The sequence below is a fragment of the Herpailurus yagouaroundi genome, unplaced genomic scaffold (genome assembly GCF_014898765.1).
Source record: "Herpailurus yagouaroundi ecotype Mexico unplaced genomic scaffold, PumYag 28, whole genome shotgun sequence".
Taxonomy (NCBI): domain Eukaryota; kingdom Metazoa; phylum Chordata; class Mammalia; order Carnivora; family Felidae; genus Herpailurus; species Herpailurus yagouaroundi.
In genome coordinates this window covers 66,226,969-66,299,057 of record NW_024412376.1, presented here as the reverse complement: position 1 = coordinate 66,299,057, position 72,089 = coordinate 66,226,969, and the positions used below count along the sequence as shown (strand labels likewise).

The 72,089-nt window shown below is 36.2% G+C and overlaps 1 protein-coding gene across 1 annotated transcript; it reads left to right on the top strand.

Annotated features, from left to right (window-relative positions):
• Positions 1-29,389: 29,389 nt before the first annotated feature.
• Positions 29,390-52,617, top strand: LOC121037266 (prefoldin subunit 1). The gene is made up of 3 exons (XM_040486600.1): positions 29,390-29,398; positions 29,912-30,062; positions 51,934-52,617. Exons 1-3 carry the CDS (start codon positions 29,390-29,392, stop codon positions 52,308-52,310), a joined length of 537 nt encoding a protein of 178 aa, XP_040342534.1. The 3' UTR covers positions 52,311-52,617.
• Positions 52,618-72,089: the final 19,472 nt, after the last annotated feature.

Genomic DNA, 72,089 nt, shown 5'->3' with positions numbered 1-72,089 from the left:
CCTTTAATCTAAAACACTCTTTGCATTTTTAACTACATTAACTTCCAAAGTTTCCTGGAATGCTGATCTGCTGTGTGATCATGTAGCTTTTACCAGGTGTTTTGAATTGAATCCCTAGTTTTCCATCATGAGATGGCATAAGATATTTTTGTTACGTAGATAATTCTCAAAGAATAGGGAACTTGTGCAAATGTCATAATAGGCTCCTCCAAATTTTTGTGGCCAAAAATATGTATTTTGCTTCCTCATAGTAGGTGCTATTACTGCTATCATGTTGCCCTACACAGTAATTCTATATTTAAGTATATTTAAATATTGAAGCCAGTGGTTCCCAACTTATGATTAGATTTTATTCTAATAAATTCTGTTTTATGTTGATTTCTTGGGACATGGAACTGATATTTCCAAAGAAACTTTGTTTTGTAATGGGTATTGAGTCTCTCTACCTCGTGGAAAAAAAAAAAAACCCTTTGGTTACTAATAAGATGGGATTGACAGGGATATTAGGGTTGGGAAATATGGACAGAGGGACCAAACTACTTCTGTTGTCGTGGCTCTGTGAGCACTAGACGTCTGACCTTAGACAAAATAATGATCTATATAATGACGCTTAATAAATGGTCTCAATTTCAACATGAATTTTAAGTATTGCATACATAAAAATACATAAAATCTAAGTATATACCTTGATGAATTTTATAAGTTAGTACATAGGTGCAACTGGTAAGCAGATAAAGAAACAATATTAATAGCTCTCCAGAAGTCTCTCCTATTCTCTTTCAGTAATTAGTCCCCTTAGTTCTCCCTTAGTTTGTAAACTTTAAACAGATGGCATCATAAAATATGTATTCTGTTTTAGCTGGAGTCTTTAGCTCAATGTAATATTTGTGTGTCCATTTTGTTATGTGTAGTTGTAGTTGGTTTAGTTTCAGTATTACATCTAAATTTTAGCATCAACCTGTCAATTTCCATAAAATAGATGAAATTTGGTTGGGATTACATCAAATCTATATTTCAGTTGGCATATAATTGACACATTTACGTTATTAAGACTTTCAACCCACATACATCATATACCCTTCCTTTTATTTTGGTCATCTTTTATATCTTTGATTTTTTTTTAATATTTGTTATAAAATTCTGGTGCATATTTCATTAGATGTATGTTTTCTGATGTTATTCTAAATTATATACTTTAATATAATTCATTTTATATTTTTTTATTTTAGGTATATAAATATAATTCATTTTAGTTTGTTGATATCATATCCAGAAATATTACTGGGGCGCCTGAGTGGCTTAGTCGGTTGAGTGCCCGACTTTGGCTCAGGTTATCATGTCGCAGTTCCAGAGTTCGAGCTCTGCATCGGGCTGCTTCAGATCTGCTTCAGATCTGCTGTCCCTCTCTCTCTGCCCCTCCCTTGCTCACTCTCTCTGTCTGTCTCAAAATAAATACACTTAAAAAAAAAAGAGAGAGAGAAATATCAAACTTAACATGTAAAAATGTATAATAATTACAGGTTTATGTCTCCCTTTTCATCCATATAACGATTATCTTCTTTTCTTGCCTTCTTTTTTAAATATTTATTTATTTTTATTTTTATTTTTTTTTATTTTTTATTTTTAATTTTTTTTTTCAACGTTTATTTATTTTTGGGACAGAGAGAGACAGAGCATGAACGGGGGAGGGGCAGAGAGAGAGGGAGACGCAGAATCGGAAACAGGCTCCAGGCTCTGAGCCATCAGCCCAGAGCCCGACGCGGGGCTCGAACTCACGGACCGCGAGATCGTGACCTGGCTGAAGTCGGACGCTTAACCGACTGCGCCACCCAGGCGCCCCTATTTATTTTTATTTTTAAGAGAGAAGGCATGAGTAGGGGGTGCAGAAAGAGGGAGACAGGATTTGAAGCTGGCTCCGGCTCCTCACTGACAGCAGAGAGCCTGATGTAGGGCTAGAACTTAAGAGCATAAGATCATGACCTGAGCCAAAGTCAGTCATTTAACCACCTGAGCCACCCAGGAGCCCCACTTTTCTTGCCTTCTTGAACTAGTTAAGACCTCACTTGAATGTTGAACATAAATTGTTATAACTGGGATGCCTGGGTGGCTCAATTGTTTGAGTGTCCAACTTTTGATTTTGGCTTAGGTCATGATCCCAGGGTCGTGGGGTTGAGCCCTGCGTTGGGCTCCATGCTGAGCATGAAGCCTGCTTAAGATTCTCTCCCTCTTTCTCTCTCTCTCTCTCTGTCCCTCTCACACACTTTTTCTCTAAAATAAATAAATAAATAAATAAATAAATAAATAAACAAACAAACACATAAAACTGATTTCACATGATTGGTCCTAATCTTTCTCTTGGGAGAAAACTTTCAGTAATTCACCATTAAGTTTTACATATGGTCTATCAGATGAAGGAACCTCCCTTGTATTCCTCTGTTGAGAAGAGTTATAGAGTAATGATTACTGAAAATTATAACTGTTTTTAACTGTACTTTATAAAATTTCTATGTGAAAAATTTAGTCAGTAGTTGCTAATGAGGATTCTCAGAGAGGCTTTCCCCTCCCATTGTAATGTCCAGCAAATTCCTATATTTTCAGAATGTCACTTCTTCCTCTACCACACTGGTTTATTTCCTTAACATAAACCTATAATGGCAGCAGTTTTTGTTCCCATGCACATCAATTTATTACTAAGAATTGGGGTGGATGAAGGGATTTTATTAAAGGGATTTTATTAAAAGAGACAGGCAAAGGTGCAGATACTATAGGTATGAAAATTCTTGTAGCCACTGTTTTCATTGGAGCCAGTGGAGCAGGGGCCCTTAGAGGTAAGGTTAGTTTCAAAGAAGGAACTGGTTTATTTGAGAGTATCAATAAAGTATGGTGTTTAAAAGCTTGGGATCCAGAGTCTACTTCTTTAGTTTAAATCCCAGCTCTGCCATTTACAGACTATATTATCTTGATAATTTAATTTTCAGTTCATTTTAGACTTCTCCTTGGTAAGTGGGCTAACATACAATTCCTAGTTTATGAGGTTGTAGTAAAGGAGTTTGTATGTAAAGTCCTAATGACAGTGTTTGGCACATAAGCACAACTCAAGCAAGTGTGTACTATCATCATGGTCTCATCATCAAATCAACAGTATTATCACCACAAGCTTTCCAGACAACAGCTGGCCAATTCTCCACTGATGTGAACTGGAGAGGGTGGTATAAATTGAATATTATGTGAGATACAAACTTCGGTGAAAAGCAGCATTCAATGTTGTACAGCTGTAACTGGGACTTTTATTTAACATTTATTCATATTTGTGCTCTCTAATTACAAGATAACTTTATCCATGATACTCTCATTTCAAATAATGTTCCTTTTTGTGGCTATTTGCTATCTCATAGCCATATACTGTATGAATTTAATCATCATGAACAAAATAAATCTATTTAATCACCACCATTTCGATCTCTTTGCATTTGCTTGTTATGTAGAAGAGGTCGCTAACTTTATTTTTTTTTTTTTAATTCTTTTTTTCAACATTTATTTATTTTTGGGACAGAGAGAGACAGAGCATGAACGGGGGAAGGGCAGAGAGAGAAGGAGACACAGAATCGGAAACAGGCTCCAAGCTCTGAGCCATCAGCCCAGAGCCCGACGCGGGGCTCGAACTCCCGGACTGCGAGATCGTGACCTGGCTGAAGTCGGACGCTTAACCGACTGCGCCACCCAGGCGCCCCAAGGTCGCTAACTTTAAACCAAAGTTTCATGCCTTTCTCCTATTGTATAGATTTGTTTCTGAGAAGTGTCTGTCCAGTTTGGAGCCACCATTCCCAGCTCTTCTCACTTTGAGTCTAGGTGGGAGCACGTAACTACTTTTCCTCTGTGGAATGCAATGGAGGTGATGTGTGGATAAGAAGCATATGTGTGTCTTCTCTACATTTCTTTCCCCATAAATATAAAAATCTGTCAGTTTCAGTTGCTCATGATATGGTTCAGTTTCCCGAGGAATTGAAGCTGAGAGGAATATATATCTCATGCATATATAGTATATGATATGTATCTATATATTCTTAATTTTTTTTAACATTTATTAATTTCTTGAGAGAGAAACAGAGTGCAAGTGGGGGAGGGGCAGAGAGCGAGGGAGACACAGAATCTGAAGCAGGCTCCAGGCTCTGGGCTCTCAGCCCAGAACCTGACACAGGGCTGAAACCCATGGACTGCAAGATCATGATCTGAGCTGAAGTTGGATGCTTAACCGACTGAGCCAGACAGGCGCCCCATATGCTATGTATGTATTTAAGATGATATATAAGAGGTATAGGGAAGACGCATTTGAGTACCCTTTGATTTCTCCATTTGTCTGAGCTTTTGTTAATCAAATAACCCTTTAAATAATGAGTCTCTAGTCATAATCTTTACAGTTACATTTTACAACTAATTTTTTAAGTTTATTTATTTATTTTGAGAAAGAGAGAGTGTGTGAGTGAGGGAGAGACAGAGAAGAGGGAGAGAGAAAATCTCAAGCAGGCACCACCCTCTTAGTCAGTGCAGAGCCCAACAAACTGTGAGATCATGACCTAAGCCAAAATCAAGAGTCATTGGCTTAACCGACCGAGCCACCCAGTAGCCCCTATTTTACAACTGATTTTAAAGATGAAAGCTGACTTCAAACTTTTGGGGAACAATGGAAAAGACCATCCACCATTTCTTTTGTTGACAGCATTTTATTTGTTTAATCAATTTTATTTTGAAGATGTCTAAAGAGCAATGAGACTGTAAGGGGCATGTGCACATAACCAAAGATTATTTAAATGCCTTCTCAGGATTTGGGTCCTTATCTAGCAGATACCTGGTTTCATTGAGTCCAGTTATCGCTTTGAGAGGGTAAGTAGGTGGTGCAAAGGACCTAGACAGTAAGGGATTTGAGGTTTCTGGGAGAAATACGGAAGAGGGAGGAAGAGCTGCTATATGGACATTGTGTGGAGGACAGTAAAAAAGGAAAAACTGTGGAGGCTGGCCGTGATGGAAATTTGAAACAGATGTACCATATATAGAAGTTTAAAGTTGTTTGTAGTGAGGGAAGCAACGTAGACCTCTTTAGCTTGCTTGAAAAAATACTGTTTGTTCTACACTGCTGGCTAATGCTTTCATTCATTTAAAAGAAAAGACTCCTATTTTTGATTTTCTATGCTTCTAAAACAGAAATAACATGTAAGGACCCAAAAGCATTTGGATTATGGGGATCTATTTTATTTCCTTTCTTTTTCCCCTAAAATTTAAATTCAGGAAATATGCCTAATCATGTAACATTGAAAATTGCGTTTCTAGGGTAAGTAAAAAATGAAAAGTTCTGGGATAAAGTTCCTCCTTCAGATTGCCATACATCTGTCTGTCTTTTCCCTTCTCTTTTTATTTCTAGAATTATTGTAATTTTAAAATATAGATTATGATTATGTTAAATACTTTCACTTGCATGACTTTATTGGTTAATGTTTTAGCTACCTGAAGAATGTAGGCATTGATATTTTTTCCTAGGGTCAAAGCCATTATTTACTTCTTCATTAACATAACTGAAGACAAAACAGGGATCGAAATCAACCTCTAGCAGTCAAAGGACAATTGGACAACTGGCAATGAATCCTTTCCTTTCTAACCCAACAAGTAAGACGCTTCTTTGTATCAGCTCCCCAAGCTGTATGGGAGATGCTTCTGATCACATTGGTTAGCATGGATTTATGTAAAATTTGAATATTGCTTACAATGGAAATTGAACTGATCCACTATGAGAAAAGTAGATTTTTAATGGGTAGAATTTCATTCTATTCTATTCAAAATTATTCTATTCTACTCAATTCTACTCAAAATAATATAAATTGACAAATTACACATTTGGAAACCTTGCCTAGAAATTGAAAATTCTTAGGAAACAATTTTTATAGGAGCTAAAACTAAACATAATTTTAGGTTGTTAAATTGCAGATAACAACTATGAAATGCTTCAAATTACCTTTCTCTGACACCAGATATATATTTTTCTTTATTGCTAGAATAAAGCTCTGGCTGTCCTTTGTGGCTGTCTCAATCATTTTCATCCTATTGTGTTGTGGGGTATTTGTGTCATACATTTACATTTTAAAAGTTGTAGTCTATGCAGTGTGACTTTCAAACAATCGACAAACCTATTCCCATGTCAACCCCTCTGCTTAATCAGCAGTCACTTTATTCCCACTCTTTTCAAAGGCACTTGAACTGCCTGAAAAGCTAAAGGACAATTCAAGTGAGTGTGCTGGGCTGGTCCCCTCCAGTGTTCATCCATTCAAATTCGTGCATGTAATCTTCTGGTGAAGAAGGGTGGTTCAGTGACACCATGGCAGCTCTGTGGAGCAGATGTCCTACAAATAAAGGGAAGAAAGTTTCCTTCTAGAAGGAGTAGTTAATTTTTCTTATTCTGGGTATGTGAGTGTGTGGTGCTTATGAGGTGAAGGATAAAGACTAAAATTAGGAGGAAAAGATACTCTACAGAGGCAGTGTATGATCCTACAATCTCTACTTGTTTGGCAAATGTATTCTGAACGGTTTCACCAAGTAGCATGCTTCCCTTATCTATTTCTTGTTAGATTCTAAAGATCATCTCCACCTTGCTGATTTAAATATATACACTCAATATCATCCAGAATCCTTGGTGCTTAGGGGCTTAGGCATAAAACAATTAAAGCATTATTGATGAAAGGATGAGTTTTTATTTGCTTGTGGGTTTTACTGTAGACCTTTGGATGCCAGTAAGCTTAAGTTCCTTGAACTTTTGAAAGAGTTTTAATTTTTACTTTGGGAAGCCAGATTTGGCCAAGAGTAAATATAATGAGGAACCATTTTCAATATGAATAAAACATTTAATTTGAGAAATTTCCTTGACCATGTGTCAGGATTTTACTTTTTTAATTTGACTTGCTGGGAGGTATAACATGGAGCTGAAACTTGAGAAATGTATGTGCTTTTGCAACAGATGATTTTGGGACAACTTCAATTTCCAACTTCAGATTGTTTTATAGTAAACTTAAGTACACGTTGGCTGTGTTCAAAATGTGAATGTTGACGTATTAGAGAAGAAAATGTTGATGACAAAGGTACTAAAAGGATGACCGTACTTATCTTGATGTATTCCCAACCATTGACCATGAGACCAAGATCCAGCTGTCCATTGTCATTGTCCACAATTTTAGAGTCAGACACATTTGAGCTTGGTTTGGATCATTAGCCGTGTGACCAGGAGAAATTATTTTACACCCTTGGAGCTTCAACTTCCATTATTAAATAAAAGTACCATTTTTCTCCCCAGAGGGCTGTTTTGATGTATGCATGGTAGCTATGAATATTTTTCATCCAAGGTCTTTATCTAAATTCATTATAGTAAATATTTGTGAATAAGAATAAATCATGTATATTTCAAATATATTTTATTTTGATTAATTAGATATATTTTTTCATATTTAGCATATGTATCCCTTCCAGAAAATGACAATAAGAATTTCATCATTTTGCCTCCAATAACAGATTTAGGATTTCTACACTGTGATTATTAATTTTAGCAAATAATTTTGTCTGCTGAATTTAGGCAGAATTTCAAACCTACTGTTTTTTGGCTTTTGTGGTTTAGGATGCATTTGTCCTTTATATCAGACGCTGAATATTCAGGCGTAATTTGGCTTTATTTCTGGTATCTTCTTATTATTTCCTCCGGGGCTTAAGAAATGGCTGCAATTAAATAAGGTTTAGGATTAAGCATCAGAGGAGCCCAGAAAAGACTGAGGGAAAAGAGGTGCTGGATAGGGCCTCTGGATGAGATTTATACAGGAAACAGATTTCAGTGAAATACATGAAATCATTGCAAGTTTTTTAAGTTTAAGAACGGATTGCTTCCTATGTATTAGGCACTGTTTTAGGTTCTCTATGGCAACTATAGTGTAGGGAAGTGAACATTACAAAAAGGGATGTTGTTAATAAGATAAGGAACATATATTAATATGCTTGTAAACGTTCCTTTTAATAATTTTTAGGTTCACGTCATTCTGACTCACTCCTTTTGGCATGACTCTTTTGACCCCAGAGACTCTTTGCTCCCAAATTCAACCATGATATTTTCAGGCTTTTATGTTATTACTACCCTGTATGCTCACGGTTGACAGCTTCAGTAGGTCCTCAATATCACCATGTTGTGGGCCCCCAGGCAGTCTCTGAGTTTTGGAGCTGACGGTCTTACCTCTTCCCTGTTGTTTTCTGCTGCTCTAGTGTTAGGTTCCTCTCATCCCACCTTTGAACTTTAGTGAGGCCACGGTGGTCCAGAGAGCTTGAGGGATGGATTGCCATCTACATTGAGTTGAGGATCAGAGTTAGTCTTTGCATATTTTACTGATAGTGCAAAGCACTATTTTCATGATGCCGACATTTTTCACTCAAATTAAATCTAAACAGTTTTGTCACCATGTCCATATGACCAAAAGAGCTACATGTAGTTCACCAAAATGGCCTACATCATTCTCTCCCAACACAAAGGTTATTTACTGGTGGATGTTAGGATTTCTGTATAGTTTTTTTTTTTTAAGATATTTTTTCCCCTTCTTCATGCTGATGGTATGCTAGAGATATTTTACCAAAAATTCAAATGCTCAAATACTGAAAGTGATATTTAGGGTCTCCGTTTTCCAAGTGATATAGTTTGCATTTGTTAGTATTACTTTCCAGTTTTTCCTAATGTGATACAGGTTGTAAAAATGACTTCCATTTGATTTCTTAGTTAACAGCAGAATCTGTTTTCCTAAACAGTAGCATGGGGATTCTTGATAAACCACCTTCTAAAGGTATTGAAAGGAATTGAATAATGTGCTGAAATCTGGATTTATTCACAAACACGTTACAGGCTGAGTCATGGTGATACATGCCAGTTCAAGTCATTGTTTCTTTTCCCTGAATCAGTGTTGAGCCACATCCATCTGTATATGTAATGCTAATTTGGTAACAGCTTCTTTATACTAAGCCAGAACTCATTTTACCTGGTGGTTTTATTTTAAATGTATGAGCTTTATTAAATAACATTCAAATAAGTAATAGAAATTTAACTCAAAGAATATGGAAAGAAAAGCCATACAGGCACTTTCAAAACCAACTGGAATCTGGCACCTGACAATGATTAAGAAGTTGAACAGATTAGACTAAATCTAAATCTCTGTAAATAGCATTGAAAGACAGAAAATATTTTTATTAAAAACAACTTTAACAATTTAACAGTTCTATGAGATTTGAAAAAAAAGTTGATTTGTTTATATATCATCAATCAATATTAGGATAGGCTGAAAGAGTTTGAACACATCATACAAAACAGGAAATGAAATTAGTCAACTATCCTAAAACTTCATCTGATTGAAACCAGACTTCTTTTGGTATTTGAAACACCAAATTATGGTTGAAAAATACCCATTTTGAATCGGTATTTGACCTCATCTTGATATACTACTAATAAATAAACCAATAATATTTTATTTTGACTGCTCTTGGGTTGATCTATGAAATAGTTGTAAAATTATATCTATCTCTAAAAAATCAAGCAGCCATTTAAATGTTTAAATACTTAAAAAATTTTTGTTAAATCTTTATTGTTTATTTTTGAGAGAGAGAGAGAGAGAGAGACAGAGACAGAGAGAGTATGAGCAGGGGAGGGGCAGAGAGAGGGAGACACAGAACCCGAAGCAGGCTCCAGGCTCCCAGCTGGTAGCACAGAGCCCGACGCGGGGCTCGAACTCATGAACCGCAAGATCATGACCTGAGACAAAGTCGGATGCTCAACCAACTGAGCCACCCAGGTGCCCCTACTGTTTAAATACTTTTGATTAAAATATTGGATATAGTGTGATCTACTCAGATTGAGTGCTCACACCCACAGAGTATGGTGAACTCCTTATTTGCTTACTTCATTTTACCTCATGAAGACAAGCCTGAATCTGTGATTGCCTTTTTAAAGAAAACAATCTTTTCCAAGAAACCATTTGAGTATTTACAAAAAGGTAGAGATATTACTATAACTTGTTATATACATAAAGAGGAATTTATGTATTTTACCTTAGGGTAATTTATAATTTTTTAATGTATGCCAATTTTATATTATCTAAAACATAATAGAGTTTTAATTGTTATGTAAATCATAAAAGGCTGCAAATATAATCCTGATGGATAGTCACTCTGGCTGCCATTAAAAGAGAAACAAACATTTTAGCATAGTACACTGTTCTGTGTACATGCAGAAGGAAAACTACACTTTGAGGAGATCCCTTTTTGTAGATAATCGCTTCTCAGACAAGCCTGTCTTCTGAAAGATAAAACAATTCTTTAATCTTTTGTCCCCTTGTCCCCTAAATACATCCAGAAGATCGATTCAAAATTAGTGGTGAGGTAGAATGCAAGGGGAGGTTGTTAATATGTGTTTGCTGCCCATTCCCAGAATAAAACATGTTTTATTTCTTTTCATGGAATTTGATCTAAAAAGTTTTGTTTAGACCTAGTTCTAGAGAGAGGACAAATGAGTAAAAAATAAATAAAGTGAAATAAAATAAAATAAAATAAAACAAAATAAAATAAAATAAAATAATAAACTTGGCCTTCAAAACATGAAGTTCTTCCTCTAAGCAAATCTCCCTTATTAGAGATCTGGCTCAAATTATATGTACATAGAAATATCCTGGGTAAGTAACACAGTATCTGGTTGAGATAAAAGTCCTCTTTGAATATTGTTTGTAACTTGACGACTTTGCTCATTCATTGGATAGATTCCATTAAACACAGCCGGGAGCAATATATAGTGTGGATTGTATGAATCTGCTGTAATAGACATGCAAATACATATTTTTCACATATAGTATACAAACATCTCAGCAGGACAATTGAGTAAATGGAGCCAAAACATCAGAAAACTGACAAATGTGCAATGGATTACAAGGCTTGATTCCACACTCCAAATATAATGAACATTTAATTCATTTGATGTATTTTTCTAATTGGAGACACATTGGTAGAAGGGCATTTGAGTTCACAAACACTCAATTATTTGCATGTTAACCACATTTCACAAACTTCTACCTTGTGAACTATGGCTTATGTACTGGAACTTGCTGAGTCTTACTAATGCAAGTTTTCATTCCTTTTTTTTCTTTGTTGTGGTTTTTCCTTTCAAACTTTGCTCCACTGAAGCCAGATTTTATGTTTCATCCTCATGTGGCAATTTATATGTAATTGTAGTTATCACAATTTTAAAACTAAAATTTTAATTAATTTTGTCAAAGAGTGCCAGGTTAACATTAAACTTCCAATGGTGTTTCCTGAATATCACATTTTATTACCTTCTATAGAATTCTACTAGCTAAAATATAGTAAAATAAGGGGGGGGGAAGGACTTGATTTGTGTAGATTTATGGTTTACAAAGACCATGTATTCATTCATTTAACCAGTAGGTGTTAGTTGACCACACAAAGTGCCATACATTTTGCTAGACTCAAGAAATAAAATGGAGAGGAGAAAGTACTGGTTCCTGCCCTCATGAAACTTTCAGTCCAGCTTCATAAAATCCTTAAACACTCCAGTGAAATGGATACCCTTGAAGTCTATCACCTTCCCCAAAGGAACTGCTACCCTGAACTCTGTGTTACAATTTACCTGATGCAATTATATCCTTAAACAATATATTTTCAATTGTGCCTATTTTTTCTTTATGTAAATGGAATCATCCTACCAGTATTCTTCTGTGGCTTGCTTTTCTCAATCATAGTTGTTTTTTAAATTTTACACGTTGGTTTGCATGGTTATAGCTGTCTATTTCCACTGCTGCATACTGTGAACATGCAACACGTTATCGATCAAGTCTATTGCTGGTAGATATTTGTGAGATCCAATTACTCCACATCTTCACTAACTCTTGGAATTGTTTGACTTACAATTTTTGCCAAAATGGTGGATTAAAGAGATACATCATTGTATTTTTTTAAGTTTATTTATTTATTTTAAGAGAGAAGGGAGCATAAACATGGGAGGGTCAGAGAGAGAGGGACAGAAAGAATTCCAAGCAGGCTCCACACTGTCAGTGCAGAGCCTGATGCGGGGCTTGAACTTATGAACTGTGAGATCTCAGATGTTTACCTGACTGAGTCACCCAGGTGCAAATTTTTCACAAGTTTATCTGTCATTTGTGTTTTAAAGCTTGACTTCTGTCCTATTTTAATGTATTTTTAAAAATTATCTCATTGATTCATACGTATTCTGTAATATTTATTATATTTTCTGGATACTAACCTTTTGTAAGTAATACGTGTTTTCTAAATATTTTCTTCCAATTGTGGCTTGCCTTTCCACTATCTTTATTGAAACATAAGTTTCTATAAGCTCTTATTAATCAAAATTTCTTAAAATTAGTGGTCTAATTTATCAGTTTTTTATACATGATTCTTATATTGTGCCATGTTTCAGAAATTTTCTTTACCTAAAGTTATAATAATATTCTCCTATGTTTTTTTTTTTTTCTAAAAGTTATAGATCCTCCATCTGTCTACAAAGAGTTTTTGTGTGAGTTGCTTTGTAGGGATCAGATTTACCTGTATGGAACTGATTGTTCCAATTTACTGAATAGTTTTTTTTTCCCTAGTGATTTGTAATACCAGTACCCTCAGCGCCATCATATACCAATTTTCCTTTTTAAAAAATTCTTAATGTTTATTTATTTTTGAGACAGAAAGGTGGGGGAGGGGCAGAGAGAGAAGGAGACACAGAATCCAAAGCAATCTCCAGGCTCTGGGCTGTCAGCTCAGAGAGCGACATGGGGCTGGAACTCATGAACTGTGAGATCATGACCTGGGCCAAAGTCGGGCGTTCAACTGACTGAGCCACCCAGGCACCCCACCCGATCTCTCCTTTCACTCTTTTGGATAGAACCACTCATGCGATGTTGAATCAACCATTGATAGTGGCATCTTTGTCATGTTCGTGATATCAAAAGGAAAGCTTTCAATAGTTCACCATGCACTTTTACTGCAGTTCATTTTTATACAACTAACATATTTGGAAGTTCTCTTTTATTTCTAGTTTGCTAATTTTTTCCTTTTTACCAAGCTCCGTTTCAATGCCTATTGTATGCACTCTCATAGATTTTACAATGTTTACCCTATCTTGCAATTCTGAGATAAGTTTAATCATGGCTTTATTCATTTTATATACCACAGGATTCATCTTGCCAGTGATTGGTTTGGAATTTTTGTTATCTGTTGGTGGATGAGATTGTCCTGCAGTGGTTCTTTTATTTTGACCCTGTCAAACTATGCTTCCTTCCCTGAGTCTTAGGGAAGGAGTTATGCATGTTTTCGCTTCAATCTCTTGGAAGACGTTATATGAGATCGACGTGCTTTTCATTTTTTAATTTAGGGTGACATGTAGGCTTACCAGTGAAGTCATTTTAGACTGCCATTTGTTGCATTTACGGTATTTTTTTTCTGATCTATCTTCAGGCTCACCACTTCTGTCTTGTGCATATGTGTCCAAATGTAGCTGATGAGTTTTTAATTATAGTTATTGTTATTAATTTTATAATTATATTATTTTAAAATAATTTTTACAGTTTCTTATTCTCTGTAAATATTTTCATTTGTCATTTCTTTCATTAAACATGATAAGCATATTTATTTTAATATTTACTAATTTATTTGATAACTATAATATCTGATGTACTTGCAGATATGTTTCTATTGTTTGCTTATTTTTTCTGGTGTCTCTCATATTGTCTTATTTCTTTGTGAGCTTTGTTTTCTTTGGCTGCTTGCTTGTCACTGCCTGTAGAAAATTATTTGGGAGGTCCATCAAGGTCAAAGATAGAGGTGACCTTCTCTAGAGAGGGTTTGTCTTTGCTTCTTCCAGTTTCTTGGGGATGCAAAGAGTTGGGGCAAAGAGTAGGGGTGCCAGGGTGGCTCAGTCAGCTAAGCATCTAACTTTGACTTGGGTCATGATTTCCTCGTTCATGAGTTCAAGCCCCGCATCAGGCTCTGTGCTGACAGCTCAGAGCCTGGAGCCTGCTTCACATTCTGTGTCTCCCTTTCTCTCTGCCCCTCCCCTGCTTTCACTCTCTCTCTCCCTCTCTCTCAAAATAAATTAATAAACATTAAAAAAATTAAAAAAAAAAGAGTTGGGGCAAATTTAAATCATTTGTACAGCTTCAGGTTATGTAATCCAACCAGAATTAATACCCTTACTGGAGAAATTCACGTAAAAGCAATGTGTGGTCACAACTGTGCAGGACCTTTGCCTTTTTTCTTTTTCTTTTTTTGTAGAAAAAATAAAAGTCACCCTGTATTCAACTCCAAGACAGCCCTGTATGCATTTCATAGTGTTAGGGACACAAGGAGAGTTTAAATGATATTTGTAGCCCCTTGGAGTCCCAAATTAATTTGGGGAAAGTTTATGTAACATTCCTCTAGCATGATGTTAGGTATCCAAAAGTACTTAATTGATGCTAGAAAACATCATTATGCAGATAATACTCAATAAACACTTATTAAGCCTTCAATTTTTCATAGTGCTTTCAGGGTCTACAAAAAGAATGCTTTGTTTTTTTAACATTTCCTAATCGATTGATTATTTATTATGAACCCTAAATAAGTTTGTATGATGCACAAGACAAGATGTTAAATGTTTGGATTTAAAGATGTGTAAAACCAAACCCTTAAGAAATTTTCTGTTTGGGGAGGAAGAACATGTTGAAATAAGTGCAGCAGTGAGTCTAAGCTGACAAAGCACATGGGTTGTGATTTCCTTTCTTCCACCCTCATTCATCTGACTGCCTGGCTGCCAGACACCAATATTTTTAAATCATTGCAGAAGAAACATTCAAAAAGGCAACCAAATGGGTCTTTACATACACAAATGTAATGAAAAATCCTTCTTTAATATTAGAGATGTGGTTCTGCAGAGTGAACATTGCTTCAGGGCAAGAAGGAACGTGTTTCTTATGTGGGAAGATCTGGCTCTGCAGGGTAGTTCTTTGATGAGATTATGTGAAGGGCAAGGGAGGACAGGAAGGGCTGATTTGATGTTTGTATCTTACATCATTCCTTCTTATTACTTTTTTCATTTTAGAGGGAGAGAGAGAGTGCATGTACATGTAAGCTTGGGAGGGGGCAGAGGGGGAGAGGGAGAGAGAGAGAGAGAGAGAGAGAGAGAGAGAGAGAGAGAATCTCAAGCAGGCTCTCTGCTCAGCGTGGAGCCAACAACCCACAACCCACAACCCTGGGATCATGACTGGAGCCAAAGTCAGGAGTTGGACACTCAACTGAGCCATCCAGGAGTCCCTTGTTTCTTATTTTTAGTTAATTAAATTCCATGATTAACATAAAAATCTGTGAATGTATTTTAAACGTCACAGAAAATGTTAATTTCTATGTGACTTTCGACATGACCAATCAATCCTAACACCCTTTATGCAAGTACACCCTATACTAAGTTCATGGTTTAGCTTTACACAATTGTTGTCACAGACTATGAGTTTGGAGTTCTCTACAGTCCAGCAAGAGAGAGGATGCAGAATTGAATACAAGAGAGGCTAATGTCTGGGAGAAAACAAGAGCCCCGAACAGGGGTTTCGTCTCCATATTAATTGAGTGCTCAAGATCTTACACATGTGGGGAATGTGAAGAAAACAAGCTCTTACACACGTGGTGAATGTGAAGAAAACAATCAGATACTAATCATTAACTTGTGTGATTAAGAAAGAAAGGGTCTGGGAGGTAAGTAGTGTTTGTGATCAAGGTACATTGGCACCAGATGGAAAGTAATTTCCTGCAGGTGATATAACAAATTTCTCATAATCCTATTACACTATTTCACTAACTAACCTTGTGCACTTTTGCCCCATGGTGACTGCTTTCCTCCCTAAGCTTTTTTCTAACCCATTTATGTAAGTGTAAGGAATTCTTGAAACTATTTCCCCACAAACTGTGTGTGTGTGTGTGTGTGTGTGTGTGTGTGTGTGTGTGTGATATTTTATTTAGAAATGTGTGTGTGTTTACTGGGTGAGTCATTATGTTCTACAATTAAGAGATCAGGCTCAGACTACCGGTGTAACTTCAGGTAATTCACATAACCTCTCTAGGACTCATTTGTTGATTGGGGATAATAACATGTCCAATGAAAACAACGTTATGCTTTGGAAAGGTTAATGCTATTTTTAATTACCCAACCCTGGAAGTAAACAAGATGTCCCTCAGTAGGTGAATAGATAAAAAAATTATGATATATCTAGATAATGGGATATTATTTAAAGCTAAAAAGAAATGAACTGACCAAGTATAAAAAGATATGGAAGAAATTTAAGTGCATATTTCTAAATGAAAGAAACCAACTAGAAAAATATACATGAATGATTTCAAGTAGATGACATTCTGGAAAAGGCAAAACTATGAAGACAGTGAAAAGGTCAGTGGTTAAAAGGGATTAGGGAGGCAAGTTGGATGAAAAGGCAGAGCACAGAGGACTTTTAAGGCAGTGAATCTACTCCGTGTGATATTGTTATAGTGGATACTGTCATTATACAAGTGTTCAAACCCATAGAATGTATAACATCAAGAGTGAACCCTAAGATAAACTACAGGCTTTGGGTGATTATGATGTGTCAGTGTAGGTTCAACAGTTGTGACAAATGTGCCCTTCTGGTAGAGGGATGTTGACAAAGGTGGAGGTTTTATGCATGTGTAAGAGCAGGTGGTATAAAGGAAATCTCTGTACCTTCTCAGTTTTGCCGTGAGCCCACAAGGTACTCTAAAAAAAGTCTATTTAAAATAATATTAATAAAATAGATAAATCTCTTTAAGAGAAAGAAAAAAATGGAAAGCCCCAATATTAGGAAAGACAACAGGGAATATTTATAGATACAGTCAAGATTTAAACATAATACTATGATAATGTTGCAAGCAATTTTGTATCAAAAATTTGAAAATTTAGATAAAATAGTTATCTCCCAGAAAAATATAAATGACAAAAACTAACTCAAGAATAAATCAGAAAGGTAAATAGAAAAAGTAGAAAATCTTATTTTTAATTACCTCTCACACACATACTGGAAAATGCATAAATTATGAAAGAACAGCTCAATTAATTTTTATAAAATGCATACACCCATGAAAGCACTACTTGGTGATAGAAGAGTATAACAATCTTGAAGCTCCCCGCCCCTCCACCACCCACCCCACCTTTATGCTCCCTTTTCATCACCAAAATCCTCCAAGAGTAACTGCTATCCTGGATTTTTATAGCATAGATAGGTTTGGCCTGTTTTTGAACTTTATACACATGAACTCATGCAATGAGTTCTCATCTTTGGCTGGCTTTTATTGCTCAATGTTACATCTCTGGGATTCATCTCTGTTGTTTACCTGTAATTGTGGTTTGTTCATGCTCTTTGCTCTACAATGTTCCATTATATGAGTATAATATGATTTATTTATTTAACTGTTTATGGAGATTTTGATGACTTTCCAGATTCTTTTAAGTGCTTCTATGAACACAAACATTTTTTTTGTTTTTTTTTAGAAAAAATTTGTGCAATTTTGTACTTATCCAACCATAAGTGAAAGTTGTGTGTATCTTTAGTTTGGGTAGATATTGACAGGCTTTATTTGTACCAATGTTTGCCACCCAAAATGGATGAGAAATTTTTTACTCTTCATTTGTATTTATTTTGTTAATCCTACAATATAAGCTGAATGAAAGCTGATACCTTTTATCCCATTCATTTCGTTATATTTCCAGTTGATTTTTAGTCAAATAATAAATTTTATATTGACATTTAAGCAATTTATTCCTTTAAAATCACATTATAGTGAAATTAATTCTTTTTTTTTTTTTTTGGAACACCGTTTTCGTTTCCACAGTTCTATTATTTTTTTTTAATATATGTATGATTACTTCTGCCAAAAAGTTTCCTCCCTCCCTTGATTACTCTTTGTTAGGGAAAGCTTTTTCCAAGAGATTTTATAACCAAGCAGTGGCCATGATAGCACGGTCTGGAAGAAAGTAGGCCTTGGCTGGTCATCTTTGCTGCTCTCAAGAAAATCACCCAACAGACCAGAGTGAGCTTTAACTCAATTCTGCAACTACTTTGAGAGCTTGTCCATCCATCTGTGTTTTGTTTTTTTTTTTTTTTACATTCACTTAAATACTTATTGAGCAACTACTGTGTACTAGAATTGTTCTATGTGAGAAAAATCATACCGCCTCTGTATGGGCTTCCACTTGTTGATACATACATGCATTTTATAAATGACCACAGAAATAAATGTCAAACTACAAATGGGATAAGTTTGATAGAGTAGAGGTAAATCATTTTATAAAAGGATAAAATAGAAACATTTTCCTAGTCAAGAAAGTATAAAATATTTGCAGAGAGGTTGCAAGGGAACTGAAATTTTAAAAATTAAGCATGTGGAGAGGAAAGAGGAAAGCATTGCAGTCATAGGGAAAAACAAGTACAAAACCCTCTGAAGAGGAACATGGCAAGTCCCTGCAATGTAAGAAAGCCAAGATAATTGGCCTGCAGAAAGCTAAGGCACCAAAGGAGTAAATTAATCTTAGAGAGGGAAGTAAGTATTTGTGTTTTGTTTTAAAGTATGTTTTTATGTATAATTAGAATATATAAAATACTTTGAAAATATGTGTTGTTGGGCAGAACATTTTGAGGTGGTGCATGATCAGGTCTGCATTTATAAAAAGACATTTTGACTGAAAGGTTGAGAGTCATTGGAGGCTGGCAGGGTTGTTGATGGGTTGAAGGGGATGAAGAATGAAGAGAAGGCAAATGTATCATCTGGATTTCTAACACTGACAGCTGTTTGGATGTTGATGCTATTCACTGGGATGACAAATGGGCAGAGGAAGATATCGAGGTCTAGTGTCATCAGGTGAAGATAGGAAGGAGGCGATAACATGATTTAGATAGTAACAGGAAATGAATGGTTAATTAACAAATAATCAACCGGATCCAAGTATAGATTTATATACCTTAATGACTTTATTTAAAGAGTGGCATTTAGGCACATTCTTCATCCTATTAAGAAGTGTAATTTAGTTAAGAGGTAGAAAAGTCAGACAGAGCCAAAACTTACATTATTCCTGCAAAGGCTGGGCACCAGTGCGTGGCTTAGGAAAAATGACTAAAGGCACTTTTTTAACCATTATTGCAGGAACTGAATTTGCCTTGTTCTAACTGCAGACTTTCTGGTCTGATAAGGCAGGGCCCACTCAGTTAATGTACTATCAGCCGGAAAGGACACGAGAGTGCATGCTCCATACAGGTATGCAGATTCTAAATTCTTCAATTAGATATGTCTCTCTGCCTCCTTAGAAAGGACCAAGTGAGGATCTGGAGAGAAGAGCAGAAGCAGTCATTCTCAAAACTTCTATCTTACTTAATATGCCCCAGGAAACACAGGGTAGGATATTTTCCTTACAAATAATAATTGGCAATGATGTCACTACCTGAACAGTGTAGAGAGTGTTCAAGTTGGACCAGGTTACTCAGGGCTATAAATGTCAGGCTGCAGTATTAGTGTTTTACTTAGAGGAGTCAAAAAGCTGCAGAGTTTTGACTGGAAAAGTGTCAGGTAAAAATTGCACTCTAGAAGGCCCTGCAGTGACTGGCATAACCAAGAGGATTTGAAAATGTTGACCACAGAAGCTTCCAGCTTTGCTAATGTTATTATGAGGTGATAAGGGCCTGGATGTTGGTGAATATTGGTGTGACACATTTAGATTTATTTTGTTTTACTTTTATAAGACTTTCAAAATTTAACTGCAGGAGTGACCACAGTTTTCTAGACTTTATTTGGCCTGCTAGAGAGACTTGTACTCTAAGCAAAATGTAAAAAACAACTTTGTGGAAATGGATCATTTTTAAAGGAGTATTTATTAAAGGTCACATATAGCCATTTGCAAAGATAAGCACCCTCCTTTTCCTTTTCTGCTTTTTATTTTTCTTTTTGAGGGCTAGGCTGTTGGCTAACATCTACAGATGTTAGAATTTAGTCATAAGATCTTTAAAAACCGGCATGCTTTCAAAATTATTCCATCTTGAGAATTTGAAGCCAAACTTAAGTCCCTAGAGAGTCTTATCTCTAAAAGCGAAATGGGGTTGTCAGAAAGAATGATATACTAAACTATGAATTCATGAGTTTTAAAATATGAAGTAAATAAAATCTTAGCTACTGTGAGGATAAAGGAAAATCAACCTTACATTACACTGAAAAAGTTAAACAGGTTAATGGACTGCATATATGCAGTGGAAAAAGCCTGAGACACCAAAAGCTTCTAAGACTGTAGCATATTCTTGATCATTTCTTATAGAAGCTCAGCACCTCTCCAGTGATGAAAGATTTGTTTTTTTACTTCTGGCAATTTAGTAATTATTAACTTCTCCATAATTAATGAATAGAAGCTGAATCACATGTGGGAAACTAATTTTTATTTTAATGAGGCTTTTCATGTTTTCAAAAATAATCGTCTAATTTTTTCTCCAAGGGTTAACAATTAATCGGTAATTTCAAAATTGCTGTGTTCATATCTCCTGAGATGATTGAATGTGAATAACTTCTTATAAACAGAATTCTCTGGGGTGCCATCTCTCATCCTTTGCAGCTCCCTGGAATGACATGTCCCAGGAAAACTGTGAATTTGGAAAGGGCAAGAATTAAGCCTGGACTTGTTCAGTGGGGAAGTGTCTGGGTGTTTACCATTCGAGGTGACTTCACTACCCGCCTTGCCCTTCTGTTGAAGGGGCAGTCTGAGTCTGCTGATTTCATCCAGTTAGAGCCTTACCATTTTAAGGCTATCGCTGAAACAGAAAAAAAGTCCATCTCGTCTTGTATTCTTCACATGCAATAAAATAAGTAGCTAACAAAACAAATCAAAATGTTGTGGCTGATATTCAGAGAACCTTCTCTATTTTTACTAGAAAACCTGAGATTTCTGGGTTTCTTTTGAATTCAATTGTACTATGATCTTAATTCCAAGCACTCGAATTCTAAAACACGAGTACTACATGAGTACTAACTAGTGACTGCAGAGTTGCACTTCACTATAACTTTAAAAAAAATCACTGGTGGTAAAGCCTTCCTCTGTGCTTACTTGTTAACAGGTAGGCTTGAGGGGCAGTGGATTGGTGCTACCCTTGCCAAAGTTAGTCAGTAGTGGAGGTCACAGCTGGTTCACTGTTGATCCCATTTTCCCTCTTCAGATGTTTTCAAAGCTTCAAACTGTTTCAATGTAATAGAAAGAGCATATAAGTTGAAGAACAACTTGTGTTTTAGCTGTTTCCAGGAGTTATACTTCATTTTTGAAACAGGGTACAACAATTTGAAGGGCATTATCGCTTTGCCAATTTAATCTGCATTTGGCTAGAACGCACTTCAAGTCCTTGGGAGAGGGTCCAATTGTTATGCAAATTTAGACGGCTGCCTTTTTATAGTTGAGGCAAAGATGTGCAAAAGGAAATAGCAGCTGTTCAGATGAAATAAGAATTTAACTGGATTTGAACCCTGTTGAAGGCCAGACAAATTTAGGCAAAAGCCTAAATGAACACTCTTTCCATAATGTTTGGACTTACAAATACATTGATGTCTTCTTGCAGGATGTAAAGCTCTAACAAAGCTCACATTGCAGTTCCAAGTTTGGATCGTTGACAGTAATTCAAAATAAGTAAACAAGAATCCTTATTTAAGTTATAAAATATAGGAGAAGGAAACCGAAATGGTTTATTAAGTACAACAACAAAGGCAAAGATAATTGTTATAAAGACAATACCATGAATCTTGTTAAAAAGCTCATTTCTGTTTTTATGTTTCTTTCATTTGAGATTTTTAAAGATGTTTACATCCAAAGAAAAAGCCGAGATAGTCTCCATATTCTCTTTCCAAAGCTTCTTTGGAGAGTTAACAATACCTTGTGTGCTAGTTTTCACTTCTGTAGCAAAGATGAGAGAGAAAAACAAATGATAAAAAGTGGATATTCCAAATTGCCCTGTAACAGGGAGAAACTTAGCATGTCGGACTCTATGTTACTTCCATTTCCCCAGCTGCTGCGATCTACAGCTTAGAAACTTCTGCTTAGCTTTGCACGTGGACGTGTTACAAATAAGATTTGCAAAAACCACTCTACCCCAAACCTACCTCATTGGAGGAGATAAGGAAGTATGTGTAGAGATGACTGTTTAATCGTTAAGATTTACAGGAAGGACAGGATCAGATTCCTGTATGTAAAGGTCAACTGACCAAGGACAAAATATTTCACAACCTTCCTCCAACTCTTGTCGGCACCTGAATGCCTGCAGATATCAGTCACCTTTTGACTCCAACTCTGCAGCTTGCCTCTTTCCCTGCATAAAAGAAGCTTGAATTTCAAGCTGAGGGGAAGTAGTTCTTTAAGACAATAATCTGCAGTCTCCTAGGTTTGTGGGCTTTTTGACTGAAGTCCCTTTCCTTAACCTGACCTTTTGCCCCTCGATTTATGGGCCGGTCATGTGGTGAGCAGAACAAACTTGGACTTGGTTATAGCTCCACTGAGAAGAATGGAAAACCTTCCCAAAATTTCACCTGAGGTCACACTTTACCTGCATTCAGAAAAATGGGGAATTTTAGAATTGGAGATTTAAATCCAATTTAACATTTCTTGGAGATTATGCCAGGTACTAGCTTGAGGTAGAATATAGCTCCAACAATAGTTTGAACTATTTAGATGTGATCTTTGCGAAGTTGTGTTTTTGGCAGTTGTGATAATAGCAAGTATTATGTGAAAGTCAAAGTGGAGGCAGAAAATGACAGTGGTTAGGCCTAATCTAATTACACAGTTTGAAAAGGTGTGCAGTGTCCCTGACAGGCACACGCATCTCATTAGTAATTGTGGTTAGTTAAGAATGAAATAAAAGTGTTTTTGTCTTTTACCTTGTTTTCTCTTTTTCTTTCCCTTGTCTTCCTTTGCTTTTCTTTGGAGGCAATGAACATGACTGAGGGCCTAGTTGGTGATAAGGCCCAGGAAACTGCAAGGCCAACAAAGTGACGGTGGAGCCCAAAAATGCAGAGCTTAGGAGGTGGTAGATGGTGTGGTTAAGAGATCTGTTGCATATAGGAGGAATGAGCAAGTAAGCAAATGTATTAAGGGTATCGGGAGCCAAATTTCTCACTGTTGGAGAAAGGATCTCAAATATGTAAAGGAGGAACGTTAGAAAGGTGTTGAATTGGAACTAGAGTTGTTGACGTGAACTCATAAAAAAAACTCTCCAGGTGAATAGATACAGAAATAGATATCAATGCATGTGTGTACCTATGTGTGCATACATTTATTTTCTAAATATATCTACTCAGAAGGCCCAGAATCAATGATACCTCAGTAGTAATGAGAACTTGGGGTGCCAGACCTCTGTTTCTCAGGAACATATTCTACTAAGATAAACCAGAACTCTGCATAATTGACTGAGGCTGAGACAGAGACAGTACAAGTTGAGCCTATATATCATATGGGACCAGAAAGTAAAATAGTTCTTTAAAAAAACCAAAAAACTAATGGGGACACTTTAAAGAGACACAGGAACTACCTTGTAGGGGCTCCCACTTGCCAAATATGGACAATTTGAACACCAAAATAAATAATAATATCAACAGTTTATCAAACATTGGAAAAAATAGGAACCTATGAAACTACACTGATAAAAAAAATTAAAAAAAATACTCAGGGGGAAAAGTGAAACTCATCCTTATAGTAGACTTCCAACTAATAAAGGTATTGTTGGGAAATAAAGAGAATCTTTCTTTGTCAAATAGCTTAGTGGTGTTTGGTTCGGGTAGGAGTCATCAATGGAAATGAAAGCTGTGGAGTAAAGGTTTGGTGAGGAACAGGGTGTTGATAAAGTCTCAGAGTATCTTCCTATAAAGTATTTATCAATTACTATGGAAAACTAATGACTTTATGGTGAAAAAATCTGGCACGAACTTGATTGCATGCTTCCTGCTATGATGTCTTGAGATCAGAGCATTATTTCTGTGGGGCTCCTCTGAAAGATACATGATCTAAGTCTGGATGTGAGGAAAATCAGATGGAAACAGGTAAAGCACATCTTCCAGGTAGGAGGGTTTACACTCTTTAAAACTCTCAAAGTCATGAAAGACAGGGAAAGATAAAGGTACTCTTTCCAATTCAATAAGAGACTAAAGAGACACGACAACTAATCAATGTGACATCCTGGATTAGATCCTGGGCCACAAAGTAAAAAAAGATGTATTTGGGGAATAACTAGGAAAATCTGAATGGTTGATATACATATATATATATATATATATATATATATATATATGAACTGATATATATATGTATATCAAACATTCAAATTGTAATATATACATATATATTTATATATGTAATATATATATAATTGAGAGTATCATATGATGAGATATTAACTGATTTTGGGTAACTGAGGTGAAAGAAATACAAAAGTTCTGTGTACTCCTCTTACAACTTTTCTGTAAATTTTAAATTCAAAATAAGTTACTAGAAATTCATCAACCTAAAATGGAATAGTAATATCAGTAATAATATTATTATTTAGCAGTCTGAGTGAAAAAGATATTTTGAGTTGTGTGAGATAAGGCTGTGGAGAGAATGAGTGAAGTCCTCAGAGACCGAAGAAAACTGAAGTGAACTCTGACAGGGTTTTGATAAAAAACAGAGCAAGGGAGGAGGAAGAAGGTCATTCTAGGTCAGAGAAATAGTAAGAACAAAGGATTTGGGATGGAAACGAATATGGTGTGCTTGACAACCAACAAATAAACAATTGTTGGCTGGGCTGGAGGACTTTTGTCAAGAAATAGTGGAAGATGGGTTGAAAATGTGAAAGGAGTCCCGAGTACGGATGGATCGCCAATATGAGGCAGAGCACATTAGGGTTTGATCTCAGTTTCAAAAGAATTTACAGACCCAAAGTACAAGCAAAGCTAAATAGAAAATGATGATTTTGTTTTTTTAATTTTTTAATGAATTTTTTAAAGTGACTTTATGTGAGAAAATAAATCAAGAATTCGAACTTTATCATTGGTTTAATGTTGCTCTAATATGACTTCATTGTTTGGGGAAACTTTATTCATTCACTCAACAAATATGCACTACTTCCTTGAACACATCAGAACCCACTCTCACCTAAGATCTTTGCACTGCTCTTCTCTCTACAAGAAGGCTTCTTCCTGTAGACTATCCCTTTATTTTATTTATTTTAACTTTAAAGGAATAGGCTTGAGTTTGAATTTTAGAATCATATTAATAAAGTTTACCTTTTTTCCTAACAGCAAGTTTTTTCCCAGGGTTAGTTAAAAATGATCCTCAGAAAATGACAAAGGACTTCTCTAGGGTTTTATTGAAAGAAGTGTTTATTACATCTCTCTCTTTAACCCACCATCACATCTAGGAAAGCAGAAGCTTCCCATGGGTGGTGGGTGAAATCTGGTAAGACAGATCTCAGTGATTGAGCAACAGGAGGGCATTTATTCTTGGGAAGTTCATTCATAAAAATTGTAATTACCTATACAATTTTCCATTTTTATTGACTTACAATTTTATATAAAATTATCTAAAGAATGTGAAGACTGGGGTGCCTGGGTGGCTCAGTTGATTAAACGTCCGACTCTTGATTTCAGCTCAGGTCATGATCTCATCATGAAATGGAGCTCCATGTTGGGCTCTGCACTGAGTGTGGAGCCTGCTTAAGATTCTCTCTATCCCTCATTCTCTCCTTCTCTCTCTCTCTCAGAAAACAAAACAAAACAAAAAAAGAGAATGTGGACACTAAGATTGGAAGTAATGGCTCAAACTTGAGTTTTGAGTCTTGTTACAAATAGTGAAGAATTGTTTGGGTAGATTAAGCAACTTCTCCTTCTCTCATTATTTGTGAAGCTATTGTCATCCCCTACTACATTACTATATATACCTCTTTCTGACTGATGATTGTTCTTTTTATCTGGTCTGTCTCACATATCTTATATCATTACCACTATACATACTGATAAAGGTTTATAATGAATTGTCATTTATGAGCACATAAATCCCTTTCATTACTCTTCCATAGATATTCTCAACTCATTTGTTTCTTCAAAAGTTTAGAATCAATTTCCTCAAGTACCAGTTTAAAAGAAAAGGAGAGGGGTGCCTGAGTGTTCAGTTGGTTAAACATCTGGCTCTTGGTTTCAGCTCAGGTCATGATCTCATAGTTCACGGGTTCGAACCCTGCATCCGGCTCTATGCTGATAGCGCAGAGCCTGCTTGGTAGTGTCTGTCTCCACCCGCAACCCGCCCCCCCCCCACGCCAACCCCAACCCCTGACCTGCTCGCTCTCTTTCTCAATAAATAAATAAATAAATAAACTTTAAAAAAAATAAAAGAAAAAGGAGAGATTTTCATGGGAATTGCATTTTGTTATAAGTTAATTTAGAGCAAAACAAAATTTGCACTTTTTAGGTCATTTTTGCCTTGCAGAATTAAATACATTTCAAAGAAATACACTTGCATGAAATCTGGAAGGTGGATAAGGTACAGGATCTTCTTTCTGTGATGGTAATGGTTGATGGACAGGCTCTGGCAGACACAAATTATTTAAAGGCCAGACTGCACATGTCACTCTCTGGTAGAAAGGGCAGCTGTGATAGCAGCACCAGTTTCCAGATGTTTCCTGAGAATTCCTTGAGAACAGCAGCAACAGTTTTCTGATATTTGGATAGTAGTTGCATGGCATGGCCTTGCAATCTGCTGGAAGTCTTATGACTTCCACTCTTCCATTAATTTCAGTAAAATTTTAAGTAGCCAGTTCCTTTTCTGTATGAAACACCTAAGCTAATTTCTCTTTCCTGCATTGAAATTTATTTCCATAAACAGATTTCCAAAGTTTGGAATCTGAGATTTTCTCACCAGGTTGGCCTTGAAGGCAAAAATGACCTCATTGCCAATGAAAAATCAGATGCAGTGGTTAATTGAATAAATAGAAAACCTGCCTATGACATGATCGCTTGAGGTTGCATGGAAGAAAGGGACTATTTAAAAGGCTCATTATGTAGCTGCTGTCATAAACCATTGTGATGGAACTAAAGGGCCCCTATCTCCACAGTGGGTCAGTGGCTAATTCCAGAAGTAATAAAAAGCTTAAAGGAAGAGAATAAAACATTCTGAATTTTAAGTTGTGATCTCACAGCACGCTCTGAGGACAGGAGACCTTCTATATTTCTTCTGTTGTAGACCCAGAGTTTACATGGCTAAAAAACAACATTGAGTCTGATCTTGCAGTTTGAATTCACAACTTTGCTGGACTTCTATGTGAAATTTAGGATACTGATCAGGTAAGAGTGTGACTTTAAGAATGAGATGGGGAGAGTTGGTGGATTTGTATGAATCTGGGTTCTGAGAATCACCAAGCCTCAATGAGCTATTTTGCGATCCGTAGTCCCTTCTCACAGATGAAGCCTGTACTATCTGGCTTGAAGATCCTGTAAAGGTTTTAGCTGAGGCAGTTACCTACAAAGGAATTCTAATTCTCTTCATGTCCACTTCATCATTGCCATCAGATCCACATTACAGTCAGATTCTAGCATTTCCCGGAAGAACTACTACAGCAAGCAAAACATTTTAAGATCTTGGTAATTGACTTTGGTAGAAACTGGGGCAATATGTATGAGAATAAATTCTAAGAGTGCTGACAAGGAAGGAAGAAACACGTTATTGTGAATTGAATTTGTCTATATGGGTAAATACTAGGGATGTGGATTCAGTGTGCACAATGTGCTTGAGCATCTGAGGTTAGCACTGAAAATCTGCTCGATTGGTAAAGAGAAATCTCAGTGGTGGCCTTCATTAAGTTAAAATGGGATGCCAGACTTCCTTGGCATAACGATGACTGTGGTAGACGTTAATTTTTGTTGACAAATATTTCAAGTCCTCTACTGAGAACATCACAAAAGTGCACTTGTTAGTTAGTAGGGGGTGTGTAACTAGTTGTGTTCATTAAACTGTGAAAGAACATGACACACATCATTTGCAGGCTATTACATTTAATTGCTGAATCCACACTTCCAGAGCATTTCTTCCCTCTGCTGCAGTGCTAAGCGATGTTCAAGATGGTGACTGTTTCATCGGCTTCATTCACTGAGTCACTCCAGTAGTAGAATCCCCTTACTGACTTGCTATGGGCAAGTGGAGTGAGTAAAACAAACTTTTTATACATAAATAAAACCACTGATATTTGAGGATTGTTACTGCATTGCTGGGGAACATGAGAAAAGACGTGACCACTGATTGACCTGTGAGCTGGACCCAGACACTTGGAGGCTCCTTACCCCTCCTTTTCCTCTCTCAGAGGCTGTTCCAAGGAGAGCCTTGAGATGGTGATGTGATGTTGAAAGCACCTGCAGAGTATATGTGACTGAGCCCAGTTAGGGCCTCTTTATAAACTTTTAAGATTTGGAGGGTGAGTGTGGGGATCCATTCATCTTGCTGCCCGCCAAGATAAATGTGGTATATAAGTTCTCTTTTCTTTAATTAAAACTGCCACCTTCCTACCTTGTGTGGCTGTCTCTTTCTTCAGTGTCTCCCTGCCTCATAGGGAATGGGGATTAAAAAGTGCACATGTTGTATGGAAGTGTAGAACTGCTATATGATACACCTGAAACTAGTATTACATGGTATGTTAACTAACTGGAGTTTAAACAAAAACTTAAAAGAAATGAAACACTAAATGTAGGGAACACAGACCTAAGTCACATTAATAAAGGGTTATAGTTCTCAACTAATTCCCTGACTTGAGTTTGTTCTCAGACTCAAAGTCCCTTAAAGAGTAGAGAGGATGGATTCCCTAAGAAAAGACACTGCAATACTGTGACAAGTTTGTATTCCAAGATTCTTTTCAAGTTCCCTCTTCCCCTAATTCCAGTCATTCTCAAAGAAAACTGTGGCCATTTATATAGGCTTTATATACTAGGGAAAAGAGCTATACTGAGAATGCAAGGATGCTGTTAAAACTTGGCTCTGAGCTTATTCAAATCCCTGGGAAAATAAAATGCCACTGTGGTTCAGCAGAGTAGGAATTTAAGGGGTCATATAATTACTACTAAATTGACCACAATTTATTTAACAGGGAAACTATTGGAGAGAATGTATAGTTACAGTAGCAGAGTCATAGAGTGGTATCCGTTGGCTCACTGGCCCAACGGGTAAGGACTATAATATAGAAAGGACTAAATGTCTGAATCCACCCCAACCCACTAAAATTATAAATCAAAGCAACATGGCACTTCTAAGGGAATGGCCACGGTAAGTGGCCCCTGAAACAGCCATAGACGTGCGTTTCTATCAAATCTCAGTTTAACATGCTTGTTTGGCCTCTGAAGAGACACATGTGCCATGTAAAATCCCTCAGAGCTCTGTGGTCTGCAACTTGTCAATAACCTCTCCAATGTCCAGACCTAGAAACACCCACCTTTATGAAAGAGACAAACGCTTGCCAGTGTCTTTCAATTTGAAGACAAAATACGCCCTTTTTGCAAATGCTACTTCAGCTCGTTTACAGGGTAACTCATAAAACTGCTCATTTTGGGTGAAGCCCAGAGGCAGCTCTGCAGTTGGCACATGCTGGAGTATAAGCAGCTTTGCGGTGTGGGTCACTCAGTGATGCCTGAGAGTATGCAACAGATCACGGTGCTGAATGGAGTCTCGGGCAAACCCCAGACTTGGGGCTGACCACAGTGTGCAATTCTAGGGGAGTGAAAGAACCTCACTTCCTTTTTATCAAACATGTATTGAAAATGGCTCTTTGCTTGCTGCTAGGCTCTTACAGAGACTAAAGAGCTGATCACAGGATCCCAAGTGACCATAAGACCTGAGGTATCCATTACAAACTGGGTGTTATATGACCCATCAAGAAATAGTGTGAAAGGTGCGGCTGCTGTACATAATCATGAAAAGGCAGATCCTACAGGTATAAAAAGGTATGTGTAAATAACTCAGATCTCCATGGCACTCACTTCTGTTGCATCACCACTTTTCCCCCTAACCACGACTAAGATCTCAGGATGAGTTTCTTATAATAATCGGTCAACCAAGGGAGAGAAAAATTGGTCCTGTTTGCAGATGGTTCTAAAGTAGGCTGCTATTTGGCCTAGGGATAAAACCTAGGAAAGGAAAGCCTCCTAAAAGGCAGGTATTTGAACAGTATATCTGGTTTTTGTTCACTTTATAATTTTTTTAAGTTTATTTATTTATTTATTTATATTGGGAGAGGGAGAAAGAGAGAGAGAGAGAGCACACATGTGAGTGTGCTCCACTAGGAGAGGGGCAGAGAGAGAGGAAGGGAGAAAAAGAATCCTGACCAGGCTTTCCACTGTCAGCACAGATCCCAATGTGAGGCATGAACCACAAACTGTGAGTCATGACTTGAGCAGAAACCAAGAGTTGGATGCTTTCCCAACTGAGCCACCCAGGCACTCCAAGGTCTTTGGTCACTTTAGAAGTATGCATCTGCATGTATTCATTGGTGGTGACTATCAGTTTGAAACTGGAAGTAACTTGGAAGGAACAAGAGGATCAGTGATAAGGAGTCTGCATAATAAGTAATGTGTAGACAAGTTGGAATGGACAGAGTGTGAGACTATGTGTGTCCCAGGTGAATGTTCTCCTTGAGTACCTACTGCAGAAATGGGTATCAATAGTAGGACTACAGGGTGACCCATTCTGTGGATGTGACTCAGTCTCTTTCCCCAGCTTCTCCAGTGTTTGCACAATGGGCTCATGGACAAGGTGGCTATGGTAGCAGGGTGGAGGTTATACATAAGTTTAATAACATGGACTTCCCTTTCACCATACTGGCTGCTGTCCTATATGAGTACCCAGTCTGTCAGCTATGACGAACACTGAGCCTCTAAAGATGCACAATCCTTTGCCTGGACCAGCTAGATTTCTGGTAAGATTTTAGTAATATTCTTCCCTTCTTACATGGAAGGGGTAGAGAATTGCTTCACTGGAATAGATGCTTACTTTTTAATATAGACTTCCCTTTATTATGTTTCTCCCAGCACCAAATTCTGTGCGTTTGTTGAGTTCCTATTCTTTGTCATGATATTTTACATATCACTGTGACTAATGATGGAGCTCATTTTACAGAAAAAGAAGCAATGTCCATTAGATGTATTGGTCTCATGATACCCCTTATCACCGAGAAGAACATGACATACTCGGAGAGGCTGGGTTTCTATCATACAAAATGTGATATATCCTCTGAATCAGTAGCTGATATATTCTGTCATAACTGGAAGACATGATTTCATGGAGCAAGGACAATTTGAAACAGTCTATTGAGCTTTCTTCCTAGAAGCAGTACATGAATAACTACAATCTCCAGATATGTTGTTCTATTGGATTTTTGTGTCCCTCTCTTTCCCAGTGCAATTTTTTTTAAGTAGGCTTCACACCCAGCACAGAGTCCAACACAGGGCTTGAACTCACAACCCGAGATCAAGACCTGAGAGTCGGATGCTCAACTGACTGAGCCACCTAGGCACTCCTCCTGCTGCAATTCTAATGTCCTAGGAAGTCCCTACATCATCACTTGGAACTGTTCACTTTCATTTCTAGCTGTGTGACTTTATAGAAAATGTTGGCTGCAGATAGGTGGATGCAGAAAGACACGTACTCGTGGGGGATGTTAGAGATGGTGTTACAATGAGTGCATGCAGAAATAAAGCACTCATGGGAAATGCTAGAGATGATATTACATGGCATGAAAACTTCAAAAAGCATATATACCCCTATAAAATGTGGAGTTACTTCCTTGAAGCTTGCTAGGTACTGAGCTCTGAGTATCTTAGCTAAAGGTATCCCTTAGGGGATGAGTGACAAAGTTCTCTCTGTTTTAAAGCCCGACCTCTGGTAAGCTGAAATCCCTTTACAATGTAGAAAATTAAAAAATTTTTTTTTCAACGTTTATTTATTTTTGGGACAGAGAGAGACAGAGCATGAACGGGGGAGGGGCAGAGAGAGAGGGAGACACAGAATCGGAAACAGGCTCCAGGCTCTGAGCCATCAGCCCAGAGCCTGATGCGGGACTCGAACTCCCGGACCGCGAGATCGTGACCTGGCTGAAGTCGGACGCTTAACCGACTGCGCCACCCAGGCGCCCCTACAATGTAGAAAATTTTAGACTATTAATTTTGTTTTTCCTACAATTGAAACTGCAGTGTCTCTATATTTTCATGAATGTTTCCATGGAAAGAAAAAAAAACCAAACTATTAACCACACATAGTTGTACACACACACAGCACATATCGGGGGGGAAAAAGCAATGGTCAATTTTTAATTCCAATTTTAGATAATCTAGACCCTAGTTCTGGGTTTTCCTTTAAAAAAAATTTTAAATGCTAAGAGATCTTCTTAACCTCTTTGAACCATCAATAAAATGGGACAAAAAGTACATGAGATGTTTCACAAGGTTGTTATGGGGCTTAAATAAGAGAATGCATTTGAATTTTGTGCTTTGTAAAAAGTAAATACGGTAGAAATGTTTCTTTCTAATTTTTTCCCTGATTCCCACATCAAAAATTTCTCAAGGGGAGGATCGTGGCTTATTCATTTTTGAATCCCCCAAACATCAAACATCTTGCACTGTACATAATACTTAGTCATTCTTGAACTAAAGTTGAAATGAGAACTAAATATCAGTGCACAATATAGGATTTTAGTGAAGTGGGAACAGCCCTCCATTCACTGAGTCCCTCTCTGTATATTGTGTTTTACAGTAGCTACGTAATGCAATGAGGCTTAGTGATTCCAAGGAAGTAACTCTTTACACCGAAACCCCAAAGGACCCTTTTAGTCCAGTGCTGTTGAATACATGTTCTCCCTTTCCCTTTGCATTTCTATCTGGCATACCTTGCCTCTCAATATCAGCCTGGAATCCCCAATATCTCTGCTGCCTCCCCAACACTAGATGTTTACCCAATTCCCAAACTATGCCACAAATACAAGAAACCTTCAGTAGGATCAATGTTCCCACAAACCTTCTCTTCAGGATGTGTCTAGATACTACCAGACACAAAAAAATATACTTGCAGGTTAGAATGTGAAATATTTATAACACTATTTCACTTAAAAACAGGGAGGGGGCGCCTGGCTGGCTCAGTCAGTGGAGCGTGCCACTCTTGATCTTGGGGTTGTAAATTTGGGCCCCACACTGGGTATAGAGATTACTTAAAAATAAAAAATTAACAACAACAAGGAGTGAGGCTCACAGGTAAAAAGAAGAAGACATCTTGCTCTCTGATTTTGTTTTGCTCACTTCCTCCAAAAGCATCATATTTTAATCCACTTGATTACAAAGTATGCAACTCACTTCAGCAAAATGGTTTTAATAATTAAAACCATGAACCCAGATGCTATAGGTTTTTTAAAAATCCAATTTCAGGAATTCCAGATAGTGAGGTAATTTGTTTATTTGTTTCATTAGTTAAATTTTTTGCAAGTTTCTGACTTGTTGTCCTTCTTTGCAAAATGAGTTAATTTCTGTATTTCTACAGTAGGGTTGAATTTCATAGTCATAAACTATGAATCTATAAAGATTCTTTCTCACTAGTGGCTTATCAGAAAACTGTCATTAAGATATTAGGAGAACACCTAGGAAACATTTATTCTACATTTAAATAGAAGGTGAACCAGCCATTGCTTTGGTGAATTCAGAGTATATTTCTAAGTTATCTTGTTCGGTCTATTTTATTAAAGATATCCTGACTATAGAAAAGTCATATGTATTTGGTTCTGCAAATACATCTAGCTTGAGTGCAGAAGCATGAGGATATGTATGTGTGTGCACGTTTGTGTAGTGGGGAAATTGGAGATGAAAATCAAAGTCCTGCTGCATGATTGTTGATGTCACAGAATGTCATGAAAAAGTCATCTATTTGTCATCCTGTTGTCAGTATGCATTCTGTCTACACTAGTCTGTTCTTTGCTTTCTGAGCTTTTGTTAGCCCATTTCAACTTTTCTCATTTAGTCCTTTCTAGTGATCCTTAGATATTTTCCACCAGGGGAACCTGTGATTTGTCAGTTATTGAATTTCTTGGTGTCATCTGCATAGGATATTCTCATTTCATTTCATAAGAGGTTGTTTAGATATACCAAGAATACTCTCCCTTCTTCTTAACCTATTCATGCCTGTATCTGTTATTTGCATAAAAGAATGGCTCAAACATTTTTCAAAAATTAAAAAGTACACTTGGTTTCTCTTAAAGTCTCCTTATTTTAGGGATGAGGGATAAGTCAGTTTCAATAAGGACCAAACAAGACCTACTAAAGATAGATCGGAACCATCAGAAAATTTCTTAAATAAACTTACCATCAACTCTGAGATAATTCTGAATCCCAAGTTTTACTCAAAGAAAAATTATAATGTGGAGTTGGCTTTGTGTTTTGGAGGGAAAAGGAATGCAATGAGATTTCCTTTGACCTATTTATAGACCCGAAGTCCATGAAATTTATGAAAGAATTATACATAGAAAATGAATCTTTTGATAGCATTTAGTTATATGCATAATAAATTTTAGTAGCATCAATAATCTGTATCATTTGTCTCACTTAAAAGTATTAATAAAATACTTTTATAGAGGTAAATTTTATAAATAAAAATAAAAATTATTTTATAAAAGTAATATAAAAAGTAATATATATAATATATTATTTTATAAAAAATAATATAAAAGTGTCCTGTTTTTATTCCTTTTCAAACAATAGTGATCATAGTTTCTGAGCTATAGTGTAGGCTGAAACAAAATATTTGAAATCTGGGGATTTTCAATTTTTTTACTCCACTTATCAGTTTAGTCTTGTTGTACTACTATATAGGATTGTTGAAATAAGTAGGTAAAATTCACAAGAATATTCACATCCAAAGCCATATTTTCAACTTACTGTATTTCTCTTAAAAAGATTGTTACATTTTTCAATCTTAATAAAAAGAACTCAGTCAAAAAGCATTTTGTATCTTTATTTCAGTCAGTGATATCCAGGTGTACATTAAAGATCTAATATTAATTTAAAACAAGTTGTTATATATATATAAATGGATATAATGCATCAGGAAATGATAAATGAACACTGACTCTGAAAATTCTCAGTTACAAATTTCTTCTACTACATTCTAGATTTTCATATAAATGAAATATTTGTTCCTAGTAATAAAAGACATAAATTAAATAATGACTCAAAAATTCACATTCTATAAAACTCTTGACATTAAAAATTCAAAAAACTCAGAAGAAATATTTTTTATTCCATTTATAAGGAGCCATTCTTATTGATGATCATAACTTCTTCTAGAAAATAAAAGTTCAAAATAGTTTTACTTAATTTTTAAAAATTTTATCTGACTTTACAGAAGATTGGCTTTGGAAAATGAATCTTTGATTCATCTGCAATATATGTTAGAATTCTTTAAAAAGCTCAGCAATTATAATAAATGGATTTTCTTATTGACTTAAACACTCCCACTTTTGGATGATTAGGTTACTTGATGTGATGGTTAATTTTATGTATTAACTTGATGGCACCATGGGATGCCCAGATAACACATTATTTCTAGGTGTGTCCCTAAGACTGGTTCTGGATATGACCAGAGTTTGAATAAGCCATCTCAGTAAAGTGGATGGCACGCTCTGTGTGGATAGGCATCATTACTTCAGACTGTTGAGAGCTGGAATAGAACAAAATGTGGAGGAAAGAGGAATTCACCCTTTTTCTCTCTGCGTGGGGTGGGACATTGGTCTTCTCCTGCCCTTGCACCAGAACTTATACCATCCGCATCCCGTGTTCTCAAGCCTTTGGAAACAGACTGGAACTACACTACCAGCTTTTCTGGGTCTCTTACTTGCAGACAGCAGGTCATGGGACTTCTTGGCCTTTATAATTTGTAAGCCAATTCTTTATAATAAGTCTCCGTATATAAAATATATGTATATATATCCTATCAACTGTGCTTTTCTGGAAAACCCTAACACACTTGATCCTTTAGTTCTTTTATATGACTGAAGATTGTGGGCACATACCTGCACTCAGTGATTTAAAGCCATGAATGTACGTGAAAGCATCTTTTGGGATGGGGAAGGAAGCATTCTTTTCAATCTTCTTTAGACTGAATGATGGAAGGTAAAGTAAAACAGATTAGTAAAACACTCTCTGGGTCTGGAGTAGTAGGTGTCTTCTTGCCCACCGGTAGCAGTGGGTTTATAGCAGGTGGTTAATGGACAACAACAAGAAGCAGGGGACATGCCAAAGATAGTAAGTAGGTCAACATATAAGAGCCCAAATGAAAAATATTCCTTGTACAGACTCAGGAGGCATTGCAAATTTTAACAATTAAGGTGCTCTGACACCTCAGTTAGAAATAAGCAATCTTGGTGACTATACAGATAATTTATGTTATTGTTTATTTATTTATTATGTTGTTTATGCATGTAATTTGTGTCTGTAACAAGAACATTGGATCTCCATATTCATATACAACTTTTTATTTAAAAACAGTAGAGAACACTATTAATAAAAATTTATAACACAAGTGGAAAATTCTAATCATAAGGAAGATTAAGGCAGGAGGTGAGACCACTCTGTCTATTCTGCTTCAAATGCTCATAAAGGCCTCAGAGGTTCCAGGGAGCACCTGCTTTGTTAAAAACAACATGAACATAAGATTTTGAGATGGCCTGGGAAAAAGGTAACCATCAGTGGGAGAGTCTCCTGCACTTGTTTTCCACACTCAGAACAACTTCCTCAAAATAAAGTAGAAAGGAAGAGAGAAGAGGCACCTTAAGGTATTCCAAACAAACCCAAACCAAACTGAACCAAACAACTAAGCGATGGATTTAACGATGGGAAATTACCATCCCATACAGGGATTTACCTGTGGATTTACCGATGAGAAGCATTTCAGGACCACTTACTGTTTTCAGATTGGATCATTGGCTTTAGCCCTGGTATTAACTCTATTTGTGTACATAGGATGCTGCCACTGTTGTCACTTTGAGGGCACGGGTGGAAGCACCAGTCATATGCCTCTTGGGGACTCTTCAAGTCTACAAAGAAAATTCAGGTCGCTGTGGGATTTTTTTCTTAGTTGCCAATAGACGTCTGATAGACTGAATCAAATTAACTTTTTGTTTTAAAGTAAACTCTACCCCCAACATGGGGCTTGAACACATGACCCTGAGATTAAGAGTCACATGCTCTACTGAGACAGCCAGGTGCCCCTCAAATTAACTTCTTAATTCAGAAGACTATCAAGACAAACCATGTCTTCTCTCTCGCAGTTAGTCACCCTTCCCCAAAGTCAAGTAAACAAATTAAAAATGATAGCAATAATAAAATTAGTTCTGCTTAGCTTTAAAGGATCAGACCTCACATGTCAGGAATAATTCTCATCAACTTTTCATTGCCCTGGGCCCCTTCATGGTCTAGAGGGACAGGTCTCCATTTGACAGTACTGTGCTGTTAAGCACACTTGAGATGACTAATTCTCTTTATCCTCATTCTCTTGTGGGCTCTAGACTAGTGTTTTACTCAAAGGACCTCTGTCACTGTACCTTGAGATCACCTAGTTTATAAAGAAAGAAGAAAAAAAATGTAAAGTAGTTTTGAGCACAAGTTCAAGTACACATATAAGCCGTTAAGTTTTTACAGTTCATATGCATAATGGCTTTGAGTCAGCTCCACTTACTAGGTATGCAACACAGAACAAGTTAATGTCACTAAGCCTCACTAACTTCATCTTTAAAATGGGAACACTTATGCACCGATACCTTAAATTTAAATGAAATAACACATACAAAATCTTCTCATTGATCTTGGCAGTTAATGAAAATAGAGTAGATGACAACCTCCTCTTCATCCTCCTCATAGTAGAATAGCATTCAATAAAAAGTTATATTTGTTTGTTAATGAATATATCATAATTTGGAATTTAGTTGTGTAGGAACGTGTTGTGGTGAGTTGTGTTATTGTTCTCAGTTATTTGAAGCTCCTCTGAAAGAAAGGATTATATTTCCCTGACCCATTGACATCAGACTTGGCTGTGTGACTTGCTTTGGCCAATAAAAATGAAGAGAAGTAATATGTGTCACTTCTGAGCATGAACTTTGAGTCAATGTGCGGTTTGCCATTTCTTCTTTCTCCTGCGCCATTATAATCAGCAAAATGTAGGGAGAGCCTCCTTCCTTAGCCTGGTTTCTCATATGAAGATGAGGAGTGAAAAATGCAGTTTATCTGTGATAAATTCCACAAGCAAAAAATAAATCCGTTTTGTAAGCAACTGAGATTTTGAGAGAGTTTGCCACTGCAATATAACCTGTTTTTTAAAAGATTTCGGTTGTGTAAATTAATATCAATATTCCCCATCCCTGACTCCCCTTCTCAATGGAATTATTTTACTTAGGGCCCAATGACTAAGCCATTCCCAAAACAAACACAGAAAAAGCTTCTCAGTTTGGTATCTGTCTTTTCCAGTGGAAGGAACAGTTCTTTCCAGAGAATGAAATTTAGGTTTGGCACTAGACTGAAAGCATTTTGTGGGCTCCTGGTGCTTTGCTTTCAAGTGAATTGCAATTGTGGGTACTGATCCTTCACAACTCCGCATAGCAGGCAATTACTACTAGTGTTTCTCAAATGGTCTCTTTCCAAAAACAACTTATGAATATAAAAATCAAAAGCTAAAGTTTCATTGTTCTTTACTTGGAATAAATCCCAGACAACTGCACTGAGTTTATTCATAATACATGAAAAGAAAAGGCTTAAGAAAATCTCAGTGGGAGTGGGAAGAGAAGGTAGGAAATTGACATAATAATGAAAATGAAACTTTACATAATCATAAGGCAAAGAAGAGGCAAGGTCAAGGCTTTTTTAATTAGAAATTTTATACCTTTGAAAATTAGATTTGTTTACTTATAGTATTACATGTGTTTGACCATTAAATGTCTATTTGAGTTACAAAATGTTAATTTCAAGGATGTCAGCTATCAACTATTTTTATGGTGAGCCTTTTTTAGTTTTTAGTTCAGGGGCTGGATATGTAGTAGAACCTTAAGTGAGATTGGCTTGATGAAAGTTATGGGTAGTTGTAGACATGATCTTGGCATTTGAGTGAAAAGTGATCACATTTTGAAACATATCAAAGAAGTTACTATTTCATTTTAGAGAGGTCGCAATGATGATTTTTAGTATCAAAAATAATCACTTCCTGTCATAGTTGGCTTAGGCTGTCATTACAAAATACCATAGAATGGGTGGCTTAAACAACAAATTTATTTTCTCTCAGCTCTGGAGGCTAGAAGTCCAAGATCAGAGTGCTGGCATGGTGGGCTCTGGTGAGGAATCTTTTCCTGACTTGTAGAACATCACCTTCTTTTGGTGTCCTCACATGTGAAGAGAGAACTCTGTTGCCTCTTCCTCTTCTAAGAACACTAGCTCTATTGGATGGGTTCTGCCTTTATGACCTTATTTAACCTTTTCACCTTCTTAAATGCACTGTCTCCAATACACTTGCATAGGGACCTAGGGTTTCAACATATAAAGTTTGCAGGAAAACAATTCAGTTCATAGCACTTCCTAATTTACTATTTTTCATCAGGCTGGTTATTCACATTAAATTCAGGAGTAATCCAAAGGTACCAGCATAAAACCTTGAAAATTCGAGATCTTTAAATCTTTTAGGGACTTCTTTTATAAAGTAATATAAAACAATAAATTTCCAATTTTCTTTATTAAACATCATGGAATGGATCATTTATTGAGAAACCATTATATGTGGGTCACTGTTCCAGATAACAGAGATGCATCTGTGAACAATACAGACTCAAACTGGTATTTTCGTGGAAGATATATTTTGAAGAATATCATAAGTGAATGAGTGCACTCTATGAGTAGACCCTGGCATTCCCCCTTATAATATTTATACTTGAACTAAGGTACAGCATGATGAAACTACTGCCTTAAGTGTAACAGATTTAAGTGTATATACTAGAAGTCATATATGTGAAAGTTCAATTATTTTTAATAACTGAATTCAATCTTCCCTTGATGATGGTAGAAGGAGGTAATCTTACCCTTTTAACACATTGCAGTCCCTTCTAGCTTGTAAAGTTAGTCCCTGAGTCAAATTCTGCATTCTCCCCTTCCCCCTTTACCTGTCCTTCTCTCAAGGCCCGAACTCAGTATAGGCTGGGCTTATTTATTTATTTTTTCTCTGGCTGGTAAAAGATATTTGTCCCTGACTGGCTCCCGTGTCAACCTGCTGTAATGGTGTCTCTGTTGAAGAGTCCGTGTCTGGTATAACTCATGCTTTTCCTTCTGGATTAATATAAGTCACAGTGATTTTCCCTGGGGAGATTGACAATATCACCCAGCTGGTTACAATCCCCTGTGGGTCATTGCTGGTATTATTTGACCTTCTAAGCTTCAGGTATAGTCCCCACCTGACCTTGTTCTGTGTTGAATCTTTTGAGAAAGGATCCCCTTGTATCTTGGGATTTCAGCCTAGCGGGAGAAGGGTGTGTGTGTGTGTGTGTGTGTGTGTGTGTGGCACATGCACATGTTCATGGACAGGCAGAAGGCTATGCATGCTTTTCAATTCCATTAGGCATTTTCTGTCCAGCTCTGAGGATGTTCTCCTTTCTGTTGGATGGGAAGTATCTCAAAATATAAATTCTTTCTTACCATGTAGCTTATGGTAAAAACCCTATGTTCCTTGGTTGGCAGTCTGTGTTTGTGACTATTTAAATCACCCTTATCATCATCATCACCATCATCATCTTTGATTATTTTAATTTAGAAGATTATTTTCTTTTTCTACAGAACATGGATTATCAAAATTATCATTTCTGAAGACAGTATTAAGGGTAAGCTTTAAAAATCAAAATCTGAACTACACTGCCTTTGCTTTTGGTTGGCCTCTGCCCTCTTCCTGAAGTTAAAATGCTTTATACAGTGGGTGGAGAACTTCAGGGCAGCAAGAATCACAAGGAATAAACAATCACCAGATAACATTTCAAAACATTGTTTTCCTTCATGAGAACTTCAAAAGACGGAAGAAAATAAAGCCAATCCTTACCCACACTATGATTAGGGAAAATCATTCAGTTGTTTTAGAAACAACAACTGACTACATTTTTTTAAAAGTTGGTGATTCAGTTACTAGTGTCCTGGGATAAAGTTAGCATATTTTTATGTACATACTATTTTAAATAAATAACATACTTTTGGCCAGTAACCAATGAATGAGCATTCTGCTTTCAGAAAGATTGAAACAAATTGCAGTCTGGACAACATCTGTAGACTTTGAAAGATATAAACATCAACAGTTTTGAAAAGATGTAAGTCATACCCTAAGCTAGTTACCCCAAAGCACAAAGACTCAGTGGTACTACCTTTCACATTATATGCAGATGGATCAATCAACAAATTATGATGGAAGTCATAAAAAGATCACAATAATTATTTCAAATACTTGAAAAACCTCAGTATCCATCAGGGGTCAAGAAAGACACCTAAATAAAGTCTGGAAATTTAAGGATTTGATGATGGTGAATTTCCAAGAAGATTCCTTCTTCACTCTGTTTCTTTCAGGGATCCTTTGGGTATTTATGATAGCCTATGTGATATCTCTTAACTTTCTAATTTGATCTTTCCCACTAGATTGTGAGTGCTCATGAGAGCAGAGGCCATGCATATCTTGCTCATTACTTTATCCTACTTTGTAGCCAGAGCCCAGTATATGTATCTGGAATTAGTGAGTGTTCCATAAACATTTATTAAATATTTTGACACTAAAATGGTCCCATTTAGCTCCTTCTCCGTTAGAAAGGTCAGTTTGGAATAGTCTTGAATGATCCAGAGACCTGAATTTAGATAAAGACAAATGAGAATGTGCATCAAGATTGGGGCTTTTTAAATAAATTCTCCCCTCTTCTGAAGGACCTCTGGAAGTTTTCCAGTTATATATACAGAACATTTGCTGGGGAAAATCTATTTAGAATGCAGATACAATAATTATTTAGCCAATCAGATCACAGTAAAATAACATTCTTACAGAGCAACATGGAGGATATTTATCCCATCTTCAAAATACAGGCAGTCATAGACATAAGCATATATACTAAACTGATCACTCATTATTTTCCACATCCTTCATATTAAAACTGTTTTTGTATCTTTGCTAACTCTCTGGCAAGCAATCTTTAGTTTGAGTCTGAAGTAGATTGGCTATTTATTTATTTTTTCTTTCTTCTTGTAGCCAATGCTTTGGGTGTCAGTGCTTTCATGGTCAGGCAATATCTTAAAATATTAATGAGCAACTTAAATTATATGCAAGCCTGCAAATAGATGAACAACCTTCAGAGAATTTTATTTAGCAAATATATGGAAAGACAATAAAACATTTGAGATTAAAATTTGCAAATGTGATACAATCTCATTTAGTCCTTTGCTATTATTAAGGGTGGAATGAGAAAGATAAGGGCGAGTAATTCACTTGATGTCTGTTTGTTTTCTTTGTCATTCTGATTTTCACGGTCTTCTAAATTATTTTCCTCTCTCTCCCTCTCCCTCATGCCACGCCAGCTTAGTGTCTCCCAAGTTTGCGAGGCAATGGATCATAAAGTAAAAGGGCTGAATATCAAAAATGGAAAAACTGGTGTCCTGATGTAGAATACCATTCTCACCACAAATAACAGTTTCAGAATGCTAGCCTAAGTTTGTGGAGCAAGGGAACCCAAAGTTTTAGTGGAATATCAGTCAGGCATTAGTTTGATGCCAAATGATGGATTTTATTTTGGCTCTTAAACAATATTTATTTAACTCAAAACTCACCATTGTGTAAATTAGTAGGTGCAGCAAGTAGTATGTGATTTGGGTACAGTACTTTTATCCCTTCCTATTTTGGGGTTATAAAAGAAGAAAGGAAGACGGAAAAATAATGCTTTTTGCTTGCAAATGGAGGGATTGGGATGGGGTAGAGAAAAATAAATAAATAAATAAATAAAGCCAGTTTTCTTTTAGATTTATTTAAACACTAAGTAGAACCCATGTGGTACTGACCTACAGAATAAAGATCCATGAATGACATTAATTTACTCTTTATTAAACACTGGAAGACTGTACAAATGTATTTTTGAAACTGGTTCTTTTTCTCCTGGAGTTTCCTTACTAGGAAACTAGTTAAGAAAACAATCCTAGCAGACATGTAAAAGATATGATGCTGAGCAAGAATTAGAATAAGTCTACCTCACACTGCAGCAAAAAGCTACATTTTGCCCATTAGCTGTTGTCAAAACAATGCTGAACAACAAATGATACCAGTGAGATGCAAAAATATGCACTTACTGCTCACATGTCAGCAAAGTGGGTGCGGCTAATTCTAAGCCAGGCCTGCTGGGTTTGATTTGGTGGGTATCATGTGTGCCCCACTTTCTCATTAATGTGGGATCAGTGGGTTGCACAAAGCAGGTTATTCTCAAGACAACAGCAAAAGTGTAACAGGGCAAGCCTGAGCACCCAATCCCATTTTAATCCTCTTGCCAAGATAGACCAGTTTGGGGAAGCATCGCCTGCCCACCATAAGACCTTAGCAAGTACATGACAAGAAATTCTTATTACAGAGAAATGAAAACCTAGGGCTACTAATTCAATCTGCCACATAAAATGTATACATCAATGCTAATCTAGAGTGAATGAGGTTTTCAGTTTAACATACAATGAATTCTATTTAGGGCAGCAATTCATTTCAGTATTAGCAAATGCCATTATAAAACAAGAGCCATAAATATGATTATTTTGTATCAAGTATTAAAGATGTTGAGGGGAGCCTAGGTGGCTCAGTTGGTTGAGCATCCAACTCTTGATTTCAGTTCAGGCTGTGATCCTAGGGTTGTGGAATCGGGCCCCACATTGTGCTCCAAGCTGAGCCTGGAGCTGGCTTAAGATTCTGTCTCTCTCTCTCTGTCTGCCTCTCCCCTTGGGCTTGCTCTCTGTCTCTCTCTCTCTCTCTCAGAAGTAAATAAGTAAATAAACAAACAAATACAAATTTAAAAATAAATAAAAATAAAAATAAAAATAAAGACATTACAAACCCTTTCTGGAAAAACTGAGGAAACTGAGTCCAGAGAGTGGTTACATGACTTACCTGAAATAAAACATACACTGGGTACTCAAGATCTATCTTGAAGAATTCAGCACTTCTAATTCTTAATCTTCTAATCTTGAATCTTCTAATCTTCTAATCTTCTAATCTTGACAAATGATCATGGGGGGAACTTGATACGAGTGTATACATTTTGTGGTCCCATTCACTGTAATTGCAACTCTCAGTAGATCTATGGTTGTTCTGGGGAAGCTCTTTCTCTCCCTCCTTCTCTGTCTCTTTTTAAAGCTTATTATTATTATTTTTTTTACTGTCCATTTTATGCTGTCATTTTTTTCTCAACACCTGTTCACTCATACTCTTCATATCGATTCATATGCATGAACACAAGGCTAAGAACGTGTTTGTCCATTTGTAATCTGCTTTACATATGTTGCTCTTTTTTCATTAGAATGTAAGATTCATGAGTACAGGGCCCTTTTTTGTCTTTTTCACTCTGTATTGCCAGCATATTAATGAGAGACTAGTCCATGTTGATGCTCAATAAAAATTTGTTGAATTAATAAATAAGTGAATTTTTCTTTTTTTTTTTAAATTTTTAAATTTTTATTCATTTTTGAGAGACAGAGAGAGACAGAGCATGAGTGGGGAAGGGGCAGAGAGAGAGGGAGACACAGAATCCGAAGCAGGCTCCAGGCTCCGAGCTGTCAGCACAGAGCCCAATGCGGGGCTTGAACTCATGAACTGTGAGATCGTGACCTGAGCTAAAGTTGGACGCTCAACTGACTGAGCCACCCAGGTGCCCCAATAAGTAAATTTTTCATTGAGTTTTCTATCTGCTATTAGTTTTATGAGATCTTGGTAATTATATTCTATTGTATCCTGTTCTATTTATTAACATTATTTTGTTTTAAGCCAAAAATCTTAGGCTAATGTAATGAAAAGATACAGAATTTAGAAAAGAGACTTATATTCTAATATTACCCAGTCACTTACTGGCCAGATTGAGATCAAAGGTAAATATATTATACTCTCCAAGCCTCAATTTTCTTATCTAAAAATAAAACAATTGTATATCTACTTCACAGGATTATTTTGAGAATTAGAAAATGTCATGTATATAAAAGTGCCTTGGAAAATATAAAATAAGATATTAATATAAGTTACTATTATTATTAATATTATCCCTACATGGTCTTTCAAAAGCCATGTAAAGTTTTTGATGAGTTTTAATGTACTCTGGGACTAGGAATTGTTAGAGGACTTCACTGAAGGAGCATACTTATTTGGAGATTTCAGGAAGGAGGAGTTTGAATTATTTAATAATTTTTAGAGCAGAGAGATACTCATTCATTCATTTCCTTTTCAACAAATGTATACTCACTGCTTTATACACAACAAAATGGTAAGTGAGACAGTCACAGGCCACTATTTTACCCAACTCCAGGAGGCACCACATTGTCACAAGATTTTTTTCCCCCATAGACAAAACCATTTAGTTGGGGTGGAAGATAATTATCAAATGGTACAAAACTAAGAAAGATGATGAAATCATGTCTTGTGAAAAGTAGAGAGGATAGGTCTGATATTAATTGCAGCCATGTTGTGGAAGAGGAGAATAATGTTTGTATCAGAGAGTCTAAGAAAGCCTATAAATTTACACACAAAAAGGAAAAGAATCAAGTGTACCACATTAATAGACGATAAGAAATTCAAGCACCTGCCTCTTTCTATTTAGTATTGCTTTGAACTGAAGTGGATAGGTGCACTTTCTGGTGACAGTTGCAAGGCAGAAGCTCATGTAAAAGGAATCAAGACAAAGACATGGAACTTGCAGAAGGTGAAGGCCGGAATGCGCGAGTGATTCATAAGGAACAGATGTGAGTGAGAAGGGACAGAGGGCATCTGCTGCGGGCAGATGAGGTGATTTCGGAAGTAGATTATAACAGAATTGAGTTTGTTGGGTATGGAATGTGTGTCAGGTCCTGTATTAGAGGTAGACGCCAATCATAGCTTGTTCTGACTCCAAAGAACATGGTCTTTTTAAAATATAGATAAGTTTGGTACGGTTTTTATAAAGCTTTCAGTGGCTGGAGATACAAACAATAATTGAGTCTGGGTGGCTCAGTCGGTTAAGCATCTGACTTCGGCTCAGGTCATGATCTCACGGTTTGAGAGTGAGAGCCCCACATCGGGCTTTCTACTGTCAGCTCTGAGCCTGCTTCAGATCCTCTGTCCTCTTCTTCTTCTGCCCCTCCCCCATTCACACCATCTCTCTCTCTCTCAAACATAAATAAAATAAACATTAAAAACGTTAAAACAATAATTTTGTCTTAGATATACTTCACTCGAGTCAGCTTCTGTGCTGTAAGGATAGGTAAACGTTAAAAGATATTTGTGTGATTTTATGCTTCATAAACATTTCCATGTTGGAAAATGGCTGCCAGTCTATCTTGCTAGCACAGTGATGCCTTACTTATGGTGTCTCAAGCTCTGCAGAGGCCACATGAAAGAGGAGCAGTAAGCAGATGGGGTGTTTGGTTCTCCCTCTGACTTCAATATGAGTAGCTCTGCTTTTCATGAGCTGACTAGTTTTTGTTCTACAGAACTTTTCTAGTAAAAGTAATGTTTCAAAGGCTGAAATTGGCATGAGCCCCAAGTTCTACCAGTCTTCCAAAGATGATAATGTCCCTAAATATGACAGCATTATTTGAAACATTTGAAAGAAAACCATTACTTTAAGGATTGAGGTTCAAATTATGTCATATATATACAGTCAACAAACGCTGGTCTACCTACAAAAATCAGAGCAAAAATTTGTCATTTCACTTCCAATTCCCCTTGAAAGCAGATGTATAAGTAAAATTTATGCAAGTTCATTTTATTCCAAAAGTTTCTTGCTTTGTCCTTTAGCTTGCCCTTCAAATTATGCACGTAAACCATCACCAACAATTTTAAATGGAAATTGTACCTCCTCCTAAGAATAGTGTCTCTTAGCACAGCATGCTATGGTTTAGCAGTTTTTACCGACAGCACCTCTTCCAGCATTTTAATCAAACATTTACTCAGATCTTCCTGACACAGGAATAATATTACTTTATATGAGAAACAAGATTTTGATGTAGGTTTTCCTTCTCTGTGGTTACAAATAAAGGTGATACTGAAAAATTCAAACATTTATGACCTTGGAATGCTCACTGTATCAAAAAGCCTCAAAAAAGATTAGTGACACTAACTGCTAAAGGGAGAAAGTCTTCAACATGAACATTCTTTCAGATAAAGATGAGTAAAATAATTTTAAAAGTTCAGAACAAAGTCAGTTCCCCTGTTACATTTAACTAATTACCCACATCCAGACCATGGCTGTCTTGGCTAATTTGAATTTTCTGGAATGCTGCTGATGTAGGTGTGACATGCTTTATGGAGTTATTTCTTAATTCCTCTCTACTCACACTTTCAGTATCTAATTCACTCACTCACTCACTCATTCTACAAACACAATATTGATTGAGTAACCTCTTTGTGCTAGGTCCACAGGAAACATATCAGTGGAAAAAATAAGCAAAAAACTCCTGCACTTATGGAGGTTGAGTAACTCTCCAGTGGGGAGCCAGGTTCTAGAGCCAGACTTTCTGGAAGGAGCTCAGCTCAGCCTGTGTGACCTGGGCAAGTTATGGAAACTTCAGGGCTCATTTTTATCTCTTAAAAAGGGAAAACATTAGTTTCTACTTCACAGGGGCACATGAAGATTGAATAATTTAGTACATGTAAAACTTTGAAAACAGTCCCTTGTTCGTATTAGGAGCTCAATAAATTAGCTATTATTATTATTATTATATTTATTATTATATTACTAAATGAGTAAATATAAGCTATTATTTTATATGGAGAAAATACTGTGAAGAAAACCCAAGCAGGATAAGGAGCTGGCAAGTGACCAGAGTTGGCATGGGTTACTTTCTCTGAAGAAGTGACATTCTACCTGAGCTCTACAAAGAAATTGGTGATTATGCTAAATTGAAAGCCAGAATCTGTGTGATGAACAGATTTCTACACTGTTTTCCCACCTCCTCGGCCTTTTCTGGAATGCTGTGATTGGTGGATGCTATAGAGTGATGAAACAGAATGAAACAGGGAGAGGCTAAAAAAACAAAATTAAAAATTCAAATTAAAAATTTTCTCCTTTTGACAATAAAAACAATAGCTAATCAAGGTTTTGAAACAATAGTCTGGTATGTGAATACCAAAAAAGAAATTATAGGGCATTAGTCATAGTCTAATCTCTATGATCAATACATAGATTGCCTTTATTAATTGGTTTCAAGTTCTATCCCTAAAAAGTTATGATCTTTAGAAGTCCAGCAAATACTCAGAACTTTCCTCTTTGAGAAGATATGTCCACTGGTTATAAGATTTTGTGGAAATCAAGAACTGACCCATTTCAGGTTGAAGTTAAATGATACTGGATAATATTACTAATTCTATGAAACTTTTTTTTTTAGATCCATAAATCACTCATTTTCTGTAGGGTTTTCTATCCTATGCCATAGAGGAAAATGACTAAGCCCCCCATTTTGCAGAGATGGAAACAAAGAAACACAGAAGAGATCCAGGTATAGATCCAGGGCCTCCTTTAAAATGTGAGAAGCAACGAGAATATTGAGAAGAGAGACTATTACAATTTGCCAGTTAAATGAACTGATTTTATTTATCTTGGAACTTGACCTAAATTAAATTTGCCTAAACCCCAGATATGTTTTTATCTTTACTTTCATTATTAATTTTTAGTGCTTGGCTATGAAGAAAAGAGTTGTTCTGTTTATAGTTACCAAGGAGCATAATTTTTTTTTTTAACGTTTATTTATTTTTGAGACAGAGAGAGACAGAGCTTGAACGGGGGAGGGGCAGAGAGAGAGGGAGACAAAGAATCGAAAACAGGCTCCAGGCTCTGAGCCATCAGCCCAGAGCCTGACGCGGGGCTCGAACTCACGGACCGCGAGATGGTGACCTGAGGTTAAGTCGGACGCTTGACCGACTGCGCCACCCAGGCGCCCAACATAATTTTTGATTCAATTATAATTTCTCATATTTTTAAAGTATATGCAGTTAGATGAACTTCTCATTAAAGTAGAATTTGTTTTACTATAATCTGGCTCCAACATTGCCTTTTCAGCCTTAACTTTTCACATACTACCTATCCTTATCCTTATCCAGCCCAGCACTTTAGGCAAACTGAGATACTGATCATTCCCAAAAATGTCTGCTGACATTTTATTTCTCCTACTCTTTCAAGCCAATCTTTTTTCTTATTTTTATTGAAATATATTTGACATCTAGCATTGTGTAAGTTTAAGGTGCACAACATGTTGATGCTTATTTTTGCAATATAACTGCCTTTGTAGCATTTTAGCTACAAACACTCCTTTCTTTATCAGTTGTTAATCGCCTCTTTGAGGCAAAACATCATGTGTTTTAATTAGATGAAGCTATAACAGAGAGCTCAAGATAGTGTAAAGAAGGAGAATGTACCCATAAAAACACTTGTAAGCAAGTGGAGGAACAAGTAAAATAAGGAGGTTAGAAAAGAAATGTAGAACAGTAGGCAGTGTGGTGTAGTTTCTAAAACGGTCTGAGAGTGCAGGAAAGTCAGGTGTGGAACAAACATGTATTTGGGGACTGAAACTAACTGCTGCATGAAGCTGTCAATGGTTAGCAGAGTTATGATTATAAAAATATTTTTAGCCTTTGTTTTTATAGACATATAAACCTGTTAACAAACAATGGCCAGTAGAAAAATAAAGTTTCAGAACCAAGTTTCCACCAGTCGTGGAAACACCCCTTAGCTCATAATTTCCATGACTACATAGGTCTCTGTATTTGGTCAATCTCAGTAATGACCGTCTGGAGCACACATACACAAGTCCAGATTCTACCTCCAAGACTAGTGACAACATGTTGGAAAAAAACTGAAACAGCTTAAGAAGGTTCCTTTTGTTTGTATCAATATCTGATGAGAGAGAATATGTATATCTTATCATGTTACTGGGCAAGTTCAGTTTTCCCCTCTATTTTTTTTATTTTTTTTTTAAGTTTTTTTTTTTCAACTTTTATTTATTTTTGGGACAGAGAGAGACAGAGCATGAACGGGAGAGGGTCAGAGAGAGAGGGAGACTCAGAATCGGAAACAGGCTCCAGGCTCTGAGCCATCAGCCCAGAGCCTGACGCGGGGCTCGAACTCACGGACCGCGAGATCGTGACCTGGCTGAAGTCGGACGCTTAACCGACTGCGCCACCCAGGCGCCCCTCCCCTCTATTTGATGTTAGGTGGGTAAGTCAAGATCCTAGAAAAAAATTTTTTTTCAACTGATACTGGTTAACTGTGTCCACTAACTTTTACTTCTTTATGACTAGTCCAAAATAAACAGTACTTCAGTAACTCTTATTCTTTTTTAATTTTTGTTCTAAAAATTTCAAAACACTATTGTTCCAAATAAATTTTAACTCAAAAGTACAGTGGAAGTTGAAACAATCAGGCTCAGTAGTCTGTAGAAAATTTAAAGAGGTGTAAAAATGGGAATTATTTTTAAAAATGATACACATATATTTAAAATTTATTAGTATATAAGTCTACTCACTAATTAGATGATGTAGGACCAGGTGGAACAGATTGGATTTTCCTTCTTTCCAAAAACAAACCTTGAAAGTTGAGCAAGAAAGTTGTGCAGCATTTTTATTTTTTTTAATTTGAGTATGGTTGACCCACAATGTTACATCAGTTTTACGTGTACAACATAGTGATTTGACATGTGTATACAGTATGCTGTGTTCACAAATATAGCTATCACCTGTCCCATTATATCACTATTATACTATCATTGCCTGTATTCATTATGCTCTGATTTTATTCCTGTGACTTACTCATTCCATAATTGGCAACCCGTATCTCCCTCTTGCTTTCTTCCATTTTGCCTAACCCCTCAACCCCTCTTCTCTAGCAACCATCAGTTTGTTCTCTATATTTATAGTTCTGATTCTGTTTTTTGTTTATGCATTTTTTAGATTCCATTTGAGTGGAATCATATGGTATTTGTATTATATTCTCAGTCTGACTTCTTTCACTTTGCGTAATATCCTCTAGGTCCATCGTGTTACCTTAAATGGAATGATTTCATCCTTTTTTATGGCTGTGTAAGTTGTGCAACAATTTTATTCAGAATCTTTTCACAGTTTTATTATTTTTCCCATCCTTTTATAGAGGTATTACTCATATTTAATTCAATTCGATTGCATTTTTCTTTATTTTTTAGAAACTCAGGTTTAAGTTTTTCAAAACATTTTCAACTTAATTTTCATAGAAACTCCATATTCATTCAGTTACTACCTTACATAATATTTCGTTAAATTTAATAATTGTAATAAAAATACACAAACAAAATTGAAAACAATCCTTGGTGAGTATACAATTCAGCTGGTGGTAGCTAATGGGCACAGGTATATTGCAAAGCTCATTATTAGTTATAAGGAGTTAATGTCTTGTGGGCAACAACAAGATAATTCACTGGGACATGGAGAACCTCAGTTTCTCTGGCAACTCAGTCAAATAGAGGTTGGCTAAAGTAGTTTTCAGTGCAATGAAACTAACTCATTGTTTGTACAATGAGTTAGTTTGTAGTGACAAACTACAGTTTGTAGTGACAAGCATCCCGTGGATCTGGAATTGAAGAAGGCCTTCACAGAGCTTCAAGCCAAAGTTATTGACACTCAACAGAAGGTGAAGCTTGCAGACATACAGATTGAACAGCTAAACAGGACGAAAAAGCATGCACATCTTACAGATACAGAGATTATGACTTTGATAGATGAGACTAACATGTATGAAGGTGTAGGAAGAATGTTTATTCTTCAGTCCAAGGAGGTAATTCACAATCAACTGTTAGAGAAACAGAAAATAGCAGAAGAAAAAATTAAAGAATTGGAACAGAAAAAATCCTACCTGGAGCGGAGTGTGAAGGAAGCTGAGGACAACATCCGGGAGATGCTGATGGCACGAAGGGCACAGTAGGAAACCTCTAGTGAAAGCTTCCTGCCCCCTTCTACTCCTGGCAAGGGCAGAGGGGCCCATGTGGGGAAACATCCTCTCTTCTGCCCTGACGGACTTTGTATTTGAGTGATCTGGTAACCCTGTGTTTTCTACTTCACCCTGATCCCCTTTTCGATCCTGGCTCTGCCTGCCACCCCTGCCCGACATTCTTCTCCCCTGGGGTGAGTCCCGAACACCCAGGAAAGATAGGGGCCAGGACAGATAGGGGAGCTCTGCCCAAAGCTACTAGTTACGCTGGTTAGACCAATAAAAGGCATCTGTTCCCCCCCCCAAAAAAAAAAAAAAATGAGTACAGTTTGTAGTGACAAGCATAAAAGTGGAAAGTGTATCTTCACTTTGATCATGAGTTACTTTTGAATGTTTTCAATAATTTTTGGCAAAGTAGTAAAGTAATGTTAACTAATCATTAAACTTTTTAAATCAGTTTTGGGGCACCTGGGTGGCTCAGTTGGTTAAACGTCCAACTCAATTTCAGCTCAGGTCATGATCTCATGGTTCGTGAGTTCAAGTCCTGCATAGGGCTCTACCCTGACATTGTGGAGCCTGCTTGGGGTTCTCTCTCTGACCCTACCCCACTTGCTTGATCTCTCTCAAAATAAATAAATAAACTTAAAAAAAATTAAAAATATTTTAAATTAGTTTCATAAAACTAATGAAAGTTTTGTTTTGTTTTTTGCTTTGTTTGTCCTAGAACAGCAGAATGATTCAGAGTGGAAGCTGTGGATTCAGATGTTTTGCGGCATATTTCAGCTGTACCATTTACTGTGACCTTGGGAAAGTTAACCTCTCTATGCATGATGCGTCAGCTGCCAAATGGAGATAATAATGGCAGTGAACTATGAGGATTACATAAGATAATACACACATAGTGCTTAGCATTCTGCATAGTCCATAGTAGGAATTCAGTAAATGTTAGCAATTATTCTCATTCTCTTCTTTTTGTTATTACTTTCATTTGTGTCTAAAACACTAAATATATGACTATTTCCAAAATACCTGCAAAAAAAATCTTGAGATGGGAACTAGGAGAAGGAATCAACTAGAAGGATTTGGAAGGAGGCCAAAATGTAGGGTGAGGAAATGTGACAAGTTCTACTTCTTAGAAATTGAAGTATTTCTAAACAAAAAAATCATATTTTTGATGGTCCTGATTCAAAGACCACAAAATACATCGATCTAAATTCTAACCAGTGACTACGTTGTGTAAGAACATATACCTGTTGGGCAATGAGTTTTGAAAAAATATTTAATGAAAAATTCCAGATGGACTATCAGTGTTCAGATAAGTTTTCTACGATTTTTATAAATTTATAACATGTTGTAAGTACTATAAACTAATTGGAGGGTACCAGGGTGGCTCAGTCAGTTAAGTGTCCGACTCTTGATTTCAGCTCAGGTCATGATCTCATAGTTCATAAGATCAAGTCCTGTGTCAGGCTCTGCACTGACAATGTGGAGACTGCTTGGGATTCTCTCCATGTTCTCCCCTGTCTCTCTCTCCCTTTCTCTCTCTGTCTTAAAAATAAATAAATAGACATTAAAAATATCAAATAAATTAATTGGGAAGTATTTAATGTGGTAAGAACTATTCTATCTGAATTTACAGGGAGGCCAGAATTAATTTTTTATTGTAGCTTTTTAACCCAAATTAATTGGGTTTTATTTTCCATAAGAAAAAGAGGTGCTTCTTTTTTTAAAAAAAAATTTTTTTTTTCAACATTTATTTATTTTTCAGACAGAGAGAGACAGAGCATGAACGGGGGAGGGGCAGAGAGAGAGGGAAACACAGAATCGGAAACAGTCTCCAGGCTCTGAGCCACCAGCCCAGAGCCTGACGCGGGGCTCGAACTCCCGGACCGCGAGATCGTGACCTGGCTGAAGTCGGACGCTCAACCGACTGCGCCACCCAGGCGCCCCATGAGGTGCTTCTTTTAAAAACAATAAAAATGACAAGTCAATAATATTGGTACTGATGTCTTCCTGAATTTACATATGCAATATCTAGAAGGATGACACCATTACCAAAAAAAAAATTACCAAAAAGATGATTATTATTTATATACTGTAAAATTGAGAGGATGATAAAAACATTTAGAAATATATGTATTATATCTATGCACATACATATATACATTTAAATATTTATTTTCTCAGATATTCTTTCCTCATACCCTCTCCTTCCATCCTGCATTGAATCAAATTTCTGTCTTATGGACATCTGGGAATCCCTTCTCTTGCTATCTTCTCTTTCTCTTCTCATTCTCCATAATTTCCTTTGTCCTTCCCAACTTTCTGTATGTGGTTCCTATCTTTTTTACCTTAATGATGTCAGGTCCTTGTGACTCTGAAAGTTGTTCCTGGTTCTGTCTTTGAGGAGCTGTTCAGATCTGTCACTTAAAGCCTTAAGTCCTTCCCATTCTGGAAACATCAACTTATAAAACAAACAGACCATCTTCTGATGTTGACTACTTCTCATGGTATAACTTTAAGATATTGCTAGATTGATAGTATCTTTCCCAAAGACAGCTTTCTCCTTAACACTCCACCTCTTAAACCTGGATGAAGGGAACAAAACAAGTTTGTTGAGTGAAAAGAAAATCTCCTTCTATCACAGTAGAGTAATCAAAATTCAGTTGTGTTCCAAACTCTGCAATTGAGGTAGGTCTGTAAAATTTTGGTTGTTAAGAAACAAAGCTGAAAATATTTCATTCAAATGATAATGTCTAACTTTTCAGAACCCAAAAGAAGTCATGGTAAGTCCTTATTTTGTAAAATTCTCACCATGCCAGTTTGGCTCTTTTCAATTTTATCAGTTATTAAAATTTTTAATAGTAATAACAGTTATTTTAGTTAAAAATGGTACAAGAAGAGAATGCACAAAGAAATATAGAATAACTGAAATGGCAGGCTTGGTTGCAGATGCTGAGTCGTGAGAAATCTTAAAATCTTAAAGTCATATATCTTTAACCTGAACTTGGAGAGGAAGATTTCATGTACCATTGCATATGTCTTCCTAGGATTTTATAAATAAGGAGCACAAGATTACCTGCAGACCGATCTTAATAGATTAGAGCAGAGATAGGCAAGCCAAAAAGCTTAGTGATTAGATATCCACTATCATCTGTGTAAACATAAAAGACTTGAAAAGACTTACTTGAAAAGACTCTTTAACATTTGAAAATTTTACTGTTGTTTTTTTTTTTTTTTCTTTTTTTTTTACTTTTGGGCTCATATTTCCATCTTACTTTTCCTTATCTTTTAAAAAAATTTTTTTAACATTTATTTATTTTTGAGAGCAGAGCCAGACAGAGCATAGTGTGTGTGTGTGTGGGGGGGGTTCAAAGAGGGGGGGGCGGACACAGAATCCAATGCAATCCAATGCAGGCTCCAGTCTCTGAGCTGTCAGCACAGAGCCTGATGCGGGGCTCGAAACCACAAACCGGGAGATTGTGACCCGAGCTGAAGTCAGATGCCTAACTGATTGAGCCACCCAGGTGCCCCACTTCTCATCTTAAATACATGTTACATTGAAGTCCAGATTAAAAAAAAATTCCTTTGAAGTGGGTGATAGGCATTGAGGAGGGCACTTGTTGGGATGAGCACTGTTGTATGGAAACCAATTTAACAATAAATTATATTAATAAAAAATAAAAAGTAAATTAAAAAAATTCCTTTGATCATAAGGTCCTTAGTGTTACATTTTTTCTAGATTGAATTATACTTATTAGTAGTAAACAGTGGATCAAAACAAAATTGATTTATTATACATTTTTATAAATAGTTACTAAAATCAAAACTGGAATTTTGAAATACTAGAAATGCATCCGTTGTTTAAATACTTTATTTTGGAAATTTTCAAATCAACAAGGTGTTAAAAGAAGAGCACCATAAATGTCTTCACATCCTTCATCTAGATTTGCCATCTCTTAAATGTTTTGACATGTTTACCTAAGGATGGATTAAGTACATATAAGATAAAATGACATTACATTCTCTAAGGTTATGCCAGCCCAGGTTTAAAATAAAATTGCATAAATTGTAGCTCATGCACCTCCTTTTTTTTTTTTTTTTTTTTTTTTTTTGAGAATTATAATCTACTCAAAGGTCTCCCAACCTCCTCAGGTATGTACTGGAGGTGTCTCAGATGTGCATATAAATAAGTTCTATTGGCTATTACTTGACATCTACTATTATCTTCTCTTTACACAGTGCTCCATGGAGAAACATACTATATATGTAAAGGTGTGATGTGGAAACTCCCCATAGTCCCAGGTATGCCCATAGGCACCTAGCCTTCTCAATAGCTTCAAGAACTTTGACCCACCATCTTTTCAGCAGAACACCACTGCCCTCAGTAAGTAATGCACTTTCTTTCTTAGGGTATTACTGCTGTTTTTGTGTTTTCTAATGTTCTTGATACCTTGAACCAAGTACATTTATAAATGCTTCCCTGTTTTTTTCTTTCATATTATGCAAATCACATAGATATAAAACAGTGCTGCTTTTTCCAATGCCTTTCTTTTTTCTCTTCTACCTTCCTTCCTTCCTCCCTTTTTTCTTTTCTTTTCTTTTCTTTTCTTTTCTTTTCTTTTCTTTTCTTCTTCTTTCTTTTTTTAAATGAAACAGTTATTTTTATTTTAGTTTACAGCTTATCCCTATCACCAAAAAAATTCAAACATGAATTCCTGGGGAACTTGGCAATGGACAGATTCCTTGTGACCATGTAATAGTCAGTAAAGTCCATCTGTTCTCTGTGATATCCAAATCCATGCTATTGGGCTTTATCTGTCTGCATTTCTGCATTCTTTCTTTGGAAATGTGCTCTCCAGCAGGCTCTTGAGTCTGTCATGCATGCTGACCCCTAACGAACCTACCATAGCTCAGTACCAGTCATGGATACCACTGGAACCCAAGCTCTTCCTCTTCTAAATTTATCTGCATACATAAACAGTACCTTTATTTAGCCAGAAGTTGAATCCCAGGTTAACAGATCTACAAGTATGTGTAACATTGCAATTCAAAAATAGAAGGAGGATAACTTAGGAATAAAGTTAACAAAGAAAGATACTTATTGATGGCCAAAGTGACTGTAACTTTAAAAATAGAAAAAGGATATGATTTGGTTGTTGGCGAACTCCAAGAACAAAGGTTTTTTGTGCCTTTTGTTAGTACAAGTAATGAGTAGGAAAAAGGAAGACAAGGGGTTAACATTTGGATGAGTCTGGGAATTTATTTTCTTCATTTTGAAACCAATAAAGCAAAGTAAAGACTTAGTTTATTTCAGTTTGCAGTTGTGGTAGTTAGGGACTTTCTAGATGTATATATGAATGTTTTTAAAGCTTGAGCAATTATTCTGCTCTGATTGGACTGCATGAATGAACACACTAATTGTAAGAAGTGACCAATCTTTTCCTCTCAATCTTTGTGGTTTCTAATGGCATAATGATGTCTGGTGCATCCATTTAAAATTTCTTTTGCTGGATTTAAAACAGAAACATATTTTAAAATTTTATTGAGTGATTTCACATTCTTGTCTAATTGTGTTTGCATTTTAGAAAAGCAAAAATAACCAAGGGCTGTTTAAAAACAAACTAATTAAAACAACCTTTCTTTAAAGGCTTGTCAACATAACTTTTACCTTATGAAGATTAAACGTTTAAATTGGGGGAATGTCTTTTTTTTTCCCTTTTCCTCCCAAACTATCTTTATTTTTGACCCTGAGGCTCTGGGAGCTTTAAAAATGAAACTCTGCCCAATTTGAGCATTATATGTTGTAATAATTTCTTAAGTATTTTTACTATTTTTCATTTTTTTCAATATATATTAAGAGAAAAATAGTAACTTAACTTGCACAATAAGCTTACTGGTAAGGGATTCTGTGAACGCACCCCTTGTTGTTAGAGAGGGAAGAGTTCTAAAAGAAGAGCTGTATCTAATGTCAGTATTTCTAAATTTAAAAAAAAAAAACTAAAATCAGTGAATCTGTCCAATTTCAGCCAAAATTCATGGCATTCCAACTTGCATTAGCCAATTGAAACCGGGTAGGAGGCCTAGTTTGGTAGGCACTATGAAGTGTCCAATCTTTCCTTATTTCTCTTTTCATTCTATATTTTTTGGGAAAAGAAAGCAACACTCCACAAAATCCCACCTTTTCATCCCTCTGTTATTGTTAACACACCATGTTCACCTCATTGGCTTCCCACCTCATTATTTCTGTCTTGTCTTCATATAGTGATTTCCTTTTCTCTTCTCTCCTCTCTAATGTGATATTCCTATTATTCTCCATCCCTCTAAATAGATTGAAAAGTGACCCCCAAGTGAGAGCCAGGAGCAGAAATAATGGCCAAATATTCTCTCAATCTTTATAATTAGCACTTTACCAAAGTTTCAGGTTTCTCATCTAGCTGTTTCTTCTTGTAGCTAAAAGAGTTTAATTGTTAAAAAGAAAACGTGCACTCAATAAAATTTTTGAAAGATGAAATTGAGTTAAATTGTAAACAATGCCTAAATATTTTGTGTTTCAGGGTTTTCAAGGATCTCTAGAGCAGGAATTAATTTAGATATGCTTTACCCATCAGCTGTACTTAAATGAATTTTGAGTTTGCAGCATGTAAAGGAGTTTCACTTGACAGCTATTTCACGCGTCATGCATTTGTATGATACATATTCTTGTTTTATATATATTTTATTTGTAATCTCTGAAAAACAGATGCCAAGTTGGTACTAAGCACTCAATAAATCCTTGGCAGGTAAGCCTGGCTCCTGGGCCTTGGAAGGTCTGCCAGGATTTGAGATTCAAGAGAGAGTGAGGGATAGGGAGGGTTGGGGGGGTCTATGATAAGCAAGGATGGCAGGGAAGTAAGATACTTCTGCCTGAGAACACTGACTTTCAATGTGCCTTATATTTTGGCTTTAGAATCTCATTAAATTTGATGTTATTTCAGCCCGTACTTTAAGAAAATATGTGCTGCTCATTCTAGAATTATCTAAATTACTTTAATGATCTTATTATCTTCTTGGCAATACCCAGTATGTGAACATTCTGACACTTATTTGCAAATATGTTACAAATTTTAATTCCCACTAAGCCTACTCTAAATTAAGATTTCAAATAATGTAAGAGTATAGTCACCATTTCACGTTTCCTGTGTGCAATGGTTTAGGACTCTTTAATACAAATTCTTTTTAACTGAGGTTTCTTCAGTTTGCCTCAGTCAAAAAATAAGTTTGTATTCAGAAGGCACAAGGAAAATAATTCCAATCCAGATTTGAATGTGTGTGTACATACTATCTATTTTCCTTTAGTGCAATTAAATCAATTATTTTTCTTCTTATACATCTAAAAGTGAAAAGAACATTTTGCATCAAAAAACCAAACAGAATGAAAACAACAACCCCATAAGGCATCCTTCTGAAGCAAGTTTGACCATTTGGAAACATTTATTCTTTATTTTTTAAACAAACTGGTAAGGCAGAAATGGCCTTACCAGGCAGAAAATACTGGTCTGGAACACACTTTCAAGTCTTTTCTAAAAAATACAGTTGTGGTTAAATTCATGGGTGGTTTGTTTTGCTTCTGTTGCCAAGTGTTTGGAACCAGTGGTCTAAGGCACCGGGACCAGGGGCAATTCTCCTGGGGCTCTTAAAAGCACGTGACCTTCTAAACTCAAGTGCTGAGTTTTAGAGTTACATGAAAAGCTTGTCTGATCAGCCAGACGTGTTCACTACCATCCTGTGCCTAGCCAAACAAGATGGCCAGATTAGGAAATGTTTATGAAGAGATTTATGCTTAATGGATCATTTAATTTATTTTTAGTGACTTAAATGGAAACTTTGAGAATATTTTCTCAGAACAATTTAACAGTTACTTTTGGTTGGTGGGGGTGGGTTGGTCCGCTTTCACTTCTTATAGTTACTTTTTTAATCCTAAATCATCCCTGCAAGATATTATCATCTTTATTCTTGTGGATGAAAAGAAGAGACCAGGAAACAGTGAGCAACCTGTCCACTGTCATACAGCTAGTAACTATTCATGCCCAGGTTTGCGTTCAGCCAAAGTGGATGTTTTTCTATTAAATCACACACAGCCCGTCTTCCAAATTTGTTACCTATGAAGAATTCCTTTACAGACATTTAGAAATAAAAAGATCACTTTTGGAGGCAGGACTTGATCAATAAACTTTAGTCTTTTTTCTGCTAACTCCATAAGGTGTGAAATTATCAAAGTGTTTCATCACTAGCTTATCAAATATTAGAATGTTTTCATTGTGTTTGATTTGCAACTTACGAAGGAGTCTTGTGAATTTAGTTCTACATGTGATTGAATATAGGAAAGGGTGTTTGAAATTATAGCATCTTTTATAATGCTATAATTAATCTAGGATCATTCTTCAAAAAGCAACTCAATAAAAATATAAATAGCTTTTAACATTTTTTTCCCTCAAATTGCTCATAATTCCACTGTTAGCCAGAGAATGCTTTTGGAGGAACTGTTTGGAGTAATAATAGAACTGAAAGTGAACGCAGTGAAGATGTCAAACATTGTTAATCCAGTATTCCATTATAAATATGCTAATGTAACCTATCTGGCAGGAGATGGAATTTTTAACATGCAGCACATTGATGCATAATGAGTTTATACTAGTTATTCCACAGAGTCCAGCATATCCTCCAGTTTTTGGCAAACTTGAGTGTGATTAGCAACTCTCTTCATCTCTTTCCATCCTTAGAGGTACCATACTTGGATATGAATTGTTTACCAATCTCAGTGGATCAGAGTCCTGGGTGTTAATTAAGAAAGAATGAAGGGTCACAGGTTAGAGACCTGTGGAAAGTGCTAATTGCCCATGTGTGTCTGGCCTGTGTAACATCTGATTAGGCCTGTCACATTCAACAAAGCTGCAGAGAGTTGGTGGAGCTTGCCATATATTGTAAATGCTGGGAACGCCTAGGGAAAATGACCTCTGCTTATTTCAGCATGGTTTATCACTTGGTCTCTTTGATCAGAAGAAAAAAAATTATTGTTGGTTTCTATAATTGGTGCTCAAATCTTCCTTTTCATATTTGTAAGTGAACTAGCTGTTCCTGCTAATAATTAAATGGAAGTGCAAGAGTGGAAGTTAGTATCCCTGAAATAAATCTAGAGTCAGGATATGGTCATCTATGTAAAAAATTTGGAGATTATGCTTAGCTCTGTATAGTTTTGCCTTATTTTATCTAACACTCACTAAGCAAATAAATAAAATACTTGGCTGGATTTTGAAATATTCTGACCAAGGTTTTTTCTGAACGTCACTTAAAATAGCTGGATTTGTGAAAAGACAGAGAGAGAAAGAGAGAGAGAGAGAGAGAGAGAGAGAAACCAAGGACGACCTTGGTTTCCTTCTAGATAGGGGGAAAATACCTTATGCTACTTAACATTTAATCTTTGCTTCTGTGTGAGGTTAAGTAACCACCACAAGCTGCTTCTCCCTGACTCACAGAGGAAAAGAAACATCTGATGGAGTATCTGAGGACAAAACAGCACAGCCTTAGGCGGATGGCAAGGATTCATGTTGCACAGCCTTGATAGCCTTTTTGGGAGCTGTCCACCATAATCCAGACCCTCTGGAAGATACCTCATTCATGTCACCTCAACCTGTAACTCTGGGGACTGGACAAAGGTTTATTTTTACTACTCATTTTGCTCAATAAAAAGTTCACATAAAATTAAATAATATAGCGCAGGGCTTATTTTTATATCTGTTTCTTAAAACTGTGTTGTGGCAAAGACCCTTTCAAGGTAGGTTCCAAAGAAAGGGCCTGCAGATTGCCCTTCCTCAGTTCTGTTTTCATTCTAACCTTGGAGTATTAAGGGATTTGGGAAGTTAAGATAAGATCCCCTATCCTAACATGCTTCACTTTTATACAAACAAAATTTAAAACCCAAGTAAGGTGTCCATTATACTGAGGCAAATCAATGGCACTACTAAACTTTGTTGCTTAAAAGCCATAATGGTTTAGTGGTTAAATGCTGAACACACATATAAACAACAAGACAAGAATTTCCTTAATAACAATTTTGGTAAGAAATTTAAGGAATAAATCCTAAAGTGGAAAATATTTCTATTTTCCCACTTGTCCTAAATTCTTATTTCCATTTTGTTTCCTCAATAGCTAATCTCTCACAGAGATTAAATTTGGGGGCATATTCATACACAGCTGGTTTTTACTTTCTTCCAATTCAGTTAACTATTCATACACAGCTTTCTTTCACTTTCTTCCAATTCAGTGAACTAAATCACTCTCATGCCCTCTGCTCAACCACAGACTTGAATGGTATTTACTTGGAACTCATAGGGAAAAGCTATCCTACATTATCGAAATGTATCTGAAACATATAAATTATGCCACATACCAGAGGTACCTGGATGGCTCAGTCGGTTAAACTCACAACTCTTGATTTCAGCTCAGGTCATGATCTTATGGTTCATGAGTTCGAGTTCCATGTTGGGCTCCTGCTGGCGGTACAGAGCCTGCTTGGGATTCTCTGTCTCTCCCTCTCCTTCTGCCCCTTCCCCACTAGTGCTCTCTGTGTCTCTCAAATAAATAAATAAACTTTAAATAAACAAACAAATAAATAAATAAAACCACATACCAAAGACATAATTCTGTCTTTAATGAGTCTATTAAAAAGTGAATTGTCCTTTCCAGCCAAGTAAAGACAATGTTTGATGTTACAAAAAAAAAAAAAAAAAAAAAGGGGCAACTTCTCTTGGAAGTCTCAAAAAAATTTTTTTTTCTTGGCTGCTTTATGAGATAAACACTGTAAAATTCTACCAGAAATGTATCTTTTTAATCAAGTGATTTTATACACTGAGCGGGTTTAAATGTTCACTTATACTTACTTTTGTAATGTCTTCTGCATTTTGAATATGATACAACCTCTTTTCTTTAGAACTATAAACATACCAACATAATGTCTTAACGTTTACACTCACATGCAGTGAAATAGATTATAAAACTATTTATTTCTTAATAAAACAAAAGTGAGTCTAAAGAAATTTTTGCTTAGTTGATTCTGTATATAGTATTTACATTGCTTTTTGTGTCTGATAGCTGTTTGACATTGTATACAGTAACACAAAAGCAGATCCAGGGTTTTATTTTAACTTAAAACATTGGATACAATGTGGTAAGCACCACACTAACCCATAGGTTTGAGAAGCTAAAGACAATGCATTTATTCTACTCTCTTTTAAAATTATTTTTATAACATTGCACAATGGCAACTTGTTTAACATTTATCATTGTTCCTGGGAGAAGAGTTAGGACTTTTAGAATTTTTACATGCTTTACACAAAACAAACACATCTAATATATTAGTAAATTAAAATTCTTAAAAGTCATGGATAATTACTAGTGCTGAAACAATTTTGTTTAATTACATCTGATAAGAAAGTTTTCACTTATATGCATTATTTTTTTTTAAATGATTCCACAAAACCTTAAGATCAATAAAGAAATTCCTGTGGCTTGATAGTCTCAGACAGGCCATGTGAGATGGGAATGTACATAATTATGGTCTTTCTGAGATTCTGATCTTGTTTTTAGACTGCATTTGCTCTTTTTTTTTTTTTTTTCGTAAACAGCAGATAATTTGAAATGATGGGCATGTTTGGTAAGAAAAAAACCAAAGCTACTGAGGGAGAAAAAGTATATTTCATAAGGTTACTAAATTCACAAAGGTTTAAAAGTTATTGATGAATATATTGTATATTTTAGAATAAGCCAGCATTGAGTGAGGATGGAATTTATTTTACTTCAGATCATCATCATTATTATAAGCTATCACTAAGGTTTAAGCACAAAAATGATTGAAATTCTGGAACATAACAAGGAACTTACACAAGGTCCAGTAACTCAACTATGACTGGGTAAGCTGAATAAAGAAAGTTTAATATTTCTAATGACACTGAATTTTTTAAAGAAAAGAGGTCTGTTGACTTTAGGAATTGATGGTTTCAATTTAGAAAAGACTATTTGGGGATTTGTTCACCAAAAGTTTATTTATCCACTTTATTTTCTTAAAGTCCCTCCTACTGGAAAGCATTTAAGGGTTAGTCTTCTTGAAAGAGTTATATGGACTATGTGTGTCCTCTCACTGTTTCAATTAAGGGCCCTCAGCTGGTTTTCCCATTGAGAAGTGAAAAATAAAGAATTAATTTGTTCTGTTTTGCAAAGGCCAGGCATTTTGTATATCCACATGGAAAGAAGGGAAGACAAGCTGCAGTGGTTAATTTATGCAGAGTTCACTTGTTTAACAATCTGAAAAAGAAGGTTTAATCTTTTTGAAGAAGCTTTTGTGATACCGTGTTAATAGTTAGATACCATTAAATATACTTGTGTCGTACTGGAATGAACAGTATAAGAAAGTGTAAGGAATGAATAGGCTCATATTCTTCACTGATTCATATTTTCTAAAAAAAAATCAGCACACAAAAAATAAATGTGGTTTTCATGACTCATATGTTTCATGTTTATAAACTTTCAGTCTATGAAAATTATGCAAGGGAAATATAGTCTATTCCTTTGATAGGAGAGCTGCACCTTTTTAGTACTTTACATTTGAATAAATGTAAAAAAATAAAAATAAATTACGTGAGCAAAATGAAAGGTAAACAACTTACTGCATAATTATAAAATAGACATCATTTAGTGTGCTCTTACTCTGTGTTAGAAAAATGATAGATTTACCTGCACTTTAACAAATTTAATAATAATCCTATGAAGAGTGGATTGTTTTCATCATTTTATTGAAGAAATTGAGGCTCTGAGAGATTAAATGACCTCTCTAAGGTCATACTACTAATGCATTGCCTTGCTGGGATCCATGGTACCACAGTTCTTTTCTTGTGTATCGGGCTGTGTCCTTTGTATAGTTAGGAACCCATAATAATCATGTCTTAGCCAAGGTTCTTATGGGAAATAGACAATGCACTCAAAGTTTAAAAGAAATTGAAGAGACCATTATTGGAAATGCATGTAAGATATCTATAAAACCTAGGACAAGGCTGAATTTGCAGCCCCTTGGAAGAGCTCCAGAGAATGCTTTCTCTTATCTCCACTTCTCTTCTTCATAAATCCTATGCTTTCCACAGTTTTACAAGTTCCTAGTCAGCCTCCTCCAAGCCTGCTTAGTTGCTGCCAGTAAGAAGGTCTCTGCAGGACTCTGATTGACCTGGCTTATATATTGGAGCCAGTTCAAGATTTCAGGGCTAGGCTTTCAAAGGATTATCCCATTCCACGCCCAGTCAGTTCTGATGGTAGGAAGAAGAAATAAGCACTCTGTCTTCTGGGCACAGATGCACATTCTAGGATAGCCCAGAACTTATTGTATCATCTAGTATAAGTAGATAATATAATAGTATTATTATAGTAGTCTAGTATGTGCATTCTAGTATAACCCAGAACTTCTATTCCCCTGGGATTTAGGAGTTTTATTTGTACTATACTATTCCATAGTTCTAAGGAGCATGAAAAATTAAATTTTGAAAGTTCATGCAAAGCATTACAGAGTTGATGACTCAACAGGTGTTTTACATTTAGTGACTGGCAAAATATTTTGGGTTTCTAGATTCTAAATGAATACCTTTTAAAAGGTAACAAAGCCTTTTATGGACCTTTTCTCTATGGGGAAGAAAATAGATGTTATATTCTCTATTGCTAGGCAACCAGCGTTCTATAATAATAATGTTCTAGAGGAAACATGAGAGGTTATTAGGATAATTTTCTCTTGCCTGGAAAATGGTAAACATATCTATACAGATGAAAACCTCCCTATAGATTATTTTTGTTTTCATTAACTTTAGGCATTTTTGTTTTTTTGTTTTTTGTTTTTTTTTGTTGTTGTTGTTCATTTGGCTGGATTAAGAGAAAAAAACTAATTCATGATATTACAAAATAAACCTAATTGAGAAGCCCTACAGATATTCTTGCATAATAAAGAAATATTTCAAAATGTTCATCTACTCTTAAATATATTCTTTTTAAAAAATTTTTTTAGTGTTTATTTTTGAGACAGAGAGAGACAGAGTGCGAGCAGGGAAGGGGCAGAGAGAGACACACACACACACACACACAGAATCCAAAGCAGGCTCCAGGCTTTGAGCTGTCAGCACAGAGCCTGATGTGGGGCTTGAAGTCACAAACTAGTGACATCAAGACCTGAGCTGAAGTTGGACGCTTAACCGACTGAGCCACCCAGGGGCCCCTCTTAAATATATTCTTAATGAAATTTTAAAATTACAGGTTGTTAAGCTCACCATATTGTAGCAAGATATTTATTTGTTTTCAAGGTTTGTGTTGATAGTTCTTGGTTCTAAAGGACATCAAAGCATCAGTATTACATCCATAAATCCGAAGTAGTAAAACTAGTGTCAGAAGAAACACAGGTTTATCTCATCAATAGTATGTATTCTTGTGCCAGAGTCCTTTATTTCTAGTACAAAAATATTTCCTCAGAAAAAGGTTAGCTGCAATTGGAAGATGCTTAACTTGTGATGCTTTTATGTTATTTATTCATTAATTTATTGAATAGTTTGAATTAAAATTACATTTTAATAGCCGTAGCTATTGCTTGATCTTGTTACTAAAACAAATGAATTTCTATAGACTTCATTATAATACAGAATAATTTAATTTTCTTATTTGGCCCTTTTTGGTAATACACTACTTATAAAATCAAGACATATATTGTGCTTCAAATTTGAGATTATAAATGAAGCTATCTTATTCTATCTTTGGCTTTGGAAGATTTCAAGACACTGTGGAACTATTTATCTCCAAACCACATCATTTTATGTCAAAACACTGATTAGATCATCCTAGATTTTATGGTGCATGACTTTATAGTTCACATAGATTTCTTGTCAATCATCTGTTTCTTACTCAAAAGCCAAAAGTCACTCTATGGTGGACTGAAATTGAATATTTTATTTTAAACCAATTTTATGTAGTATAAGTTAGGATATGTATGGATTCTTTGACAACACCCTGGAATGTAAAAAAGAAAAGATGAATTCACAGTAAATATTATCAGAGTAGTCATATATTCAGCTACTGCTGCTTCTTAAGAAATGCAAGGTGTTTATTATGTAAAAAGTACATAAATGGGCATGTGGGTGGCTCAGTCACTTCAGCACGGGACTCTTGATTTCAGCTCAGGTCATGATCTCAGGTTTCGTGAGTTCCAGCCCTGCATTGGGATCTGCTTTGAAAGAGCAGAGCCTGCTTGAGATTCGGTCTCTCCCTCTCTCTCTGCCCCTCCCCTGCTCACACACACTCTCTCTTTCTCAAAATAAATAAATAAACAGTTAAAAAGTACATAAACAAATATATATGTGAAGCACACTCACATGCATATCTGTATATGCATACACACTCACTAGTTCACGCATGCATTGTCTCATCTCCCCATCAACCTAATGTCGTTATAACATACATTTTGATTGGATAAATATTTTTATGCTATTATGAATGTGTCATGGTAATCATGACTAGTGCTTACAATTATGTTTTTGTACAAAGTTTTGACTTTCCCTGGTGTTATTTGTCTTATATACTCATCACTAATTCATTCCCAGACTTTCTGCCATAGTGTAATCCTCTGCTCAATAACTTCAAACACATCAGATATCTCACCAAATTCAGCTAAATGGGGCTCTTTTTGAGCCTTCTGTCCTTTGCTTTCATTTACTAGCTGTGGTTGTGAGATCCCCCTTTCTCCTCAGAGTATTCATGCCATGCTTTTTGCCTACATTGGTTCTCTTGTTTGCAGTTTCTCATGGTTTATCCTTCCTTGGTTTACTCCCATTTTAGTGGCGTATACCTCCAGTAACATCTTAAGAAATGGATTTAGCCGTGAATCCCATTGTTTTGAGATCTTGTATATCTGGCAATGTGCTTCTACTCTCACTGACCTCTACTCTTTACTGAACATAGTAATTATTTTCATTCAGAATATTTTTTACTGCTTAATATCTATTGCTGTTATGAGAAGTCTCTGATTTCTAATCACTTCCTTATGACCTGAACTTATTCTCTCTGGAAGCTTTTAAGATACTCTTATTTTTAGTATTATATCATTTTACAATAGTGGGTTTTGATATGCTTTTTCCCTCAACTATAGTCAGTTTTTGTTTTTGTTGTTGCTGATGATGTTTTTTGTCCTCAATGGGCCCTTTAGACCTGGAAATCTATATCTTTCTTTTCTTAATAATTTCATTTCCACTCTTTTCTCCATTTTCTTTTATTTTTTTAAATTTTTTTTTAGTGTTTATTTATTTTTGAGACAGAGAGAGACAGAGCACGAGCGGGGAAGGGGCAGAACGAGAGGGAGACACAGAATCCGAAGCAGGCTCCAGGCTCTGAGCTGTCAGCACAGAGCTCGACGAGGGGCTCAAACTCATGAACCTGTGAGATCAAGACCTGAGCTGAAGTGGGACGCTTAACTGACTGAAACCCAGGTGCCCCTCTCCATTCTTTTTTTGAAATTCCTATCATTCATGTATTCATTCTGAGATGGTTTCTCTAAATTTCTTAGCTTCTCTCTCTCTCTCTCTCTCAAATATTTATAATTTCCTTAAATATATCTTCTAAGTATTCTATTTTTTGTTTTGTGGTATCACCTTTATAATATCCAAGAACTATTTTTTTGTTGTTTAGTCGTTCATTTTAATAAGATAGGGTTTTACTTGTTATATATGTTAATTAATTTTATTTCTAACGAATTAGAACTTTTTGAGTACATAAGTGCCAAGCATTGTTTTAAACATTGGGAAAACAGCAAAGAACAAAGCGAATAAACTTCTCTGTTTTCTTGAAACTTACATTCTGGAAGGGAAGATAGGCAATAAATGAGGTTAACCATTAAAACATATAATATGTAGATAATAACAAGTCTTTATATGGGAACCCAGCTAGAAAGGGGCTTATAAATTGTAGGGAAAGGGAATGGCATTGCAAATGGAATGGCAGGAGAAGGTAATGTGGAGAAGATGACTTAGACTTAAGAACTGAAGAAGGTGGGGTAAAAAGTCATTTAAATATTTGGAGAGAAAGATTTTAGATTCTAAGGAAAATGAGTGCTTGCATTGAGCAAAAGCAAGACATCAGAGTAAAGGCAATATGTGAGAGAAACTTTGGCAGAAGGTGAAATTTGAGAGAGGTGGCCTGACAGACCACTCACATAGACCTGCAGGACTTTTTCATTTTATTCTATGTATGAGGAGAAGGCATTTAAGCATTTTGAACAAGGGGTTTACATAATTTGATTTGTTTTTAAGGAATCATTTATGTAGCTATGTAGAGAAGAGATGAATTTTTTGAAGGATAATAATATGGTTGAAATTTTTAGATTGCTTATTATTAGCCATACTCTGTTCAAAGTGCTTTATGCACATTATGTTGTTAAGTCCTGATAACAATTTCATGTGGTAGGTACTATCATTTTCCTCATTTTACAGGTGAGGAAATTGAGACACAGTGACATTAAGTGATTTGCCTAGGTCATACAATAGGGAACTAGCTGATCTAGGATGTAAATCCTTGCAATGCATTTTCAAAATTTGAACTCTTAGCTCAAAACTACACTTTATGGGTGACAGAGCATGTGCAGGGCCAGTAGTTTGCAATAGTCCATGTGAGTGGGGTTGGTAGTTTGGACAAAGGTGGTAGAGATAGAGTTGTTGAGAATCTGCTGAATGCGAGAAGGGTTTTGAAGGTAGAGTTGTCAGGATTTGCAGATAGATCTGTGCAAAAAGGAAGAATGGAGGTTGAGGAAGACTCCAAATATTTTAACAATTAGATAAATGAGGCTCCATTCGTTGGGAAATGGAGCATAGTGAGGGTAAGTTTGGAGGGAGTAAATCAGTTTTGAACCTGTTGCATTTAAAGATGTCTGCTAAGTATTCCAATGGAAATACCACATGGCAGCTGGATATTGCTGAATTATGGAACTTAAAATAGATTAGGAATGGGATAAAAATTTGGAAGACATCAACAGGTTTAGTATTTAAAGGCCCTGGAGTGAATAAATTCAACTAAGGCAGACAGAGAGAGAAGAAGTTTGAGGATTGAGCTCTGTGTCATGGCAACATATAAAAGTCAGAATATTCAGAAAAGGAGACTAATGAGAGAGCCACCAGTGAAATAGGAGGAAAACCATGAGAATACAGACACCCAGGGGCCAATAAATATATGCTTCATGAAGGAAGGATGGATCGACAAAAAGAAATGCTTCTGAGGAATTGGAAGAGATAAGGACTGAAAAATTCTTAGTTGGATTTGAAAACATAGAGCCCAAATGTCCATCGACTGATGAATGAATAAAGAAGATGTGGCATATGCACACAATGGAATATTACTCAGTGATCAAAAAGAATGAAATCTTGCCATTTGCAGCAATGTAGATGGAACTAGAGCATATTATGCTAAGTGAAATAAGTCAGTCAGAGAAAGACAAATACCATATGATTTCATTCATATGTGGAATTTAAGAAATAAAACAGCTGAACGTAGGGGAAGGGAAGGAAAAATAAGACCAAAACAGAGAAGGAGGCAAACCATTCTTTTTAAAAAAATTTTTTTAATGTTTGTTTATTTTTGAGAGACAGAGACAGAGAGAGAGAGAGAGAGAGCACAAGCAAGTGAGGGACAGAGAGAGAGGGAAACACAGAGCCTGAAACAGGCTCCAGGCTCTGAGCTGTCAGCACAGAGCCCTCTGTGGGGCTCGAACTCACAGACCGCGAGATCATGACCTGAGCTGAAGTTGGACACTTAAACAACCAAGCCTCACAGGCACCCCAAGAGATTCTTAATAGAGAGAACAAATTGAGTGTTGCTGGAGGGGGTGGGTGGGGGAATGGGCTAAATGGGTGGTGGGCATGAAGGAGAGCACTTGTTGGGATGAACACTGGGTGTTATATGTAAGTGATGAATCACTAAATTCTACTCTTGAAACCATTATTACAATATATGTTAACTAGCTTGGATTTAAATAAAATAAAAATAAAAATAAATATAGAGGTCATGAATAACAAACAAAAGAGCATTTTTAGTAAAATGATAGAATAGATTTAAAGAGAATAGGAAGAGAATAATAGATGAAACAGACAACTCTTTTGATGAGGTTTGCTCTAAAGAAGAGAAAAATATTGGAGGAGGATGCTGGGTCAGTCGAGGCTGTTGATGGGAATGGTCCAGTAAGTGGATAAAATTGATGGTGGAAAAAGCAAAGGTCATGAGTAAGAAAGAGGATATGGGACCCAGTCCACAGAAGGAAGAATTGACCTTAAGAACAGCAATGATCTATTCATTGTCATCAGATTCGGGAATGGGAGAATCTGAATGCCCTCTTTTGTTTGCACATATTTAGTCAATAAAAAATGCAATGTAATCAGCTAAGATTGATGAGCAGGGAGGACATTTTGTCTGTTGAAGGAGAGATGAGAAGGGGTAGACTAATTTCAGAGAGTGGGAAAAAGAATGGACCATTAAAACTGATAAGTTGGGGCACCTGGGTGGCTCAGTCGGTTGGGCATCCGACTTCAGCTCAGGTCATGTTTTCACAGTCTGTGGGTTCGAGCCCCACGACAGGCTCTGTTCTGACAGCTCAGAGCCTAGAGCCTCTTTCAGATTCTGTGTCTCCCTCTCTCTCTGACCCTCCCCCGTTCATGCTCTGTCTCTCTCTGTCTCAAAAAT

Excerpts from the sequence above, each read along its gene's own strand:
- LOC121037266 (XM_040486600.1), top strand. Across the intron at positions 30,063-51,933 it reads TGAAAAGGCAGATCCTACAG|TTTGTAGTGACAAGCATCCC; the intron begins GTATAAAAAGGT and ends GACAAACTACAG.